Consider the following 69,152-nt stretch of genomic DNA (forward strand, 5'->3'; position numbering starts at 1 on the left):
CATAAATCTTTACAGATAGAATTGCAGCTGCCCACCTTCTTTCAAGTTCCCAAGGGGTGAGGGTACCTCTTTCCCTGGCTCTATCCTGCCCCTGTGCCGAAAGGCAGCTTGACTGCAAGTTTCCAGTTCCCAGCTACCCCAGGAAGCCCCCATCCTTCACGGTCCCTCAACCCTCTCATTCTGCAGTCCCTTCTGTAGCCGGCGGGGATACTCCCTTAGAATTCGTAGCAGGGACATTTCTTCACTGCCAGAGCTGTGGGCCACTATCCAAAACTGGGGTTCCAATGACTGTGCCCCACTGTCTCGGACCCAGGGGTAGCCTATTGCCTGTGGGAGCTAGTGCCACCTGACCTAAGTCTCCCCTCACCCAGGGCACTCTTTCTGAGGACACCTGGAAAGGAGGCGGGGCTAGAAGAATATGGGGGTCCCACGCTGAGAAGGGAGGAGGGGGGAGAAGGAAGGGGACACTTAAGGTGCGTCCCCCCCCCCCCCCACTCCCGGCAACTGGAGATACCCAAATGTTAATTATCGATTAGCCCAGTTCAGGTGGAAAGGGCAACTTTATTATGCGTAAAATGGACTTAATGTGGCGGGAGCTGTGGACCTAATTTCTTGAGATAAGACGCTTTTAGGCTAATCAGCAGGTCTGTGATGCCTGCATATAAAGGAGCTGCGGCAGACTTTCTTGAGACAGGCTCCAAAGGACCAGAAGGTAGGAGGAAGAAACCCTTGCCCTGTGCTTCTGGAAGAGTCAGGAAGAAAGCCAGGTGAGCGAGCAGCTGGGATGGAGGGTGGGTGGATGGGATACTGGACAGGCAGCAGGTCTCAGCACCCAGAGATGCTTGCCATCCTTGCCTCTCACTTTCTTTTCCTCTACCTGAGAAATAAGAAGGCGGTTCTCAGGACTCCTGTAACACCAGGTGACGAAGGCAGGAGGATGAGCGAGGTCTGGCCCCATTTCCTCCCGGGCCTCTTCAATAGGGGTGAAGAGCAGTAAAGAGCCTTCCTCCCAAGCCCTGAAAACCAAAGCTAGACCTAGACATGTTTGGGCACCCCGGGAAGAGCTTCCCGGAGTAGAGAGAGTGAAGCCTGAGAAGGAGAGGATGGAATGGTCCTACTTGTGGCTTTCACTTGGGGCAAGAGGGCTGTGATGGTTTAGGTGACCGCCCAGTCCGACAGCTAGAAGGTGGGCTGCTATGGACTCTGGAGGCTGTAAGGGGAGACCCACCAAACCACATACATGTGAGGTCCAGCCGCCAGAGCTGGGCAGGGGGCTGTCAGGCACATGGGTCTGGGCTGCTTTCTTCTGCCTGGACCTTGCCCCCCATGCCCTCATCCAGAGCTCCGTGTCCCCAGCTTGCAGAACCCACACGGGCCCCGAGGCGTCAGCAGGACACAGCAGACCCTGCTGACTAACCTGAGCAGATCCTGCCCTCATCCCGGTCCCTCTTCTCTCTTTGCTCAGGAAATCACCCTTGGAAGATGGTGGCCGTAAAGGTCTTCAGTCTGCTGCTGGGGTCCCTGCTCCTGGCAGTGGTGCTCGGAGAGAAGGCAGATGTTCACTCCAGGTAGGGCTGCAGGGGAGGGGTCCGGTGCAGAGGAGGAGGCTGGGGAGAATGACCCAGTTCTGGTTTTCGGGGGCAGGGGGGTGGTGGGAAAGGGAAGAATCCCAAGCCAAGAGGAAAGAAGCCAGAGGGGAAACCCTGCCAGCAGTCCGGGTGGAGAGTGGGCATGGAACCCAGGAGTTTTTCTAATGAGCTACTGTTGCCACAGAAGAGACTGTAGTTAGATCTCTGGAAGGACTTCCTGGTGGTTAAAGATCTGAAGTTGATGACAGCGTCTCCCTTCCTAACGGAAGCCTCGACCATTCGCTTACGTGTGCATTTGGTCAGATTGTGCAACGGCCCCCTGCGCAGCAGCCACAGAAGATATATAATAGAAGAAGATATTGAGGGGTCCCCAAATGCCTCCTGGGAACCACCTAGGGGAGTTGCCAACTGTCCTGTGCACTTCTGGGGCGGGGGGGAGGCAGAGTGTCACGAGCATATGGAACAGGGGGCTGTGTGCTCTGGAGGAGCGAGAGAGACGCATTTGAGTAAAGAGCAGTGCCTTGTCAGATGCAAGGGCTGGCCACAGGGCCCGTCCAGCCAGCCGTGCGGACGGGAGGCACGGCCATCGGACAGGTGCAAGGAGGGACAACATGGCGTCCAGTTTGTGAACTTAGACCTGGACCCAGCCCGCCTGAGGCTAAATCCTGGATCTGCCCCCTAAGAGATGTGCTAGAAAATCTCTCCGCTCTTTGGTTTCCTCATTCCTCAAAAAGGGCGTGGATATATAGTGTCTACCTCGTAGAGGAGATGAGGATCAAATGAGTCTGTGTAGTAAAGGACTTCCAGAGGACTGGCCCCACAGCCAGGGCTGTAAGGCTGTAACAGAAGAGCTCGCTCTCTCTCTATTCCTAGCAACCGGGAACAAAGCCTTGAATGGACAGGGGTGGGGTGGGGTGGGGTGGGGAGCAGGCAAGAAGAGTGAAGGAAGGAACTGAGGTCAGTCCTCTTCCCTGATCCCTCTCTGCCCCAAGCCAGAGCCGCACACACTGAAGGTACCAGAAGTGGGTTCTTGAGCTTGAGGATAAAGTCCCAGGGGCCTGATGCGTAGACAAGAGGGGATCTCCATAAAAATGGACTCCCAGGAAACGGAGGGTTTGTTCTCAAACTCAGGCCTCCTGTGAGTGAGGATCATCTAGCCCTGCCTCCTGATGCCCCTCACCCCCTGCCCCTCCTTCAGTGTCCAGGCTTCTAGCTCTCTCCTCCCTCTGCCCCTCAGAGTCCACGCGAAGGTCAGTGGCTCCCGACCTCGAGGCCCCAGGTATGCCGAGGGGACTTTCATCAGCGACTACAGTATCGCCATGGACAAAATCCGCCAGCAGGACTTTGTGAACTGGCTGCTGGCGCAGAAGGGGAAGAAGAACGAGTGAGTCGAAGCACACGCTCCCTCCTGTGCCTGGGGCTGGCCGCACCTTCCTTCCAGTACACCGGGTGCGCAGGCCACAGGGGCCGGTGACTCACGACTCCCTGTGGTGCCTTTCACTGAGGCACCAATGGGGAGCTGGGCGACACGGTGGCCCCGACCTGCCCAGTCTGAGGGGGGCGTAGGACCAAGGCAATTTTCCACTCCTTTCCTTCTAAGGAGAGGGATCAGGGAAGAGATAGGGGCTCCCGGAGGATCCCCACGGGGCTGCAGACGAAGGCAGAGGGAGCAGAGCTGCCGCAGTGGTGGCCACATGGGACTTGGTCCTTCTTCCTTCTCTTGGCCGAGTCTCTTACCTTGTCCTGGCTGTTCAGTCGGCCTGGTGGCTGATGCCCACAACAGGCAGTGGGGCGGCTGAGCTGAGAAAGAGGTTCGCTTGGCAACTTGGGTTAAGGTCCCAAAAGAGTGGAGGCTTTGGACTGGGCAACATCTGGAGCCTCCCAGCCCCACCCACTCCCGCATCTTTACCCTACCAGCTGGAAACACAACATCACCCAGAGGGAGGCTGGGGCCCTGGAGCTGGCCCATCAATCTGACAGGAAGGAGGAGGAGAGGGAGCAGCAGGGGTGAGTCCGCCCACAGGGGAAGGGGGGGCAGGGCCTCATTGTTCCCTCTCCCAGACCCCAGAGGGGGTCAGGGCCCCAGAGAAGCATCCCCTTCCACTCCTGGTTCAGAGAGGGGTCTTGGAGAAACTCCTGGAGGCCAGCCTGAGCTTAAGGGAGAAGCGGAGGAGGAATAGGGGCTGGGGTCCTAGGAAGGGTTTGGGGTCAGAGTCCCTAAGATTGACGACTTGGTGTGCAGAATCACAGAGTCAAGGAGGAGGGCAGAGAAAGAGACCTCAGGGGGACGTCAGGAACTGACTTCCCTACTTCTCCCCGACAGACCTCAGGAAGGCTGTTTGAGGAACAGGGACCCTGTCAAGGCCAGTCCCTTGACATCAGTGATCCCCTCTCTGGGGAAGCTGAGCAATCTGTGGACATTCTAAAGAGTGACTGTCCCCAAAGTAATCTCCTGGGTTTTGGGGATGCATTCGGGGATGCTCTCAGTGTTGGGTGGGTGGGGTGCCTCCTACACTGAAGAACCCCTATTCCCGGGCCCACAGGTCAGGGGGGAGCTTTGAAAGCTGAGATAAGGAGAGGCAGCTGTGTTGACTCCTTCCCCAGACCCCAGCTGTCCCTGGGAGTCCCAAGCCCTGTATTTACTCACTCTGGGTGGGGCCCAGGCTCAAACAGCCCAGCCCAGCTGAGGCTTTCCTCTTGGCAGCTCCCTCCCCAGGAACCCCGGTGATGAAGACTTGCTCCGGGATTTACTGATTCGAGAGCTGCTGGCCTGGATGGTGGATAAGACGGAAGTCTGCAGACGCAGGTGGGCTGTCTGGTGGCTTCGGGCGTCTCGTGTCGCACTTACAACTTGAGCTTTGGGGCCAGACATGGGTTCGGATCGCACCCCCTCCCAGGATGTGCTAGCAAACCAACAAGGCTCCCTGAACCTCAGTGTTCTCAAGAAAACAAGGCTTATTCAGACCACTTCTGTGGGATTGTTGTCCGGTGTAAATAAGATCGTCAGAGGAAAGAGCTGAGAGCAACATGGGAGGAGGAAGAGTTCAGTAATGTTGGCAGCTGTCGTTACTTCTGGGTCTCCACCTTATCTGGGTGAGAGGCTGTGTTCCCCTCCCCTGCACACCTGAGCCAAGCTGCCCATCTATTCTCAGCTCTCCCTCTGTACCCTTGTCCCATGGCCCCTGGAGCTGGAAGCATGTTGCCCCTGTCTGTAGCCATTGTTGGTCTCACTGGTTCTGGAACCCATCTCACCAGCTAGGAGGTCCTTTAATCTGTTATGTCCCAGAAGCAAGGGGTGGCCAAATGTCACGAAGGAGCCCATCTACCTAAGGGCTGAGACGGGACCTTCATTCAAGATGCAGACACCGAGGCTTCGAAACCAAGACTCATTTCAGGCTTTGATGCTGGCGAGCTAGGGAGGCATGGAGGGAGTAGATCTGGGATGGCTTCTGGTAGAGGGCAGGAAAGGAGCAATGGAGGAGAGTATGAGAAATTCTCCATAGGGAGGTGGGTGCTTTTTGGAATCATTTTGATTACTTATAATTAAAAAGGTCATTGAACCTTTCCTGGGGACCAGGATGAATTAATTTGCTGACTCCGAGTAGATAGTGACTCTCCTCTCCAAACACTTCCCCTCTTCCTTCCACTCTCCCCAGATTTCAGTGACTCAGACCAAACCCAGCTTGGGCCCGGACTCTGCCCTTCGCTCACTCAGGACTCAGCTTCACTCCAGGGTACCCAAGAGAAGCCAAACCAATAAAGTTTAAGCTGAAATAAATCTTTGTCCTCATTGTCAAAACTTACTCAAATGTCTGCTTGAGCACTGTCAACGTTTGTCTGTCTGTAGGCGTGTGCCTCTCAATGAAAAGGAGATACGGTTCCCGCCTGCATCTGTAATTCGTCTGTTTACTCTCCAAATACCAGTAGAGGTAGGGGCTGTGCTAACTGCTGGGAACACAGCAATCATGGAAATGGGCACAGTCCCTGTCCCTGAGGAATGTATAGACCCGTGATGGATACAGACCCTAATCTTAAACACACACACACACACACACACACACACACACACACACACACACACATTAATAATCATGTAACATGCTGGGGCACCTGGGTGGCTCTGTCGGTTAAGCCTTCAAATCTTGGTTTTGCTCAGGTCAAGATCTCAGGGTCATGAGATCAAGCCCTGCCTCGGGCTCTGCATTAGGCTTGGAGCCTGCTTAAGATTCTCTCTCTCCTCCCTTGACTCCTCCCTTCCTCTCTTTCTAAAAAAAAAAATAATAATAATAATTGCGCCACATGCAAAGCTATGTGAAGAAGGACTAGAGTGCTATGAGAACAGAGCAGCCTCATCTAGAGGGAGTAGGGAGTCTCAGTGCCTCTTTGAGAGAGTGACAGTCAAGCTGAGTGGGATGGTGAGGGTCAGAGGGCCAAAGGATGAGGAGAGCCTTAATAAACATTACCTCAATGTTATTCGTACAAAGGGACACCCCCCCCCCCAGTGGGGAGATTAGCATAATCAGGCTGGACCAGAGGGCAGAGAAAGAGTCTTAAAGGCCATGTTAAAACTTTTCAGATTTTATCCTCAGAGCAGGGGCAGGTTTGAAGAGTTATTTTCGTTCCCAAACCGTCATGAGTGAGGATTACATACCGAGATGAACTAGGATGGCAGTGAGAAACAAAGACCAGTTAAGAGAACCCTCTTTTGCAGGATTCCAGGCTTATCCTGGGGTGGTGGGAGTGGGAGTGAAGGGAAAGGGCCTAACTCAGTTTGCCCAAAAATCAATACCTTTATCTGCCAGTGTTCAACCCAATGCCTGGTATCCATGGAAGGCAAGCCTGTCTCCTCCCCCTTCACTTGGGCTGTCTTGCCTGGAATGTCCTCTCTCCCCTTGATCTTGTCACATTTTAGTAGACACGAGTCAAACACACCCTGATTCAAAGACTGAAATTGCTTATTAGGTCTGTGACTTGGCAAGTTAGTTCCTCTCTCTCAGCCTGTTTCCTGTCTGTGAGAAAAAGATTCAGAAGTACCTGACTCCTAGGGTTGAACTATTAATTAATATAGTGCCTGACACAAAGTAAATGGTCAGTAAGTTAACTTTGATTATCACTTACCCACCTAAACTTCAATTTAAAAATACAAGGATATTTGTTTTCAATCAGGGAGTGGCAAGCTGGATTGGTTGAAGGGCTGGGCCTGTGGCATAACTGAGCAGAGTGGGGAGGGGGTAAGACAATGGGAAGGATGGGGACTGTGAAAATGGAAGAGACACGTTTTCTGCTGACCAAACAAAACACTTTTGAGAACTGAATTTGCCCAAGGGCTGCCAGTGTGCAGTCCTCCTCCAGCGCTGACATTTTAGGTTTTCTCTCCTCTTAAACTCCTTGAGTTTGGAGAGTGTGTACCACACAGTTTAGAACATGCCTTTGCTCAGAAGATATAGTTTAGTGAATCTCTATGGTAGAATCGGCTGTCTTTAAAAAAAAAAAAAAAAGAAGAAGAAGAACCCCAAGTTGTCTTGGGGAGAAGTTGGATCTCTATTTCTGGAGCCTTGGGTGTCTTTGGGGGTGAGCGAATCAGAAAGGGTTATTTAGAATAAATTTGTACAATGTCTTTATTACGGGCCAGGCATTATGCTCAGCTCTCTGTAAACCTCATTTAAGGCCTCATCACAGCACTTTTAAGATAGTAACATACTAGCTGTTAACCATGCACTACACTGCCTCCATGAGGTAGAGAATTAAAGTCCCTTGCTCTCAGCCACCCTGTGGCTAAGGCCAGTGAGTCACTTAAAGCAAGCGACAGCATGTGCAATGGTCGGCATTCAGGGTACATTGGAGCTGAGCGCTTCTGAGATCCCTTGTGCAATTGTCAGACATTTTGTGAGCAGGTTGTAAAATCATTGTTACCTTGAAATCGGCCATGGCCAGAGTACACCGTGAAAATTGACAAATGCTGTAAATCAGAGCTCCTCCTTCCCAGCCTGGAGAGGTTGTTGTTAAACATTTACCAGCACATTACTGGTCAACATACTTTCTCTAAAATCATGAAAGAGAACAAATTTGTCTGAATAAGGGAAGGAGTGTGTATCAGCTTGAGTGTGGTAACCAGGTGTGGCTCCTGCCAATGTTTGCACCTACAAGAGTGAATGTCTGTGCATTTGAGGGTATGAATAAATTTTAAGAAAGGAGTGTGAGTGAAGGATCAGTGCATTTATCTTAAGCGGTTATACCATGTGAGTCAAAGAGTGAGAAATGATGCAGGTGTGTCTTTGTGTGTCAGTGAATCAGGAAAAGACCAAATTTTTGTGTTAGGGAGTGGCGTAGTAAGAATATGAGAATAGGAGGAGGTAAATGTGTGTATGTAAGGGGTGACATGTTTTGCAGAAAGGCATGGATAGGTATATTGAAGGTCAGTATTTTAGGAGATGGCTAGTACGTGTTGGAAGAGCAAATCTGTGTCTGGGGAAGTTTTTTTTTTTAAGATTTTATTTATTTATTTGACAGAGAGAGATCACAAGTAGGCACAGAGAGAGAGAGAGAGAGAAGCAGGTTCCCTGCTGAGCAGAGAGCCCGATGTGGGACTCGATTGCAGAACCCTGAGATCATGATCTGAGCCAAAGGCAGAGGCTTAACCCACTGAGCCACCCAGGTGCCCCTGGGGAAGTTTGTTTCTAAGGGGACTTAGACTAACTATAGAACTCAGTGTCTAAGTCTATGTCTGATGATGAATCTGAAATTTGGTCCTTATACCCACTAACACTAGATTCTGCTTCAAATAACAGAAAAACACCTGGGCTTGGGTAACCAACAGTGGCTCTGGTAAGACAGAACATTATTTCTCTTTCTTGTAAGCATCCAGAAGCAGGCAGCTCAAGGCTGGTGTGATCGCTCTGCTCCATGAAATCCTCAGGTCAGGGACCTGAGCCTTGGCTCCGTAATCCCTCAGGGTCCAAAGTGATGGCTAAAAATCCTGTCACCAATCTCTGCTCATGTCCTCTTCTAACCCTTTTACTTGAAACTTCTGGTAACATTATTCACATTTGTGATTTCACCTTGCTGATGATTCTGGATCTGTAGCTCTGCCTAGCTCTTTCTGTAGACCTTTATGTTAATACATCCAAATGACCATTGGTTGTCTCTCTTGTGATGTCACAGAGACCTCAATTTCAACTTGTTCAAACCACTTTTAATTCCCCAGCTTCATCCTGTGGTCTCAGTCCCTGTTCCCACACCCCCTTCTCTGAATGGCACCACCCTGCTGCCCAAAACAGAAAACAGCATTTTTCCCTACCCACTCTGTCTCCATCTTACCAGTTTTACCATTCTGCCCTCCAAATATCTCCTGAAACCATCCCATTCTCTCCACCTCATGGCCAATATCTTAGTGCTAGCTTGCATCATTTCTAGGTTGCTTTGCTATGGCTGACTTAAGTCTAGGTTGTCACTTTTTTTTTAAGATTTTTTTTTTTTAAGATTTTTTATTTATTTGAGAGAGAGAGAGATCACAAGTAGGCAGAGAGGCAGGCAGAGAGAGAGGAGGTAGCAGTCTCCCTGCAGAGCAGAGAGCCCGATGCGGGGCTCGATCCCAGGATCCTGAGATCATGACCTGAGCCGAAGGCAGCGGCTTAATCCACTGAGCCACCCAGGCGCCCCTTTTTTTAAGATTTTATTTATTTGACAGAAAGAGAGGGAGAGAGAGAGAGAGAGAGAGAGAGAGAGCGCACAAGTAAGGGGAGGGGTAGAGGGAGAAGCACCCTCCCTGCTGAGCAGAGAGCCCCATGCGGAGCTCAATCCCAGGATCCCAAGATCTTGACCTGAGCCCAACCCAGACACTTGAGGGAATGAGCCATCCAGGTGCCCCATTTGTCACTAATTTTTCTAAAACAAGAATTTGATCTAACAAGTCAAGTAACAACTTCCTGGCTTAAGAATCCTTCGTTAGCTCCTTTGTTGGGCTCAACGCTGTAGAAAGCACCCGTGGAGCTTTCTAAACACACAGATGGCTAATTCCACTCCAAATCTGATGAGTAACAATCGTAACTGATGTTTACTTATACGTCAGGCATCGCCCGAAACGCTTTGTTATAATTTTCTCACTTCATCCTCACAACTTCCTGAGTTGGTATTACTCTATACTGTGGACACTAGAACACAAGAGATTCAGGACTTTGGCTGAAGTGACTGGACCCCCTGCAGGGGAAGTGAGCTATGGAACCGGCTGTCTCATTCCAGAGTCCAAGTTCCTAACTGTAAGGTCTTAGAATCTCTGCGTGTGACTCCAACAGGTAGGCTCCATTAGAGCTGCTGGGTTGTGCTTCATGGTCAATTTGGAAGCTTCGGGGCCAACTCAACGCCTGGCCCATGGTACGCGGCTGGGAGCCGGAGCCCGGGAGGCGGCGAGCTTCAGTCGTGCTACCACGCGGGGCTCCGAGGCGCCCACGTGGGTGGGGAGCGCGCCTCCGACAAAGACGCCTCGGCTCCGCGTCAGCACTCGCCGGTCCTCCCCGCCACGAGGCTTTGCCGGGCTGGCTACTCCAGTCTTGGCCACCAGAGGAAGGCGGGGCCGTTCTGCCCCGCGGCAGGAAGTGGGCGCTTAGCTTCCGGCGCGCGGAAATGACGTGCGCCCCGCGCTTCCGCGTTGGGAGCCGGCGGCGGATCCCGGGACGCGGAGACCCGGGGTCCCGGCAGCGGGGCTGCCCCCGGGCCCAGGGTGGGGATGCATCGCCGCGGGGTGGGAGCGGGCGCCATCGCCAAGAAGAAGCTTGCCGAGGTGAGGAGAAGAAGGCCGACCTACAGCCATCCCCGACCCGAGAGAGACTGAAAGTCTCGGAGCAGAGCTCTGTACCTTCAAATCGCCCCCCATCAGAATCTGACACGGGCTCTTCGGGTCCCGGGGAACTGACTTTCTTGTTTCCGGTTGATTGGAATGTCAGCATTCGCAGATCCACCAGCCCTTTCCCCCGCGTCCCCAAATAGGACTACAGACTAGCCGTCTGTTTTACTTCCTCATCCCTCACCCTAAGAAAAACCATTTAAGAGAGACCTTCCTCTTCTCATACTTCATGGGAGGCTGTACAAGTGGGAGCCCCCAGCGCCCACTCTTAACTCACATTGGTCTCTTTGTCTGACAGGCCAAGTATAAGGAGCGAGGCACTGTCTTGGCGGAGGACCAGCTGGCCCAGGTGAGTCGGTTGGAGGGCTCCAGGCAGCAAGGGAGACCCGACTAAGCTGGACAGGACACCTCTGATGTAAACTAGATTGTTTGGATTGAACTAAAAATAGGGTATTTGGCAAATCTCGGTTTCTGGGCTGCTCAGATCTTTTATGGGACTTGCTAATAAGAGTGGTAGCTAACATCTTTGAGTCTTTACATGCTTATATCGTCCTAGGCACGTGTCCTTTTTTTTTTTTTTTTTTTAAACATACACTATCTTGTTCATCCTGACGATCCTACCAGGAGGGAACTCTATTCTTCCCAGTTTAGAATTGAGGACATTCAGGTGATTTATCCAAGATTACATGGGTAGTAGGTGGTAGAGCTGTTTGAATTAGGTCTTTGGGGACTTTCACCTCAAGTGCCTAAGAATAACATGAAAATACGGCTTAACCTGTGTGGCCCATCACCACCACCGTCACATCTAGGTGCGTACCAAAAGTGTGTATCAGTGATTGGGTGCGGTGCCTGTGATTCCCTTTTCATGCCCTGAGTTCACGCAGTTACTGGGACTGGTAAAGAAGAGGAGGAAACAGTTAAGCAAGGAAATGGATCCTTGTACTGAGGAAAGAGAGTAGACATGGGCTGTGCTCTTCAAAATCTCCCACCTCAGGGATGCCTGGGTGGCTCAGCTGGTTAAGTGTGAGTCTTGGTTTCTGCTCAGGTCATGATCTCATGGTGGTGGGATGGAGCCTGGTGTTGGGCTTCTTGCTCAGCGGGGGGTGTGCTTGAGATTCTCTCTCCTCCTCTCTGTGCCCTTCCCACTTGTGCTCTCTCTCTCCCCCTAAAATAAATACATACTTATGTATTTTTAAAAAAAGAAACAAAGCCTCCCACTCATAGGGGAGATGACATACAGGAATCCACGGGAAATGGTGATTATGTTTTAGTTTCTAAAATGTAGCAAACGAGGACATATTGGGCCAGGAGTCATTACTCTTGGTGGATGGAACATAGGCTTTGTTAATTAGGGAAAGAGAAGGAATACTACAAATAAGTCAGAAAATCCCCAAACCATTTGTATTTAGCTTTGGAATATAATCTGGTAGACCCACCCCTCCCTTTGGGATTCTTTATTTAGAGTTGATTCCCAAGAAGGTCCATGACTGAAAGAGTCAACAATCACTGCAAACCTAATTCATACCAGGCTTCCTTTCTCTCCTGTGTAACCTTTCTGTCAGTGGCTGAAGATTTCTTTCTTTCTGAAAGCTGAATTCTCTCAATTTTTAAAAAAGATTTTATTTATTTATTTGACAGAGAGAGACAGTGAGAGAGGGGACACAAGCAGGGGGAGTGGGAAAGGGAGAAGCAGGCCTCCCACCGAGCAGGGAGCTGGATGTGGGGCTCGATCCCAAGACCCTGGGGATCATGACCTGAGCCGAAGGCAGACGCTTAACAACCGACTCACCCAGATGTCTCCACATTCTCTCATTTTTAAGACAAAATGGATTCTGGGGTACACCTTCAATCTAGTAACAGTTTCTCTGGGAAAACGAAAAAGTATCACATTAGATAAAATTGTTAGATGCATCCCGACTTTAGAACAGGAACATGTGGGGGGGGAAATGTGTATTTTATTTTTTTGTCTTTAAAATGTTTTATTTTATTTATACTTTAAAGATTTATTTATTAATTTTAGAGATAGAGCGTGCAGGTGGGAAGAGGCAGAGGGAGAGGGGGAGAGAGTCTTAACTGGACTCCAAGGTGAGTGCAGAGACAGGTGGGGCTCAGTCTCACGACCCCAAGGGCATGACCTGAGCCGAAACCAAGAGTAGGCCACTTAACCTACTCAGCCACCCAGGCACCCCCAAAGATGAAGTAATCTCTATTCCCAACATGGGGCTCAAACTCAAAACCCTGAGATTAAGAGTTGCATGCTCGACCGCCGACTGAACCAGCCAGGTGCCCCCAAAAATGTGTGTTACAGAATTGAGGAAACATTATGGCATCCCAATCCAGCTGACAAGAGAACCATGAACGAAAGTTAGGGATAAACAGAGGGAACAATAGGGGCGCCTGGGCGGCTCAGTCGATTGGGCGTCTGACTCTTGGTTTTGGCTTTGATCATGATCTCATTGAGCCCCCAGTGCGGCTGCACGCTCAGTGGAGACTTTGCTTGATGATCTCTCCCTCTGCCCTTCCTCCTCCTCGCGTGTGTGCATGTGCGTGTTCTCACTGTCTCAAGTTAAGATACATCAATCTTTTTAAGATTTTATTAATTGAGAGAGAGAAAGAGAGTGCACAAGCTGAGGGAGCAGCTGGCAGAGGGAGAAGCAGGCTCCCCGCTGAGCAAGAAAGGGAACAAGAAATAGTGTCATGGCAGGCCTGGATGAGGTGGTTATTTCAGCCTTTGCCCTGCCACTGGGCCGGGAACTTACTTTTGGCATCGGGTTATCACTTGACTGGGCTGCCCCTGACCTCTCCCTGGTCCACCTTACAGATGTCGAAACAGCTGGACATGTTCAAGAGCAACCTGGAGGAATTCGCCAGCAAGCACAAGCAGGAGATCCGGAAGAATCCCGAGTTCCGGGTGCAGTTCCAGGACATGTGCGCCACCATCGGGGTGGACCCACTGGCCTGTAAGGAGCTGTGTGCGGGGCTGCGGTGTTCTCCTGGGGCCCCAGAGGGCCAGCAGCTCTGCCGGCTGTCAGCACTGTGGCTAAGCCTTCTTCCAGAAGGCCCTTCGAGAAGGGCCTGCAGGGAGGGCCAGAGGCTGTTGTTTCCAGGGAGTGCCCAGCAGGATGGCTGAGTGCGCAGCATGAGGGGGAAGCCAGAGACGTTGCCTTTGGGCTCGTAGCCAGGGTACGGGCCTTCCCGTGGGTCGTGACCTACAGTGGACTTTTTTCCCTTTTTTAAAAAGATAATTGAGTTTTGGGGCACCTGGGTGGCTCAGTGGGTTAAAGCCTCTGCTTTCGGCTCAGGTCATGATCCCAGGGTCCTGGGATCGAGCCCCACGTCGGGCTCTCTGCTCCGTGGAGAGCTTGCTTCTTCCTCTCTCTCTGCCTGCCTCTCTGCCTAATTGTGATTTCTCTCTGTTGAATAAATAAAATATTAAAAAAAAAAAAGATAATTGAGTTTTAATGAAAGTAGCATGTCATCCTGGAGTCAGTCAATAGAGGAGAAAAAAGAAAAAGAGAAAGTACGAGTCTCCGGACCCTGTTCCGTAGTTGCAGAGATAAATATTAACAGTCTGAGGTAGCTTTCTGGGCGCCTTCATCCTATTTATAAACTTTTTCTTCTAACATATCGGATTATGCTGTAATTACTACTCTGTAACCTGCATTTTTCCCCCAGTGAACTGTTGTCTCCGGTGGATTTTTAAAGGCCAGGTCTGCGGATGGTTTCTCTCAGCCTTGTCTAGACCCTATATCCCATTGTATTTCACTGTATAATTTGGGAACGGTAGACTCATTTTTATAGTGTTCTGAGCCAGAATTAGCCAAACAGAAATGCCTTTTAGATTGCCCACCCTTGCCAACTGTCCGAGCTGGTTTTTAGGAGAACTTCCCAAGAGTTCGACTGTCTTGAGGATCCTGAATAGCAAATGGAGCCCCAGGACTTAGGCTAGACAGAGAACGCTTCCCACAGGGTAGATGTTTTAATCTAGCTTGGAAAGAAAAGAAAGGATAGAAACCAACCTATAACCTGGCTTTTGTTTTTCTTCCTTTCTTTCAGCTGGAAAAGGATTTTGGTCTGAGATGCTAGGCGTCGGGGATTTCTATTACGAGCTGGGGGTCCAGATTATCGAGGTGTGCCTGGCCTTGAAGCACCGGAATGGAGGTGAGGCTGGCTGAGTCCTGAGCACTGGGCTTTGAACTTCTCGGAGGGAGAAGACCTTGAAAGGTGATCTTTTCCATCCTGCAGACTGCAGGCCAGTAAGATTTTGAGAAGCTCTTAGGTCTTCAGAAGCATCTTAGCGGCTTCATGTGGTTGAAAAATGGAACTACCTGAATGATGGTCTCTATTCCCTAGAGAGCTTCGCCCAGCAGGTTCCCTGGTGATTACAGAAAATAATAGGGAGGTAGGAAATAGGCCTTTCCCTCAATACACAGCATGTTCAGGTTATGATTTTTTTTTTTTAAGATTTTATTTATTTATTTGATAGACAGAGATTGCAACTAGTCAGAGAGGCAGGCAGGGAGAGAAAGGAGGAAGCAGGCTCCCTGCTGAGCAGAGAGCCCGATGTGGGGCTTGATCCCAGGACCCTGGGATCATGACCTGAGCCGAAGGCAGAGGCTTTAACCCATTGAGCCACCCAGGCGCCCCTCAGGTTATGATTTTAAAATTAGTAACTATGTGTCCTGGTGCTCCAGGGTGGGGTGATGCCCACTTTCTCAGCTCCCCAAAATGTGACCTAAAAATGGTCACCCAGTAGGGTCATCTTAATAATTTGTATTTTGGGTTTGGTTTGGCTCAACCACAAAGCTCATCCTCCCTCTGCTTTCCTCCCCGCTCGCACAGGCCTGATAACCCTGGAGGAGCTGCACCAGCAGGTGCTGAAAGGAAGGGGCAAGTTCGCGCAGGACGTCAGCCAGTAGGTCTTGCCTCCCAACCCCTTGGAGTATGGAAAGGTCTTTAAAAATCAGATGGAAGTCTTTTCTCTTTACTGCTCACATGTCTAGGCTACTTTCGGGATCGTTTTGTTCCTCTTTATGATCAGAAATCCTGTGTTTTAGAAAACGGGAAATACAGACCTAAAGAACCAAAAACCACCTGTTATTTCTCAGCTGAGATTACAACTATGGACATTTTCGTGTATTTTCTTCTAAGCATTTTTTTTTCACGTGTATGCATGTATTGTTACTATTTTTTTTTTTTTAAACATACTTAGGGCTTAATATTGAGCTATTTGTGGTGAAGGAGACTAAGCGCACACACCGGGAAAGGCTGGGGAATAGAGTGGGGGTCAGAAGGCGGGGTACTTGTTGACCTGGTTCAGCAGCCTCCATGCGAGACTTCAGTTTGAGAAAAGGTTAAAAAAAAGGCTGTCAGTATATGGGCTGCATATAGGGTCTACACATGGTCTTGTGGGTTTTCTTTTTCCCTAATTGAAGTTCAGTTGTTAACAGGAAACCAGATGACCTGGCAGGAGCGGGCCTGAATTTCCCCATGGCGATCATCAGCTGGGTCGCCGTCTGTAAAATACATGGGTGGTTTCCGGTTTCCTCTTTACCACAGTCCGCGCTGTTCCGTCATCTGTTGCATGGAGCACCTTCGTTCCCATTCCCCGGTGGGCTCCTGTGGGCGGGTTTTTGCTCCATCCCTGTACCATCTCTCAGGAGTGTCCCAGCGCTGTCTGGTGCCCCTTGGCCCTGCTTTCTTACTGAGGTCACTGACTCTCATGCAGCCATTTGAGTCTTGTCGGGATCCCGGCTAGGCCGGAGCTGAAACTGCGTTGCAGCTGGGTCTGCTGTGCCAGGGCTCTTTAAGCGGCTTTTTCTCCCCTCAGAGACGACCTGATCAGGGCCATCAAGAAACTGAAGGCGCTGGGCACTGGCTTCGGCATCATCCCCGTGGGCGGCACCTACCTCATTCAGTCCGTCCCGGCTGAGCTCAACATGGACCACACCGTGGTGCTGCAGCTGGCCGAGGTACCGGCTGCCTTTGGGGGCCGCAGGGGCAGGGCCAGGGCCTGGGCGGGGGGGGGTACAGTCTGGGAGGGACTTCGGGAGTAGCACAGACTCAGGTCTTCCACTGAGACTGTCCAGTGGACGCACGACTCAGACCGGTGCTTATTTAGAAGACATTTATTGAGCAGCTACAGCGCAAAGCACCGGGCCAGGCTGTGGGGGGGTGGGGGAGGCAGAACGGCAGGCACCAGAGGTCCTGCTCTCAGGGAGCGTACAGTCTAGTGGAGCAGACAGACATGCAGACAGAGGGCTGGATTGCTTGGGTAGACCGATTCTCTGAGGTCTTTGGAGTACTACACTCTGAATGGGTTCTTCCAAACAAACGTTTCATCTTGTTTGCCAGTCCCCCGTTCCTCAGCATGCCTTCAGCGTACCCCCCTTTCCCCATTCCTTACCCCGGATTTAGGGAAGACACGTTCAGTTTTCTTAATCTGATAATGGAGAACAAAACTAAATAAGGAGGGGCTTTTCTTAGTGGGGAACAGGTAAGGTGAGGCAGGGAATTGTCACCATTTCTTGCTTTCATTGAATTATTCTGAATCTTGTCATACTCTGAAGTTCTCGGAGAAAGTCTAAATTAGTATTTTAGTACCAGGGACCCCACTTTTTAAGACCGAACCTGCCCCCCCTGCAACCTGTCACTCTTAAAGTCGCTTCTTTCTCTTTGCTGGGGTTTCTAAACATTCTTTTTCCCTGCTCTTAGGCTTCAAGGGCAGGCCTTCCTCCTGTCTAGGTCGGTCTGTTGTTGCCGGGCAGACGCTGGGTTCTTAGGGAAAGTCCACTGTTAACTGACTCCCTCATTCCTCCTTCCTTCAGAAAAACGGCTACGTGACTGTCAGTGATATCAAAGCCAGTCTTAAATGGGAGACCGAGCGAGCGCGGCAAGTGCTGGTATGTGAATTCTGGAATGGCCCAGAAGAGACGGTCTCCAGATGGGTGGATAGACAGTACACCGGCAGAAACTTTAGCCTTGCTCTGCTGGCCTCTCGCCTTGAAGGCTGCTGTCACCACAGAGAAGCAAGGCAACCCCCGCATTCCTCTGAAGGTGCCCCTGAGGTCCGACTCAGAGGCAGGCTTCTAAGTCCGCGTAGGCCCGTTACCAGTACCTCCTCTCTCCCCCCACCTGTCGAGCCTGGTCAGACAGTTCATACGGTTTGTACTGGAAGTAACACTGTCAATACAGAGTGAAGGGAATTGTTACCTACTTAATTACATACCCATAATGCTATACTATGACACCGTGTATTATATAGTTAGTGTTCTCTATATACAGATCTCGTGGTGCTAACGAGAGGCTGATGTGAAGGAGTAGCAGGAGAATGGAACCCTGGCTTTTCATACCTTCTTCCTTATCCAGGCAATTAAACTATAGACTTAATTTCTTCTGGAAAGCAGGGTAACATAAACATCTGTTTAACGCTGCTGGGGACAACCGGGCCCATCTTGAGCCTATTTCCAAATGGCTGTAAGAATTGCCCGTCCATTCTAAACGAAGAGAGTCCCTCCATTAACTTGCCCATAAAGGTTGACCCACAAGTTAACGGAAACGTGATTACAACAGTGGTGTCCATTTTGCTTCAGGGAACTGGGATCAGGGATTTGCTTCAGGCCATAGGGTGGACGTCTCTGCAGCCCCACAGTCCTTCTCCAGCATCCCACACTACTTGTCTTTACCCTCCTTCCCAGCAGCATGGGTTAAGTGATTTGGTGGCATCTTTTGCACCTCAGGCAAAGGTCAGGGCCAAACAAAACCTGGAATTCCAGTCTGGTTGTGTAAAGGTGTGAAGGCACTCGTGTAGATTTAGTCTGAAAACCCCACTGATGCCCAAACAGGTCTGGGGGTCGTTTATCCACCTTACAGGAACTCCCGACTCTTCCTACCTTTTCCCTCTAGGAACACCTGCTGAAGGAAGGGCTGGCCTGGCTGGACCTACAGGCCCCAGGGGAGGCCCGCTACTGGCTGCCGGCTCTCTTCACTGACCTCTACTCCCAGGAGATTACAGCCGAGGAGGCCAGAGAAGCCCTCCCCTGACTCTGGCAGTGTGGAAGGAGCCCCAGCAACAGGCAGGGAGAGGAGGGCAGAGCTGCTGGTGTGAATAAAACCTGAATAACTTTTTTTTTAAAGAAAAGAGTTTCAAGTTTTTTCTTTCCTCAATACTCTTCACCCATTATTTTATTTTTTTAAAGTGCCTTCACATTGCATCTTTATTGGAGAAAAACTCATTTATCCAGTAAGGCTAACCTGAGTAGCACAGAGAACAGCGAGCACATACGAAATGACCTGCATGGGTCACCTCCAAGTTCACGGTAGGGATGGGTCTAGAATGAAGGCAGTCTATCTCCTGGCTAGACAGTCTCTTGGCTATTTGTAGTCCTGGGACATAAATTACAGCCCGTTAATTCAAACCTTGTCTTTATAAAAATGTTTATCTTAAGCGAGCAACCCTAATGGACCAGTAATAGCCACTTGTTCAGTCTCCTCCAGTTTCCTCTGGAGCTTCCAGGTTCTGACAGACTTGGCTGAGTGTGAAGGAAGTAGAGGTCAAAGTAAATGGTGGTTAGAGGAAAGAAACAGAGGAACCTAGGGGAATGGACCAACAGTGGACATAGTCTAGTCCTTGAGTCTTTACCAGCTCTCCCTCCCATGATCACTAGGTCCCTCTCGCCTTAGTGGTGGGAAGGGCATCATTTACTGAACACCTACCCTGTGCCGTCTTCTAAACACACTTAAATCCTCACAGCCACTTTCATCGGCTCAGTAAGTAGGTCTCCTTCTGAATTACTGGGTGCGGGCCACCAGCTTAAAAGGCAAAGTGAGGAGCCAGAGCCTAAGCGCACTGGCACACGGGCCTTCGCCTTCCCGCATCGTGGCTTTGCCCAGCATCGGCTGGCCGCATCCCCTGGAATGTCTTCCTAGCCACAGGGTCAGCCAAGAGGGAAAGCCTCTGTGCCAGAAAGCTAGAGCCCTTCGATAGCAAGTAAAGAAGGAAGGTGGCTGCATGAATCAGTCTTCATGCAGAATTCCTAAGAGCTGGTTTCGTACCAGGTACCTGAAAATCAAGTGAGGTCTAGATTATCCAGAACTTAAGATGCCCTTTCCTTACCCAGGGATACAGTCTACATCTGCCTGTCCTTGGAGGACATACTCCCTTCCCAGTTTGTGAAGGAGCTCCTTGGAAGTAACTGAGGCCAAGATGGCATTCCTCTCCTTGATGGCCAGACGTGGTCTCAGAAAAGGCCCTGCTACTTTTGGTTGGTGGGAGACTCGTCCCCAGCAGCCCTGCTTCCACCCACACCCCGTAACTGGAGTTTCCAGCCTCCAGACAATGCATCGAGCACTTTCTCCCTGGCAGTTTCAGACCTGGGTGAGAGGTGTGGTTGTTGGAGGATCCCAGTCTCCCTTGACACACACCCTCCCACACCCACAGGCGCTTCCTCCTTCTGCCAAAACAAACTTTATTGCACCAAAAAGAAAAAAAAACTTCATTTATGTACAGTCAGATATAAAGACATCTCTTTTGACTCCTGTGCATATATTTCCTCAACTCAAGATTAGGGCATAAAAGTCAGGCTGGTATGCCAGACATGCTCTGCCCATGGCAGGGCCAAGGAGAGGATTGTCACTTGAAAGTGGAACACTTAAATGGATGACAGACAACCACTGGACCAACAGACCAAGGGCATTCTGCTAATAAGCCCTGTACTTGTTCTGGGAATGGAAGAGGGAAATTGGCAGCAGGGTCCCTTGTTAAGAGACCCAGCCTTAGGTATCCGAGATAAACTTCCATTCCCCAAGCCCACTTCCTGTCCAGTTTCTTTGCTTCCTGCCCTCCCAAGTTGGACATTCTCCTTCGTGCCCAACCCCTTCCGAACTCCCCGGAAGTCCCATGACCCGCAGGCAGAAGCCTCCACAGCAGCAGGCAGGGCAGGCCAGGCCCAAATCATCCTCTCCCGTACACGCGGCTGGATACTGACTGAGGCCCTGCGTCACACGGATCACCAACACCCCACTGGGAGCCCTAACATTAAGAATCTGGAAAGTATGGGGAGAACACACCAAAAAGGGGAAGGCTGGAGTTCCTCAGTGCCCAGTACCACAGGGCGCCTAACACACATTCTTCTGAGCCAACCAGCTAAAGGATCACTGCAGCTAGATACAGACAGAGAAGCAACACAGCCAGGCAAACAGCCATCAGAGCCAGTGACAGAGCAGCTGGGAAGGACAGGAGGCGGAGAGGCAAGAGAAGCAGCGGGGCCCAGAGTCCCAGCCCCAGCCCCTCTGCCATTGGCGACCCTTGCTCCCCACAAGTCCCTGGGCATTGAAGTGGGAGGGAGGTTGGGGGGGGGGGGTAACTAGAGGCCAGGGTGAAAATACACAAGGACAGCCAAACAGAACGCAAGAGGACTAGCATCAGTCTCCCCACTGCACCCCACCCCCAGGGGAAATACCCTCATCGTGGCTAGCATTTAGGAACATCTGTAAAAGACTATTCTATGTAGTGGCTCTTGTACCCCACACACAGCAGCTGGCTGCGTTGGGAACTTTTCAAATCAGTGATTGCGGGAACAAAATCAGCTTCTCATGGTGCCTCTGCAGGCTCTACCAGGACCTCGGTTCCGTCCCAGTCACATTTACCTTCTGTCTTAAATTTGGAAATGGGCGACGGAATGGGGTGGGGTGGGGCAGAGGAGAAAGGTGCTCAGGTGCTAGGTAAAGCTCACTGATCAGCAGCCTAGACTCCACCACTGTTCCTTCTCTTTGGTCTGTCTAGAACAGTGACTATAAATTAGGAAAAACAAAATTATGCTGGCCCATGGGAAGTATTGGGAGAAGAGAGGCAGGGAGGAAAAGGGCATCGGGAAGCCCTGCTTCAAGACTGCAGACAGACAGACAACCACCCAGACTGCTTAAGTGTCACAGACAGCCCCCCACCCAAAACTCCCTTCCAGATATCCCCCTCAATCATGTGGACACGCTCCCTCTTGGAATTACGGTTTCTGTCTCCCGCCTCCCCTTGAGGAGCTGGCCCCACGGAAAGGTGTGTCAGCCGCTTATGTTTGCCAGAGGCCCTCACCCTGGGTGCTCCTGCATCGGTACCTTGGCCCCTGCTATGGGATGAACACAGCCCTGGATGCTCGAGAGCCAGGGAGGTCAGGTCAGGAACAGCCTCCCCACTCCCACACCCTGGGATCCGAGCTGGCTTGGTTCTTGCCATCTTGCAGGATGACGTCACGTTTGGAGGGAGATACACAGTGCCTCTCCATCCCTGGGGTAGGGGGAAGGGGACGTTGCTGGGACCCTTGAGTGGGGGGAGGGGAAAGGGAGCAGGGTCTAAACCCTCAGGCTCCCATGCAGGTCTGTCTCTGTCCCAGACGAACTGCTATCAGAGTCCATTTCGGCGTTCTCATTATGGAGCCTCTCCAGCACTTTCTGACGAATCAGTCCCAGGCGCATCAAGAGGGACTGGTAGTCAAAGTGGCCACGCTTCTCTCCAAAAGGGTCCTGTGGGGGAAAGGAGACAAGCAGGATGGAAGATTCGAGTCTGGGGGGCTCGCCCTAGAAAGAGCAGCCCATGTTGGACGCATGGTCAACTTCCGAGTCACGGGGGTAGAGGGTAGAGCGCTCAATCCCAGCAGCAGACAGCACGCCCTCTGTTTAGAAATATTATGGCATACTGACCGCCACCCAGACAGGTCTGGCTTGGGACAACATTCAAACCTTTTTATTCCCTGAAAGCAAGCCACTATGCAGAAGAGGGTCACAGTAAAGGGGAGACAGGCAAGAAATAGAAATTTAAGACCAGAACTGTGACTATTACATGTGCCTGTGTTTGCAATTAACTTCATAAAAACCATACAAAGGGAAGTTATCATCCTTCTTTCCCTATAACTCAAAAGGGGAAATCTGCTTTTCCAACATCACAGGCAAGTCTGGAACTCAGGAGTTCGAACTTCCAGATAAGGACCCGTCCGCTCTTCCGGAGAGACCTGTCAACACCTCCTGTCCACTTTGTAGGCATCACTCCAGGGCTGCCCAGCCTTGATCTCAGTCCCTGTCATTCTATACCAAACATCCCCGAAAGTTTTCCAGAAAGGGATCAAGTGTCCTTAAAATCTCAAAAATAACCAGGGTGGGAGTGGAGAGTCTAAACACAAGGAACGTAAATGCTACACAGAGAATATGGCAGCGAAGTAGTGCACGGCCAGGGTTTAGACAAGTGGAGACCTCTTGAGTCACAAATAGGTACACGATTTTTCCCTCCCACATACACTCCTTCCACACTTCTGCCCACATATCACCCTCACGATCGGGGACCAGTGAACAGAAGTCACAGTCACTGTGACTATAGCCCACACTTTCTGCTTCTCAGGGTTACGTTCCCCACAGGCTGAACTCCACACTTACTCTGGAGCCGTCATTTTTCAAATCTTCCTTTTTTCATCCCTGGCTCCATTTCCACCCACTTCCCTCCTCCCCAGACGCTGCTCTTCCCTTTCCTTCTCTCATCACGAGTTATTTTTCCTCCACAGAGTGAATATTAGAAATGCTTTTGAATACCAGCAATGAGAATTCCTATGGGGAACGAAGCATGGCAGGCATCACCTACAATGGACTCTGAAAAAGGGGTTGGGAACAAGTTCATGCTGATCTGGCCTTGCCCTTTGAAGTTTTTTTGTTTTGTGTTTTATTTATTTATTTTTTAAAAGTAATCTCTATACCCAACATGGGACTCAAACTTCCAACCCTGGGATCAACAGTCACGTGCTTTCCCGACGGAGGCAGCCAGGCGCCCCTGCCCTTTGAGTTTTAATGGGGCAGATGGGTGGGAAAGCCTTGAAGGAAAAGACAGGGCAATGACCATTTCTAAGCAACAGCTGAGGAAGGAAGACATTTACTCCTACTGCTGCTGGTGAGACCTGGGTGGGGGAAGCAGCTCAGAAGTGCTGGAGAGAACTTTAAGTGACCTCAGTCATTCATCCAAGTCAGCACAAATCTAAGCAAGACCACAGGTAAATGATCCAAAAGACAAAAGAACTGGTCCTTCAGGACAGGGGGAGTCTCACCCTCTTACCAACCAGGTCTTTCATATTTGAGCGTGTTTACAATTTGGTTTCATAAGAATCTTTTTTTTTTTAAGTAGGCTCCATGCCCAACATGGGGCTCGAACTCACGACCTTGAGATCAAGAGTCACACACTCTACCGACTGAGCCAGCCAGATGCCCTAAGAATCTCCTCTCTAGAGGAAGCTTAAATTCTGCATTCCAACTGGAAGTGGAGGCATATTTCTCCAATGGAGGCCAGAAAAAAACAAATGCTTACTGTCTTCATAACAGGAGTCTTTCAACATGTAAGAGCACACACTCAACATTTCCCTAGCCTCGATCTCTGAGCATCCTCTGAGCCAGGGACCAGACTCAGTAGAGAACTCACCCTTATCATCACTAGGAGTCTGAGAGGGCTGAATGTTCATGGTTTGAAAAGACTGTTAAGAAGGGGAGGCATTCCAGGCTAGAAAGCAGGATGGTTCAGACTCTACCCATGCGCATCTAGTTTACGGCAAGACTGATAGGCAGCTCCACAGGAATTAGGCAAGGCGGTCTCCTCCCTGGGCCACAGCAACTTAAATGACAAGTTCCTTTTGGCTCTGACTTCTCTGAGAGTTGCAGATGCTATCCTTGGGGAGGCATTTTATGGGGTCTGCTGTGCGGCCTCTGGAGTCGGTGGCAGGGGCTGCGTTACCTGCATAGTCTGGCCTTGAAGGTGCAGGCGGTCTTTGCAAGCCACCTCATAGAAGTCGTAATACTCCAGGAAGGACTTCTCCATCACCCCTCTGGAAAACAAGCAGAGAAGCCTGAGCTAGAAACGTGGTGGGGAAGGGATCATCCCTTCACCATCTAACCTTACTGCCAATTAGAGTTCCCAAGCCCAGATATGGCATCTCACAAAGACCTTCCTTTAAAAAGAAAAAAAAAAAAGATTTCAGAGAGCGAGAACATGAGGGCCAGAGGGAGACAGGATCTCAAGCAGACTCTATGCTGAGTGCAGAGCCCAACACAAGGCTCAATCTTACGACCTGAGCTGAAACCAAGAGTCAGACGCTCTACTGACTGGGCCACTCAGGCACCCCCTCACAAAGATCTTTCAATGGAAAATGGGAGAAAGAAAGCTGACAATCCAAGACTGACTGCTCTTATACCTCAGGGATTATTAAGGGAGGGTGACCGTTAATATTGATCATTTGAATCCCAACTTCAACTCACGCCTCAATCGCATGTTTTCCATAGGCCATCCCTTATCCCAACCCTTACTCAAAATTCTTCCAGAAGTCTGTTTCAGTAACTTTGACCTTGTTCATCTAATTTGAACATTTACGAGTAAACTCCAACACTGAGAAGTGGATTCATCATGAAGGGCTCTACGCCTCATTTGGTTGTAGAACAAGTAAGGTTCTTCACTAGGTCCAGGCCCTCAGCAAACTGGAGGCTATGGGCTATGTCGTTCCCATTGGTCTCGGCACTCTCCTGGAACAGAGCAGCTCTTGAACTTTCTCTTGAGCGACCCTTAGCCAGTACTCTTTGAAAACGGGAACCAAAGCTTTTGTTTTTCTGTATCTCCCCTGGTGCCCAATAGTGGATTTAGCCCCAAAGGTTCTCAGAGCTAAGCCTCCCATTAGCAATACCAAAGTGCCGAGTGGGCGCTCTTGGCACACACCTACCGTAAGGGCTCAGGGCAGGGACACTTTCCTTCCATCATGTCACAGACTGCCACTCTGATGGTCTCATGCCGGATACATTCATTGTAATTTTTGCTGTCTCCCGGATGTCTCTCCTGTAATGGAACAGACACCAGAGTGCCCAAACACAAAATTTAGGCAAAGAGAAAAGTCAACAGGAGGAGACGTCGGGATTAACATGGGGCACGTGACCCAAGTAAACAAACCTAGAAGATACCTTTCCGACTACGGCAGATCCATGAAGAGCAACTGAGTTTCTCTTTCTGAGATCATTCACCTCCCCCCATGCGTGCCAACACCCATCCTCTGTTACAGGTCACCCAGCCTGTAGGCAGCAAACTAGACCCATCAGACTCCTAAGGCTGAAATGAGAGGCCTCTGAGGTAAAGATTGGATGGGAAAGAACCAAATGTTAAGAATGGTGGTGGGACCAAAGGGTAAACGTGACTTTAAGAGTTTCAGTTAAAAAACCCTATAAATATCTGGATGCTTCCCAGCTAACTCCTTTTTATGTCTGCAGGGTTCCACCATCACTGAAATCAACTACTACGAATCTATTGGAAGTAGAACCTAAAGGTTCCAAAAGAAAACTCCAATACTGACTGAGAAAGCCGATATGAATGTTTGGGTAGAGACGGAAGGGAACACAGTCTCCTGTCCTTTTAACTCCTCTTCTACTCTGCAAAGGTGGCCCTACCACCAACCTGGCAACTAGAACCTTGGCCTCTGATTAAAACACATCAAGAGCAGGAAAGACATATATACCCTCACTCTCCTACCATGGTTTCCAAAATGCACCACAGCGGGCTCACAGGGGTGCCATGGGATACGTTCAACTTTTTTAGGAAAACCATAGTATTCACCACCTGTCAGTCAGCACGCCAACTACTACCTTGAGCTCAGTGGGTCAGGTCAGACATGAAACTGCATTATATTCCTTTCGGTGACACGTGATGTTTGTGAAGCTGGACTGTCAATCACTACCTTGGTAAACAGCAGGCAGCATATGAAAACAGTGGGGAAGAGAAATGAGGGTGGTGATCCGATCAGATTCCACGATCTCTGAAGTTGTGTGGTGCCCAACAAGTGTACCCTTCCTGACATTAAGCCATTTCAGTTATTTAAGAAAGAAGTGAGTTGTCCAGATGTTAACCGCTGAAGAAACGAACAGCTGGCCACTTCCTTCTGCTGGGAGGCTGTGAAAAAGGCACCCAGGGACCCGAGGCTGCCGACCGGTTAACGTTTGGGAGAATAAAAGTCACGGCTCCTGAATTTCCAAACAAAGACCTTCAAATCAGCTCCTTGGTTGGCCAATGAAGCCCTTTTCCATTTCTACCTAATCCTAAAATCAAATACACTATTTGTTTGGGAAGGAGATTTTGGGAATAACTTCTGTTCCCTCTTAAAGGGTATTTCCTATTGTTCAGGTCTATAAATGAACCCAATGTTAGCAGTTGCCTCAAATATTTCAAAAATTAGTTAAACTGTTTTAGTCACCTAAATAGAATTGTTATCTTTGGGGATTATGATTGGAACTCTTTCCCTGTACTTCTGAGTAATCCTGGAAGGCATTCTGGAACAATGGAAAAACTCTTGGCTCCAGAGCAAATACTGGGTTCTACCATTATCTATGTATCTTTGTGAAAGTTATTCACCTGTCCATGTCACCAATATCTCATCTGAAAATGGGGATAACATTTACCCTGAGTATTCTCTGCAACCAAAGTGGGGCTCAAACTCACGACCCCAAGGTCAAGAGCTGCCTGTTCTTCTGACTGAACTGGCCAGGCGCCCCTGCCTCAAGTTAGTGTTTAAGTTAAATGAGATAATATATATGCAAAAACTTGGCAGCGGCTGGCCCATAGCATACCCCTGGAAAACGCAACTGTCTTCTCCCAGAGTAGAGGAAAGTCAGCATTGGCAGCGCTAAGTGCAATGTTCTTCCCCCACTAGCTAATAAAGGACTAGCTCCTCTGGCTCTTCAGGCAACAGGATTCTCTAACTTCGGAAGAACACCCGGCTAAACAGGAGTCACTCTAGGAAGTACCTTTAGGGGACTTTGGGAGAATGGACACAGAGAGAAGAACCCATCGGTTGCAACAGCCCCCAAAAGCAGGCTTAGAATTAATTTCCAGAGGACTCCACTGATTCCCACCTTGTAGATTAATCCAAATCAAATGGAAATAACCGAACAGTACTACTGTAAGTTACAAGGAAAAAAAAAACATTTTTAAGGAGCACACATACCAGCTCCTTTTTTCTCCCATGGTGACATTAAACAAACAAACAAACAGGACCCTTAAGCACACCTCTCAGAGCTCTTCAAACTCAGTATTCCATTTCCCAGCTGCCCCTCCCCCCCCAAGGCCTTACCTGCTCAAAGCCAGGCTCATTGTGATAGGGGTTCTCAGTCATTAGGGACTGGATGGAGATGAGCACGGAGGAGATGCTCTGGGCTGGGCTCCAGGCGGGGCCAGTCCACGTACTGCAAAACACAGCAGACGGAGGGAAGAGGGTGAGGCCGCCGAGAGCCATGGTAAAGGCCGCCACAGAAACACTAGTGAACCAGCACCCTGGGGCCTGGCAGCACCCGCGCGCCAGTGAGTCAAACCAAACGTTTCTCTTTCACTATTAATGCTCTGGAATTCCCCAGCCTGTCTCACTCACCCTCATTCACCAGAAATCAGTCAACTGCCTAATCCTCTTATCAAGTGGGACAAAAGAAAAGAGGGTAAAGCAAGCCCTGTAACTTTGAAGTGATTTTCATCTACCTAGGAAAGCAACAGTAGCCAGGGAAGGTTCCAATCATCGAAATGGAAGAGAAAAGGTATGAAAACAGCACTAAACGCAGCCTAAGTGTTAACCTCTGTAAATCCGGAAGGTGGTGAAGGAGTTAGTGAGGAGACAGAAGCTGAGCACAGAGGGGCAGGGGGCCTGAATACAGCCATCTGGTTCAAGGCCATGTAGCAGGGCTGATGATTAGGGATCCTGCCCTGTAACCAGCCCCCAGAGTGTCAGACTCTCTGAAGACTACAGGACTCTGCCAAAGGACAGGAAGGGAGTAGGGTCAGACCCAAGGAGAGTCTGAAATAATATATGGAAGCCATCCCAAATAAAAGAGAAGCACCAGAACTGCTCCTCTCTTCCATCGACCTGACCAAATCCTGGGAGGAGCGCAACCTGGACAATAATGACATTTCTTTTTAGCTCAATTCACTGAAGAGATCCACCTGACCTGGAAGCTGTACACAACCTAAGCCAGGACTCGTTTGCTCAAGTTCACTGGCCAATTCCCTTTCCCTGCTACGCTGGAGGAAAGCCCAGTTAAGCAAGCTCATCATCATCATCATCATCGTCGTCGTCAAGGCTCACTCTTCCGAGCCTTTCAGCCTGCTCCCCTCAGCTCTACTCCTCCAGGAAAGCCAGACCCTGAGCTAAGACTTCCGCTAATACTTCACCTATTTGAGAGGCAAGCCAACAGGGTAAATTTTCATTACGTTTCTTTCGTCAGTAAGGCAGTCCCAATCTTTTTTTCTACGTAGGGAGGAAAGGACGGAGGCTGACTGAGGGAACGGTCGACTAAGAACACATGGGAATTTTCTACCCTGTGATTCCTCGTGGTCAAGATTCAAGTTCAGGGTAGCTTCTCCTTTTCCACCCAACACGCTTCGGCCACTTGTACCCCACCATCTTACTTCCCCTGGTTCCACTGTGAGCTGAGGTTTGTTCAGAATCGTTTTCTACTGGCCTAATGGGGAACCTAGAACAAAAACCCTGTCTCGCACAGATGTCATACAGAAACAACCACCGAGAATCCTCACCGTCGTGGGCTATGCGTACCCCTGTCCTACCCGCAGAGACAGATACCCTAACAACATAAAGGACCTCTTGAAGGAAAACCTCCTGTGAAGGACTTCCTCACTGCCGCCATCACAGAACATACCCCTGGATCAGAGATTAAAAAAAATAAATAAAAGAAGTTGTGCCTCAGGTTGGGTCAGCTGCCTTCCCCCTCCCCCACCCCGACCCCGCGACCCCACATTTGGGAAACACACCAGACAAGAAAGAAAACCGCACCCCCAGTTCGGGCGACTTTCCCAACTTCACCCTGCACTTGTTCTCTGCCCCAGGGGAAACTCGGACCACACAAACAAGAGAGATCCAGAAAACATCAGCAGACAGTTCCATTCTGAATTTGTAACCCCCCTAGGCAATTAAAAGGGAACCAACGGGAACCGCATGAAGCAAAAATCTCAGCAGCGCCCAGAAAACAAAATGTACTTGAAACTCGTGTTTCTCATCTGATGTGATTTCCAACCTTAGACATTTTTCATTCAGTTGTTAGAATATCATATCATCCTCATCACCACCACCGCCTCCAAAGCCACTCATTGAGAGGCTCAGAAACAAGACACCCACAATCGTACATGGCACAGATCTGCAGCTTTTCTCAACCCGTTCGGGAGAGAATCAAGCCCCGATGCCCTGAGGAAGTGGTTCTCAAGCTGGAGCGCGCCCGAATCACCCTGAGGGCTTGGAGGACACAGACTGCGGGGCCAGACCCCTGGAGTTTCTGACACAGGAGGCCCGGGGTGGAACCCCAGGGTCTGCAGGGCTGCAAGCGCCCGGGTGCTGGCGCAGCTCGGGGAGAAGCACTTCGCTAAGGTAGCCATTGTAGGTCGTAAGTGAACTTCTCTCTTTGGCACCTAGAATGATGCTCGTCGTGTACCATCCTGGGGAGAATTGAGGCGACAGTCCCTCCAATCATTTTCTGTGTTCTGTGGTTCAGATGAGGAACCCCAGTTGATAAAGGCTGGCCTAGAGCAATTATTTGCTAACAACCAACTTGGCCACTTAGAAGAGTCTCCTCTTACCCTAGAATACTCAAGCAGACTTTCCCATTGCGGTAGAAGTTGGGGTTAAACCTCACTGTGTTATTGCCCGTTGTCATCAGTTTGACCCGAGGCGGGTGGATGGGATAGTCGGGCGGACACCGAAACACGAACAGGAAGAAACCCCCTTCATAAGGGGTGTCAAATGGGCCTGTGATCAATGCATGAATCTGCAAAATAAAACCCCATCTCAAAATTGTGAGGTGATGTCCCATCCCAACCCCGCCTGGCTTCCACGTGCTCCCCACACCAGAAGCAGGCCCTTCGGCTGGCATCCGTATTCCACGCCCTCACCGTGCAGGAGGAGCAGCCGGGACTCACCCACACTAATACACAGGTTTGGAACTTTAAGAAACCCCGTTCTGGTGGAGTGGCATCTGACTCAGGGGCTACATTCTACAGTTAGAGCCCAAGGTAAAAAGTGAACCCGATCAAAGATCCCCCTTGAGTGTCCCTTAAAACCCCCGACAGAAGGTTTTGTTTAGACTTCCTTCATCAGTGCTCTATGTGACAAGTCTAGACGGCACACCACTGCACACGTTAAAATATGCACCTGTAAAATATTATTCTAGCATGTTTAACTTTCAGAAACGAGTATCTATTTTTACCGAGCACATCAGCTTGGATGTGCCTGGGCTGAACACATGTGTGATGTGACCCATCCTCCACTTACGTGGCTGAAAGGGGAGGTAAGATGAATGGAAAAGAGCCCAGGGATTGGCAGCCACAGCACCGGGGCCAGTAAGGGAACAGAGCTGAGGGTTGTGATGGAGGCCTAGGGGGGTTTGCTGCCTCCACAGAGGATCAAACCCAGAGTGGAGGATGCGGCTCAGGCTGTATCCAACTTGTGCCAAAGATGGAAAGAAAAATGGGGAAAACTCAGGGTCCATTTGGAGCCCTTCAACCATCCTCAAAAATTTCCCCAATACTGTTGGTTAGTTTAAAAAGAAAACAGATCGGGAGCATTTAGAACAGAATGCTAAACTCTTTTCCTCCAGCCACAATTACTGAACAAGCTTTCCCTTCCTGAAAGGAGGAAAACCTGAACAAACTCTGTTATATTTCTTCTCCTACAAAGGCTGCTAGGCACTTAAGGTCTGCTCAGAATTTAAACAACAAGACGAAAAAGGACCTGCAATGCAATGCCTCAGGCCCTACTTTGCCCTGGTGGCACCCCGGATTATCTTCTAGCCCTCAGTCATTTGGAATAGCAAGCTCAAATGGCATCAATAGGACATCAATTCTGGGACCCCGGGGAACTAGCATTATTAACACTGATACTTGACTAAGGACAAGATGTCCCAGGAAAAACATTCCACATAAAAAGAAAAAAAAAAATCAATTTACAGGGAAACCTATTTGAAACAAAATAGAAATACCAACAACACAATGTCTGAACTTTTACTGTAAGAAATTTGAAACTATGGAGAGGTTTCAATTAAACAACACTAGATTTAGGAAATATGATTTCTTCCCAACGTCAGTTTAAGTGAAGGTAGAGCATTTAAGTGAGGGTGGAGCACTCAATGACAGAGAGGCCTGAGTATCTAAGTCAGGGGAATTTCAGCCTCTCTGTGTTTGTGTGTTGAGGATAAGACAGGAATGATCTCTGGGGTGGAAAGGATATTCAAAAGCAACCAGTGAGGATAGGAGCCTGGACAAGCCAATTTGAGTATAAACTCTGCTCATTCAGTTCTGCCTCATCCCCAATCTTCTCTGCATGTGATTTACAGCATCACACTTAAGAGTCAAGAGTGACAGGATGGGGGAAGAATTGGGTAATAAAACGAAAGACTATGCCATCTATCAGCCCCACTGGTGCATTTCTAAGAGTGAAAGAGTGCCCTAATAATAGTTAAGCTGGGACAAGTGGCATAAACAGGGATTTTCCAAGTCAACCAGACCTACTGGCACTAAAAGACACCTGTTCAAGGCTCTGCTCCACCTCACTGTGTGACCTTGGGAAAGCCACTTATTCTCTTGAGATCTTGATTTATTCATTTATGTAGTCAGAGATGTAAGCTGGATAATCTTTTAGGCTCTTCCAACTTTCTGGGCCCAACTTCCCAATAGTCCCCAACCCCCTCCAAGTTACATACCTTAGTCATGTCAACAGTATCAGGTACGACGAACATTCCTGGAGGAGGCTCCTTATAAATGGACATGATATCCCTGTATAACACCAAGAGGAGGTGGGGAAGGGAGTGAGGGAGAGGAGGAAAAAGGGGAATCCCTTGAGCAGGACAGCTGTTGGCACCTCAATGAGGCCAGGGTTTGAGAAAGTGGTGCTTGGTACCACAAATGTGCGCACTGTCTTGTTGGCTGAGAAATCTCAGCTGAGTACTTGTCAGGCAAGCAGAGAGCAAATTATTATCAAAAGGGCATTGTTTCCTCAGGGGGAGGGGGGGGAAAATCAGAGATCCCAATGTCATCAGATGTCACCCTGGAAAAGCCACATCCCATTTACTCTCTCTTCCTCCCACAGGGCAATTCATTCACTCCCCACCTCTGAGATTCCCAGGTACTACGACTGAATGCTCAATGAAGACTGTTCAGGAACTGGGAAAACATAATCAACTCCACCAGAAAAGCGAATCCCGTAGACAGTGGACTGTTGTTGGCACGGGGATTCTATGAAGCAAGTGAGCTAGCAAGGAGCAATCATGGTCTTCCTGCCCAAGGTACCAACAGGGTAGAGATCTCTTCAGACTGCAGAGGGTACCCTCTGAAATCGCTGGGTCTCACATCTGAAAGATGACATGCACTGGCTACTACAGAGAGGGGATCTGTAGAATGCATCCGTTGTCTAAGGGACATTCTAGGTGGGAAGAGGCTTGGTTAGGGTAAGCACGGATGTAAAGTGCAAACAAGTGAGAGAGCAGAGGAAAGAAGTATTGGCAGAACTCAAAGGTAAAAGTCAGGACTGACAGACTGAAGGGGATTGGAGGACAGGAGTAGAAGGGAGTGCTGAGGTTCTGAAGTTAGAGGTGGCGACCCTGTTGGACCCTAACAGAGCTGGTGTCTGCGTCAGGCACTGGGCCAGGTCCTTTACACACAATGTCCTGTTTAATTGTTATTACAACCTTGAAAGGTAGGTAGAGACATCTGAAGGGACTTGGGAGCATGGGAGGGGGCGATGAGATTACCTAGATGAGTATGGCTGCAGTGGAGGGGCACAGGGAGAGGTAGAGACTAGTCATCAGGAAACAGGTTTCAGGATTAATAATGGCCAAAAAACATTACTTTTTCCCTATGTAATAGGTATTACGCTAAGCATTTTTGCAGAAACATTATCTACAACATGATAGGATCTAAGATCAGTCACCCAAGAAATAAGCACAGAAAGGACTTGGGTCTTTGTTCCTACATCTGAATTAGGTATATTTGCTTCAGAAAAGTAAACCAGACGATGGAGAGGAAAAAATACAAGAAAGTCTTCAGTGGGATAATACAAGCCAGAGTGAGACTGGGGGAGAAAGCCTGCATTCCCGGAACAGGTGTGAGAGTGGCGAGCTTTAGGGTTCTGGAGAAGTGGTTCAAGGGGAGGTTGCGCGTATGTGAGGGAAACGATCTAGACTTGGGGAGACGGTTTGAGGAGATGGGGAATAAAAAGAAAGGTTGGTCTCGACTGTGAAGCCACGAAAACCAAGCTCTACGTGTGTTACAAACGGGGCTCGGGAGGTGACGACGCGGGGCTGGGGGGGGGGGGCAATGGGTGGGGCCTCCGGGCAGCATCTAGCAGGGCTGGGGTGGGGAAGGGGGGAGAGAGGCGGCGCGAAAGGCGGGAGGGGGTGTTGCTGAAGCGCGAAAGGGTCGGGTTTCGGGCGGGAGGTATGGGGGAGGGTGTCCGGCACCGAGACCGAGGGCTCAGGGGAGGTAGCCGAGGGGCGGGGTCGGACCTGGGCACGCGAGGAGGGCTTTGGTGCGTGTGGAGCTGCGGGCGGGGGGAGAGGGGACTTGGATCGCGACGCTTCGGGCGGGCAAGACGTGGGCCTTGGAGCTGGGCCGCCGCGAGGGAAGAGCGGAGGCAGCGGGCGGGGGGGGGGGCGGTGTAGTGGGAAAGGGGGGGGCGGGGAAGGTCGAGCCCCGGAGCTCGGGGCTGGGAGAGGAAAAACCCCGGCTCACCGCTTGATCCGAAGTAGACACTGCGGCGCGGTTCGTTCGCCGTCCCAGTCGGAGCTGAGTGTGGGGTCCCAGTGGCTAAGCAGCGCGGCCCCGTGGGCAGCGGCCGAGGGCGGGAGCCCGGGTAGCGGAGCCAGGCCGCTCCCCGGCCCCCCGGCCCCGCCCGCAGCCGCCGCCGCCGCCCACACATCCGGCAGGAAAGGCGGCCCGAACCCGCTGCCGCTAACGCCAACAACACCGGCGACGCCGCTCGCCCCGGGGCCCGCCGCCCCGGCGCCCGCCGTCGCCGTCGCCGTCGCCGCCTCCTCAGTTGGACTCTCCGCCATCGCTGCTTCGCTTCCGGGACTGCTCGGCAGCACGTCCGCCGACCAGAGCGGCCGCTGCTCCCTCCCGCTCCCGCACCACCGAGAGCCGGGCCAGAGTGTCCCCACCCTCCGCTTCCACAGCCCGGGCGGCGCTGGCTCCGCCCACCCCCGCCCGACCAGCGAGAGGCGTTCTGCAAGAGCGTCCACCCACGGTCCTCCAAGGCGAGAGGGGGTGGCAACTAGAGCCCCGTCCCTGGGCCCGCGTTGGCTCTCGCTTTGCGGGAGGAGGCTCTGCAGCGTGCCGGGTTGCCGAGGTGCGGCTGAGAGCCCAGTGACGTGCAATATTTAATTTTCAAGTGTGGCAGGGAGAGGAAGGAAGGATTATATCCCCACCCTTAACGAGAGAGACCCTCCTCGGTCATGTCCGTGGGCCAGGAGTGGGGATCGAGCTTCCTTGGGGAAGGTTCTGAAGAGATGAGTCGACTTGCTTAGGGCTCTTTCCTGTCTGAAAATCTCTGTAATTTGTCCTTGCTCCCCGCACCGTCACGGAGGGCAGGCTGCCATTGCCCCCTTCCTGCAACAGGACCAAGAGGAAGGAATCAGAACCGGCGAGCAAAAAACTACCTCGTTTTAGAGTTTATTCAGTATACATTTATGAAGGGGCTAGTAAATGCCAAGCACTGTTGCTAGGCGTTGCCATAGGGATAATGAAACAGACCTAGAGAAGCTCGGTAAAAGGAAGAAAATCAGGCCTCCTGACTCCAAGCTGTCTTTTTTCTTCCCACAAGTCCTCGAATATATAGGAATCAAGGGACTGTGAGTTTAAACCCTGGGAGATTCCTCAGGGCTTTCCTGGGATTTGTAAGGTGAAATAGCATACTATGGACTAAGAAACAGAGAAGCCTTCTAAAATAGACTTTCTCTTTTCTTTTTAGCAAGAACACAGGTTCGTAATCTTGTCTGGAAACTTCTTGGCCAGATGCATTTCAGAATTGAGAGTAACACTCCCAGTAAGCTCTGGGGCACCTCCCAGTAACCAAACATTGATATCTCGACAGCAAAATGTATGAGTATTCTTTACTAATTTAGGGTACACGTGTGACTATCCATACTACATCAAAAAAATAACCTCCCTGTGTTTTATTTGGCTGCCCAAACTGGTTTTTAGGAAAAAAGGTACACTTTTCACTGTTTCCTGAATTTTCCAATAAGGGACCATGGACTTGAGTGGATAATAGCCAGCACTTATTGAGACTAAAAATTTGTTTCTGGGGTGCCTGGGTGGCTCATTGAACATCTGCCTTTGGTTCAGGTCGTGATCCCGGGGTCCTGGGATCGAGCCCAGCATCGGGCTGTCTGCTCAGTGAGAAGCCTGCTTCTCCCTTCCCACTTCTCCTGCTTCTGTTCCCTCTCTTGCTGTCTGTCCAATAAATAAATAAAATCTTTAAAGAAATACAAAATAAAAAATTTTGTTTCTTTAGCTGACATTTACTGAGTGCTTAATATGTGCCAAGCATTTTGTATACTTTGTCTTATTTGTTCCTTTCAACAGCCCTATGAAGTAAGTACTATTATTAGTCCATTCTGACAGATGGAAAAACAGAGGCTTACGGAGGTTCGGTCACTTAACCGAGGTCACACTGAGAGCAAGCAACAGATTTGGGGCTGTAAGCCAAATCTGTCCGACTCCAGAGAAAAAGTTTTGTTTTTAATATTTTATTTATTTATTTGACAGAGATCACAAGTAGGCAGAGGCAGGCAGAGAGAGAGTGAGGGGAGGAAGCAGACTCCCTGCTGAACAGAAAGCCCGATGTGGGGCTCGATCCCAGGACCCTGAGAGCATGACCTGAGCCGAAGGCAGAGGCTTTAACCTACTGAGCCGCGCCCCCAGAGAAAGTTTTAACTGCTGTGTGATACTGTCATAGCCTGGAGCTCTCCCACATTGACTGAATTTTACTTCATGTGGTCCTTTGTTACCTGTCGCTCCCAATCCCTACCCCACAACACACACACACACTCGCTCTCTTGGGGCTCTCGAGCATATACTGTCTGTGAACCCGGCAGGGGGCCTGGTATAGCTTAGGTACTTAACATGAAGCAAAATGAATCAACACAATGTTTTATACAGATTTCATGTTTTGTTGGTGTAGCATTTTACCTCTCCATAGTCATACGGATACCGGAATATCTATGAAAGGATACACAAAAAACGGGTGACAGTGGTTGCCTTCAGATGGTTTGATCACCGACAAGCTGGGCCAAGGTGTGTGTATGGATGGGTACCTTTTTAATATTGTACTATGTATCTATTGCCTGTTCAGCCTAGGTTTTATTCATTTTTAAAGGATTCTGGAATTTTGTTTGGTTATTATTCATTTAGTAAGGTGGTCAAAGTCAACTCACTGATAACCTCACAAAGAAAAACACGACTCCATCCCTCCTCCATGACTCTAGTCTGCAGAGGCCCAGAGATGGCCCGGGGGGGCAAGAGGATTCCTGCATGGGGTCCTCTCCTTACTACTGGACAATTGTTTTCAGTGGACAGAAAACATCTTGGATCCAGAAGAGTTTCCAGCTTTTAATCTGTACTGCTTACAAATAGCCTGTTTGAGCCTATTTCTGCATCCACAGAATGGTGCTAATTCTTTTTTTTTTAAAGATTTTATTTATTCACTTGACAGACAGAGATCATAAGCAGGCAGAGCAGCAGGCAGAGAGAGAGAGGAGAAAGCAGGCTCCCTGCTGAGCAGAGAGCCCGATGCGGGACTCGATCCCAGGACCCCCAGAATCATGACCTGAGCCGAAGGCAGCGGCCTTAACCCACTGAGCCACCCAGGCGCCCCGAATGGTGCTAATTCTTACCTCTTAGGTTTTTTCTGAGGATTAAGTGTGACAGTTCCAGAAGTGTTTCATAGAGTGGCAAGCACTATCTAAACAATACGCATCCCACTTGCCCATGTACTGTCTCTCCTCCAGGCCTTTGCTCATACTTTTTCTCCCTGGAATACTCTTTCCCTCTACTCTGCCAGGGGAAATCCTAGTTATTGAAACACTGATGGGGCGCCTGGGTGGTTCAGTCCTTAAGTGGCTGCCTTTGGCTCAGGTCATGATCCCAGGGTCCTGGGATTGAGCCCCACATCGGGCTCCCTGCTCAGCAGGAGGCCTGCTTCTCCCTCTCCCACTCCCCCTGCTTGTGTTCCCTTTCTCACTGTGTCTCTCTCTATCAAATAATAAATAAATAAAATATTAAAAAAAAGAAACACTGAGCCTCTATTTCTCATCAGTAATATTGGTAAAATGATACTAGCTATAAAGAAGAGCGAATGTGGGGCGCCTGGGTGGCTCGGTTGGTTAAGCGGCTAGCTCTTGATTTCAGCTCAGGTAATGATCTTGGGGTCCTGGGATCGAGTCCCATGTCAGGTTCCATGCTCAGTGGGAAGTCTGCTTCAGCATTCTCTCTCCCTCTTCCTCTGCCCTTCCCCCAACTCATCCCCCATCTCTCTAAAGTAAATAAATGACTCTTTAAAAAAAGAGAGATAATGTGATAACAAATGTGCACAATACCTGCTCAGAATAAATGTTCAATAATTATTAACTCTTTTTTTAAAATATTTTATTTATTTGGCAGAGAGAAATCACAATTAGGCAGAGAGGCAGGCAGAGAGAGAGGAGGAAGCAGGCTCCCTGCAGAGCAGAGCCTGATGTGGTATTAACTCTTTTTTTTTTTTAAAGATTTTATTTATTTATTTGACAGAGAGAGATTACAAGTAGGCAGAGAGGCAGGCAGAGAGAGAGAGGGAAGCAGGCTCCCTGCTGAGCAGAGAGCCCGATGCGGGACTCGATCCCAGGACCCTGAGATCATGACCTGAGCCGAGGGCAGCGGCTTAACCCACTGAGCCACCCAGGTGCCCCGGTATTAACTCTTTTTTAAAAATATTTTATTTATTTGACAGAGAGAAATCACAAGTAGGCAGAGAGGCAGGCAGAGAGAGGAGGAAGCAGGCTCCCTGCGGAGCAGATAGCCCGTTGCGGGGCTCGATCCCAGGACTCTGGGATCATGACCCAAGCCAAAGGCAGAGGCTTTAACCCACTGAGCCACCCAGGCGCCCCAATAATTATTAACTCTTACTATTCCGACTCATCTTTAGCGCAGGCTAAAATACCACTTTCTCTCCCATGATTTGTACCTCCAGGTGTATTCCCATTGTTACTATTTATTAGTCATTTAGAATTACTCTGTCCTCGAGTGATTCATACCTTTATTGTAGCACATACTACTTTTTAATTTTTCTGGTTTGGTTACCCTGTCTAGCTACAACATGTGACGTACTCTAGGGCAGAAAACATGGAGCACCCATCTTGTATCTCCAGGAACTGACATCCAGTGAATGCTGCAGACAGGGCGAACAGAGCGGAAATGAGGACGGGGCAGCGAGTTGCCCTTCCCCTGGCCATGGATCTCTAGAATTTCAGCCCCTCCTCCTGCTCAGATATGCTTGTTTTTCTTTTCAAAAGGCTGAGCCAGGCTTGCACAAGGAATCTGCAAGTCAAGGCCCGAAGGGCCTTAGAGCATGGCAGCTGCTTAAAGGACCAGCTCACCACCTTCCAAGGGAGCTCCAGGAAGCCTCTAAGCCAGGGAAGAGGAAAGGCCAAGGAGAGGCTAGCAGCAGAGTGTTAGAAGCTGGCATTGCTCAGTCCAGTGTTTACTGACTTCTTCAAAGCAACACCTGGCTGCTTTTCTGGCAGCTTGGCTAGAGGGCAAGAGTGTGCCTTGGGGATGGATGACAAAACTAAGCTATCTTCCTACAAGAATTTGGATCCAAGCCCCTCTCCTCCACAGCGTCGGACTGCCTGCGCCAAGCCATCTCTTAGTGCAACAAAGTTTGGTAACACCTTGCTCATGGTAACTAGACAAATGTCCTCCCTCAAGGACAGAGGCCAGCAAGTGTCATAGAGTCCATGTCACTAATGTGCCTCAACTCTAAGAGGAGAAATCATGAAGATCTTTCTCCCCTTCCCCAAAGTTCTATATCCCTCAAGAGCAGTCTTTCCCTCACATAAGGCCCAGCCTTTTGTCCTGGGCTCAATGCCAGGGATAGATGAATTCCCATCCAGGTCATAAAACCTGGACTAAAATTAAAAATCAGAGCTTGGACTGGGAATTTGTGGCTTCTGATTACAAGTGATAATAGCTATATTAAAGAACTTTTTTTTATATTAAAGAACTTTTTAAAAAAGATTCAATTTTTCTAAAGTAATCTCCATACCCAATGTGGGGTTCAAACTCACAACCCTGAGATCAAGTTGCATGCTCTCCCAACTGAGCCAGCCAGGTACCCTCTTAAAAAACTTAGGAATACAGGTGCTATTACATCTCTCTGAATACATGGAATGTTACATCTATCTCGTTAACACTGCAATGCATGTTACATGTATTATCATTATTTGCATACATTTACCAGTATTATCTTACTTTGTTGTCCCAACCACCGTGAATTGTTCTTATCCCCATTTTAGAGGCGAGGAATCGAATCTCAGGGGAATTACTCAGTTGAGATGTGGCAGGGATGGTGTTTGCATTCCCCTCTATGTTCTTTGCTACCATGCTGAGCTCTTATGAAGTTGTTTTTGGTCACTGCCTCTGAAGTATAATGAAAACAGTGGATCCTCACCCAAGAATCATACACCTCTGCATTAAGCAAGATGGTTCCCCCCTGGACTGTAGACCCTAAAGAATCCCAATGGTAATTGACTTAACTAGCCTTGTTGGGGGTGGGGCAGCATTCTCCCCTGACTTTCTAGGGTTCTCTAAGCCCAACTACATTCCCAACCTTCCTGATTTGGACTTTTTTTTTAAAGATTTTATTTATTTATTTGACAGAAAGAAATCACAAGAGAGGCAGGCAGAGAGAGGAAGGGAAGCAGGCTCTCCGCTGAGCAGAGAGCCCGATGTGGGACTCGATCCCAGGATCCTGAGATCATGACCTGAGCTGAAGGCAGCGGCTTAACCCACTGAGCCACCCAGGCGTCCCGCTGATTTGGATTTTTAAGTCCAGCAACTCCAAGGCTGTTCGGAGCTCACGATCAAGGGAAATTCTTGCCAGCCCCTTGGCAAAAACTAGGTTCCTGGAGCTTCACAGGAAGTCAAGAGAATCACCTTCCCCGGTTGTTCCTTGATTTACCATTAGAGTGACCTGGCAAGGATGCCGGCCTGACATCCCAAAGGGTTACTACATTCCAGTTTTGTAACATTACCAGCTTAATCCATTGCTCCCTTGGGGATACCTCAGCTGCCGGTTCAACCTGAGTTCCATTCTTTCTCTTTGGCCCTATGATTCCTGGGCTCTGCTTCAGGTTCTAATACTAGCTTGTTGGGGACAACCTTGAGAATTAAAGAGGACAAGCAGCAGATTATGGTAGACCAGTAGTTCTAAACTTGGAGTGATTTTGCCCCCAGCCAGGAGACATTTGGGTGTTTAATCGGTTGTCACAACCTGGGGTGGGGAGGTGGCTACAGGCCTCCAGTGTGTGGAGGCCAGGGATGCTGCCCACAATGCACAGGGCACCCTACCACGATCATGGATTATCTGGCCCCAGATGTGCCAAGGTTGGAAAATCCTGCAGTATGAGGCCATGATTGTTGAATGAATGTCAGATGGACTTGAGACTGGAACTGCTGGTGTGCTGTGTGCTATCGGGCATGTCAGTGAACTTGGATAGAGCTCAGGTGGGTCAGCACAGTGATAAGAACACAGGTTCTGGAGTTTGAATTCTGGCTTTACTAATCAGCTGTGTGACCTTCATAGGTCACCTCCCCTCTCTGAGCCTCTTTTTCCTTGACTATGAAAATGACCTCATAGGGATGTTGGAAGCCATTCACAGAAAATGCTTAGCACTGCGCCTGACCCTCAAGTGCTCTTGTATTAGTTGAGGTTATTACCACACTGGCTTCCTTGCTCTCCCTCACCTACAGCACAGTTCTGTACCCACATATTCAACGTGGGACACTGTTCAAGGTTTCCACTCTTAATGCCCCCAACTCCTTAAGGGCAGGATCTTAGATTTCCCTGACTTCTCCAAGACTATTAGGAGGATGCTTAGCACTTAAATACTTGCAGACTTTCCTTAGTTGCCTGGAAATTCAATCCATTTTTCTTAATTCACATTTTCTGGTGCTTCAGCCCTCTTTGCTAGCTGCCCTTCAACTGGATAGGAATATTCTTGGTTTCACCATTTCGCAGAAGTTTTGAAAGGGAGGTATAAGGTTTTTACAAAATGGGTCCTCACTTCTACCCCTTTTGAGACCATCCAATTTGAGACAGATCATTGTTAACCAGCACCTCTGTGTTCATTTTATCACGGTTTGCTCATGCTGGGGCTTAGAGAAGCAGTGGCTGTGCGTAGACCAGCTGAGCGCTCTCTTCCCTGGTTATCAGTCATGCTTTAGCCAAGCTGGGGAAGCCTGCTGGGTCAAGACTGAAAGCACGAGGAAGATGCTGTGCAAGGCTCTCTAAGCAACTTACTGGTTGGTTCAACCAAAAAAAAGCCCTCACCCTTTTTTTCCCTAGCAAGGCTAAGACTGTAAATTCTCCAAGAACAGGAACTGTACCACATCTGCTTATTCTAGAATGTTTAGACACTCTAAGAAAAAGTGTCTTTCATTCTTTCATCCAAAAATGAAAGTGAAACTTACAAGTGGGACTCAATGCAGGCAGATGGAGGCCCGCCTCCATTTCCAACCGGCTACATCACTTCTTTGGGACTGTTTCCCTATCTGTGCCACCCTGCTTGTGGGGCCGTCACAAAAACAGATGGGACAGCACAGCAGTTAACGGGTTAGGCTGGCCTGAGGTGGAATCCCCAGTTCTTCCACTGCCCAACTCTGTGATGCTGGACAAGTTATTCTGCCGCCCCAAGGCTTGGTCTCCTCATTTGTAAAACAAGTATCAACGGTTTGTTGAAATAACTAATTAAAACAGAGCTTGGTGCAAATTAGGCCCCTCAAGAATGAGACATTATCATTTTATTAAATTCAAAGGGAAAAAAGTACCAGTTATCATTACTTGAACAAGTCCATGCTCCCTTTGGGAAACAGAGGGAACCCTCCATGTTCTCGGGTCATGGCAGGGCCACTTCTCAGCCCTGAAGATTTGCAAACCACCAACGGCTGACCCATTCCCACTTCCCTTGTCCCAGCTTTCCACCAAGGCACTCCGCAGGGGCAAAGGACAGAGGCGCAGGCATACGGGTTTAGAGAAACGTTGTGTTTAATGGTAAAGCTCAGCACACTCCAGCGCCGGCATGGCCTGAAGTCGAAGCAGCAGGGACGGGTAGGTGACCCTCATAGAACCTCACATGGCGAAGAGGATGAGGAAGGCGACCATCAAACAGAAGAGCCCCATGGCCTCAGACAGGGCAAAGCCCAGAATGGCGTAGGAGAAGAGCTGCTGCTTGAGAGACGGGTTCCTGCCGGGGACAGAGATCGATGCCAGCCAGGGGAGAGGAAGGGGTGAGGGCATGGCTGGTGGAGGATACAGGTAGACTGGGTCAATGGCGGGGGGGTGGGGGGGCCTGAAACTGGGAGAGGGCCTAACCTATATATATATCCTGGGGATTTAGACAGGTAAGCAGAGGACCAACATGGTAAGTTTAAGACAGCCAGGTTGGAGACATATCTAAATACTGATTCAGAGATCACTGGAGAAAACAGGAGGTCGATGGAATCAACTCCAAGCTAGTGGGAGCTCCTGTTGAGGCTTCTCCCAAATGGGGTGGAATTTATGGTAGGAGATGCTCTAGGCCACCCCCAAACTTACCTGGCATAGCCAATGATCAAGCTGCCAAACACGGTTCCAATGCCAGCCCCTGAACCAGCCACACCAACTGTGGCAGCCCCAGCGCCAATAAACTTGGCTGCTGTGTCAATGTCCCGGGAGACAACACTGGTCTGGAACTCCCGTCGGGCCACCTGAAGCGGGGAGTTGCTGCTATAGGATGGCTGGGAGGCAAGCAGGGAAGGAGAGGTAGTGAGGCACAAGGACAGGTTGCTGACTCCCATACCCTCACTCGACCCACCTGGGCTCTGAAACTGTTGGCAAATTGCCTGGTAGGAAGAGAATGCTCAGACTGCAGAGCATGCTGGGAATTAGTCCTTGGGCCCATTTCCCCACAGGGCCAGGGAAATTTTCTGGGTTAGGGAAACTTAATTTTTGCAAACTTCTCACCTACAACATTCACCTTAGGGTACTTAGAGCTATTAAAGCACCACAGATTCCCTAATCGTCCTCCCACTCTGGCCTACAGATCACTATCTTGAAGAACCCCTCGCTGGGGAAATTAATTTTTAAGATTTTTATTTTTAAGTGATCTCTACACCCGATGTAGGGTTCGAGCTTACAACTCCGTGATCAAGAGTCGCACGTTCTACCGACTGAGCCAGGCAGGTGCCCCTGGGGTAAATTTATAGGAGGGCCCACAGTCCTTTACCTGTTTAGCTGGGATCTCTGGCCTACTCAAGAGGGAGGCAGACACAGGCCTGATCAGATCCCTGGTACAACAGCGAATCTGTCAAATCAGAAAGACACATTCCTCCAAATCAAGCAAGGGAAACAGGAAAACCTAGATGCTGAAATGGTGTCAAAAATGACAAGATTATGAATAGAAAAAATGCCCCATGTTTTTCAAGGTCAATTAATGCATTCCTGTTTCTACCAGACAGGCCTACAGCAGAGACAGCTGTCCAAGACCCAGGTGTAGTTAGCAGTGGCAACTTTCCCATTTAAACCCAGGTACCAAAGTTCATTTCTACAGGCACAGCCCTTATCACGATCCCAGAAGGGAAGAACCCACACTAACATCAAACCGGGGACAGGGAGGGTTGGCACCCGGATCACCCAAAGAATCACAAGGGGGAAATCTTATTTTGTGAGAGTGTGCTCACTGTTACACACCCCAAATGGACTGGGTCAGGAAGCCTGGTGAGGCTCCTCGAACCACCAGCCAAGCAGAGCCTCCCTGCAACCGAGCTTTCTTGAAACATGCCAACAAAATGCAGTGGTTCTCAAACATGGCTGAACACTGGAATCACCTGGAGAGTTCTAGCCAAGCTTGACTGGCTGCTTCAGTGGGCTGTCAGGCCACAGCCAAGCCAGCCTGGGTGTAAAGATCATATCCAGACTCTGACCACGCTCCAAACAAAGCCAAGAAAGCCTGGTTTACAGGTCTAAATAAACAGGGGTTAACTGCATCACTACACCCTCCCCAAAAGGCCAACAACATCTGGATGCCAAGCTTCTCTCAGTTCATTCATTAAATGTCGACAGATCCCACATCTGGCGCTAGAGATCACCCCGGAGCCGCAGCTTACCAGAGCCGGAGAAATGAGTAGTGCCCCGGTGGTCTGCATTTTCTCAGTCTGCAGAGGAAAAAAGATTCATTCACAGCCTAGTCGTCTGCTTAGAGCGGCGACCTTCGGTCGTCCCCTTCACCCCGCCCGTCCTCCCTCCCTGGACCACCACGTTCTTCCTTGCACCGTGCCCCAGCTGAGGAGGGCATTAGAGGTCAGAGGGACGGCGCGAAAGGGTCTGCAAAGGAAGGTCACGGGGATCTTCAGTAGAGGAAGGAGGGCCCAAACCCCAGAAAGGAAATGTTGCTAAAGAGGGTGGTCTCCAGGGAAGACTTTTGGAGGCAGATACTGGGGTCGGTGCCGGGCAGAGTGCTGCCCATGTTACACAGCTGTTCTCGGCCCGCCTCTGTGGGGATAGTTAATCGCTCGTTACCGTTGGTAATTTACATTAATTGTTAAGGATATAGGCAACCATCGCGTCTCCCGGCTCGGGGGACAAATTCCCCTTCAAACAGCCCAGCCCACGCCCCTGCCCATCGCTGCCTTCCAACCCCAAGTCACCTGCACTCCCACTGCCCCGCGGCCCCTACACCGACCACAGTGCTTGCCCCGCTCAAGGTGACTGACTCACCTCCCGGGTTTAGCTCTAGGTCTCAGCGCTCAGCTCCCCCACCCACGTGTCCCGGTGTCCCCCCACTCTCATTGGTCGCAATCCTCCCGCATCCTCATTGGCTAACGTCCTCAAGTCCTCCTTTCTTATTGGCTTTCCGCAGCTTCTTCCTCTCTCTCCACAGGAGCTTCGTGGCAGTTCCCGCCTTCATGCGGGTGAAGGCGGGGTTTTCCTCAGAGATCTGGCTTCCGATTGGTCAGTCCCTGAAATGCTCAACCATAGAGTCCTCGGGGCTCAGAGGTTCCAGAACCTCCCGCACAAAATGGCTGCCAAGGTGGACGCCGCAGAAAAAGGCGTGGGAGAGATGACGGGACGCCTTACGCACACAGACACATGACCTTGGACCTACGCCTTCATTCGGGCGCTTGGACCTTCAGGCACGTTGTATGTCGGGATTTGTAGTCAGGTCGGAGGACCAAGGACGGCTGAGATCCCGCGAGACGTTCCTCTGGAGGCCCGGAGAGCCAACGCCTTTGCAGCAATTCGCGCCCTCGTGATTCGTGGAAACCTTCCGTCCGCCTTGGAGAATAAAGGCCTCCCGCTGGCCTTGAAAGTCAACTAGTGGGCGAGCGCGGCTTTGTGGGCCTCCGCCAGAGTTCAGGAGCTACGGACAACCAGCAAGATTTTTTTTTTAAGTAGTTTTTTTGTGTTGTAAAAAGCAAATTCTAAGGATAAAACACTTAATACTCCTGCAGAAAAACGAGCAAAGAATAGGAACAGGCAGTCCGCTAAAGAAGAAATAGACATTCAAGGAAATAATATTCAACTTCCCTAATCAAAGAAATAGAAGCGAAGTGGATAGAGCAAGGTCCTATTCTAGCTCCTAGTTCCAAAAATCCATTTAATATATTGTCCTAGAATGGAGGACGTGTCAGATATTAAACTGATAAGAATAGATAATAACCCTTGACATTAGCGAAAGGCCTAAAAGCTATCAGAATTATTTTTTTTTTCTTTTGGTAAAGATTTTATTTATTTATTTGACAGACTGAGATCACAAGTTGGCAGAAAGGCAGGCAGAGAGGAGGAAGCAGGCAGAGAGAGGAGGCTGAGCAGAGACCCTGATGCAGAGCTTGATCCCAGGACCCTGAGATCATGATCTGAGCCGAAGGCAGAGGCTTAACCCACTGAGCCACCCAGCGCCCCTCAGAATTCTTTTTATTAGTGTGAGCCAGGCGCTATCTTTACTATTGCCAGTGAAAGTATGAGTTAGGAAAACTTTCCAGAAAACAATGTGGACTGGAAGAAAATAAAACAAAATATTAATAGTTAATTCTGGATAGTGTAAGGTTGATTTATATTTTTATGAGGTTATAATCACAGCAAAGATTAAAAATCATACTAATCTGGAAGGTTAGACCTCTGGATTCTTAGGAAAATATTTTATGACGGAGATTAGGATAGCTTGCTGGCATGGTAAAATGGAAGGAATGTGGAGTTTTGAGATAACACAGGCTTGAGTTCCTGGCATGGCTCTGCCATATAAATGGATATGTGTATCTCTGAGATTACCAAATTACCAAATCTCTCTTGGCTTTAGTGTTAGAAGCTACCATTGGTTGAAGCCTCATCATATGGCAAGTATTGTGTTAAAATTCCTTCAGTTCTTAGATGATTTAATCCTTAGAACAACCTTTTAAGTAGGTATTATTATCCCCATTTTACAGATTACTTCATTTCACAGAATAACTTTCTCCAGTTTGACATCTTTGGTGAAGAGGTAAAGTCAGGAGACACCTAGGTGGCTTAGTTGGTTAAGCATCTGCCTTTGTCTGGGGTCACGATCGTGATCCCAGGGTCCTGTGGTTGAGCCCTCCTTCAGGCTCCCTGCTCAGTGGGAAGGCTGCTTCTCCATTTGCCCCTTCTCCCACTTGTGCACGCTCTTTCTCTCAGATAAATAAACAAAAATCTTAAAAGGAAAAAAGTCAAGTCAGTATTTTTTTTAAGATTTTATTTATTTGACAGAAAGAAAGAACACAAACAGGGGGAGTAGGAGAGGGAGAAGCAGGCTTCCCGAAGAGCAGAGAGCCCGATGTGGGGCTCCATGCCATGACCCTGGGATCATGGCCTGAGCTGAAGGCAGACACCCAATAACTGAGCCACCCAGGAGCCACTAAAGTCAGTCTTTGAACCCAAGTGTGTCTGGGTCCAAAGCAGAAGCTCTTAACCTAATGGCTAAGGAGGTCCTTGGGCCTCCTAAAACCGAGGAACATGTAAAAAAGGGTTAATACTACTTGCCTTATAGAAATACGAAATAAAATAAATGCGAGGCATAGGTTGGTGACTGGTGAATGTTCTCTTTCCATTCCTACTCTAAGGAAAGTTATATTTTTGGGACACGTGGGTGGCTCAGTCAGTCAAGTGTCTGCCTTCTGCTCAAGTCATGATCCCAGGGTCCTGGGATCGAGCCCCACATTGGGCTCCCTGCTCAGTGGAAAGTCTGCTTCTCCATCTCTCTCTGCCTGGTGCTCCCCCTGCTTGTGCTCTCTCTATCAAATAAATAAATAAAATTTTAAAAAAAGGAAAAAAAGAAAAGTTATATTTTCTTTTTTTTTAAGATTATTTATTTATTTATTTGACAGAGAGAGATCACAAGTAGGCAGAGAGGCAGGCAGAGAGAGTGAGAGGGAAGCAGGCTCCCTGCCAAGCAGAGAGCCCGATGTGGGACTCGATTCCAGGACCCTGAGATCATGGCCTGAGCCGAAGGCAGCGGCCTAAACCACTGAGCCACCCAGGCTCCCCGAAAAGTTATATTTTCATGTGGATTATCTCTTGTCTACATGTATTCATTTTTTTTTCACATACCAATCTGCCATATGGCTCTACTCCTAGCATACACTCAAAGTTGTCAAGTTTGACCTACTGGAATTCAGGCCGTTCAATGTGAATCTTGGAGTCTTAACGAGCAGGTTTCGAATCCTGGCACTGTCACTTATTATTGTGTGATTTGGGGCAAGGTCTGAATCGCTTTCAGACTCAGACTTCATCTATAAAAGAGAGATATTTCTTTCTCAACAAGATAGTTTTAAGGAGTAAATGAGACAGTATATGTGGAATGGTCTTCTCATTACTGAACTAAAAAGTACTAGTAACCGGGAGTGGGTGTGAAGTGAAAGGTAGGTTGGGAAACCTCCAATCTGGCCCTGGCATCTTGGGGTGAGACAGGCTATCTGGGAGGGGCCAAAAAACTGTGGGAACTCAGAGGATTGCTGTGTAGGCAGAAATGCTATTGACGAAGGCGGCAAAGAGCAAACTTGTGGATCATAAGCCAGGAGGGCCCTCTTTCCAAAGGCATTTCTGACTCTTAAAACCCTCCTTTCCTGCCTAGAGTCTTATGGCAACATCTTCTCTTTCTTCCTTGAAGCCCGGTTCCTCACTAGAAATTCAGTTCAACAAACATTTTAGAGCACAGATAAATAATACCAGTCTCCACCCCAAACAAACTTGGAACTAGCAAGACAATCATGATGGAAACAAATAGTTAAAACGCATCATCTTCATGGGCACCACAAGAAAACTACCTACGAAATACAAAGAAGGGAGAGACTAACTTCATCTGGAGAGAGCCAAGGAAGGCCTTTTTGAAAACAAAACAAAAATGTCTGGGTTGAATTTTGAGGATAAATATAAGTTAGCTAGATATGTCAGGGGAGAGGGCGAGAATGGATGGGGCTAGTCCAGGCACAGTGAACAACATGTATAAAAACACAGGAGAGTTGGTGTATCCAATCTTAGACCAGTTAGCAATGGCCATGACACGGCGCAAATGTGACTGTTGCTCTTCCGTTTCTGGCAATACAACTAAATTAAATATTCTGAGTCCTCCTGATACAACACCTAAAGATGCTACCGAAAGGAAAAATACGTCAAATATATTTTTAAATGCATGGCCTTGTTTTTGATAGCTAAAATAAAATGATAGTGTTCTCTATCATAGTAAATTACCAATTTTCCACAGTCCGAAAAAACACCTCCTCTCCTAAATGACCCAGCTGGTAATGATATATTCTGGGACAACAATAGCAACAAATATAAAAGGAAGGATTTTTTTGGGGGGGGGGTGGTTAAGGAAAGAGAGGACTCATGGTGATAAACGCTAGCTAGCTTTTAAATGCATAGCTGGCCTCACAAGAAAGTAAGGAAAATCCTTAGGGACCTGAAACAAAGAAAGAACATAAAAACAGAGCAGTAAACATGTTATATTAAACTGAAGCATCCACGGCTGGGAATATGATGGGATAGAGAAAGGAGTGTTAGTTGCAGGAATTAAGTGGCTTGAGTTTTTTTTTTTTTTTTTTTCCCAAGTAAGGTTTTTTTTAAGATTTTATTTATTAGAGAGATGGAGAGAGAGCACAAGGAGGCAGAGGGAGAGAGAGAAGCAGGCTCCCTGCTGAGTAGGGACTCCCCAATGCGGGGCTTGAGCCCAGGACCCGGGGATCATGACCCCAGCTGAAGGCAGTCGCTTAATGACAGAGCCACCCAGGCGCCCCATTAAGGGGCTTGAGTTTTAATCCTCCATGAGGACAGAAGGGTTTGGGGTCTGTGTGAGAAAGGGAGTTGGAATTGAAATTTCCAAATAAAGCTAAGATCCTCAAAAGGCTATACCCTTTGACGGGTGGACCAAAAAAAAAAAAAAAAAAAAATCCATCCACAGGGAGGCAATAAGGAAGCTTATCTACCTCTTCCCTGCTCTGGGTCACACACACACACACACACACACACACACACACACACACCCCTTTCCTAAGAAATATGTAATTACAGGATTGTATTTTATGTTGATTTTGAATGTAAATCTAAGCCCTGGGGCACCTGGGTGGCTCAGTCATTAAGCATCTGCCTTAGACTCAGGTCGTATCTGCCTTAGACTCAGGTCGTGATCCCTGAGTCCTGGAATCACATGGAGCTCCCTGCTCCGTTTATTTATTCATTTTTTTTTAAAGATTTTATTTATTTATTTGACAGAGAGAGAGATTACAAGTAGGCAGAGAGGCAGACAGAGAGAGAGGAGGAAGCAGGCTCCCTGCGGAGCAGAGAGCCCAATGCGGGGCTCGATCCCAGGACCCTGGGATCATGACCTGAGCCAAAGGCAGCGGCTTAATCCACCGAGCCACCCAGGCACCCCTCCCTGCTCCGTTTAAAGCCTGCTTCTCTCTCTCCCACTTCCCCTGCTTCTGTTCCCTCTCTCGCTGTGTCTCTCTCTATCAAATAAATAAATAAAATCTTAAAAAAAAAAAATAAACCTATATCCTGTTGGGTACCTGGCTGACTCAGTTGGTAGGACATGTGACTCTTAACCTCAGGGGGGAGAGTTCAAGCCCCATTTGGGCATAGGATTACTTATAAAACCACATTATAGAAAAAAAAAGCTAGGGCGCCTGGGTGGCTCAGTGGGTTAAGCCACTGCCTTGGGCTCAGGTCATGATCTCAGGGTCCTGGGATCGAGTCCCGCATCGGGCTCTCTGCTCGGCAGGGAGCCTGCTTCCCTCTCTCTCTGACTGCCTCTCTGCCTGCTTGTGATCTCTCTCTGTCAAAATAAATAAATAAAATCTTTAAAAAAAAAAAAAAAAAAAAAAAAAAAAGCTATACGTTGTTGTCCAGGAATGTCCAAGATAAGGAATTGGCATTAAGAGTGGTTCTGGACTAGAGATGCCCTTGAGCTGAAACAGTGTGAAACTCCTTCTTTGGACCCAGGCAGGATTGCCACAATAACGGAAAAAGTGATCTCCATAAAGAAATAATCCACGGGGCGCCTGGGTGGCTTAGTGGGTTGAAGCCTCTGCCTTTGGCTCAGGTCATGATCCCAGGATCCTGGGATCAAGCCCCGCATCGGGCCCTCTGCTCAGCAGGAAGCCTGCTTCCCCCCCTCTCTCTGCCTGCCTCTCTGCCTACTTGTGATCTCTGTCTGTCAAATAAATAAAATAAAATCTTAAAAAAAAAAGAATCCACAACGAGCAAAGATGAGAACACGCAGCAAACAGCAAGAATTTCAGATAACACAATTTTTCAGATGACAATTCAACTATAAAAGAGGTAGTAAGTTACTGTGGTTCTTACTGCCTGGATTCTAGTCCAAATGCTCTACTTACTATTCAGGTGATCTTGGGTAAGTTGATTAGCTTCTCCACGCTCCATTTCCTTATACAGGGCTGTTATGAAAATTGAATGAATTCATATAGAACAGTGCTTGGCACATAGGGTCACTGATGCATTTGTTATTATTTATTTATTTTTAAAGATTTTATTTATTTATTTGACAGAGAGAGTGAGAGTACAAGCAGGGGGAGTGGCAGAGGGAGAGGGGGAAGCAGGCTCCCCATTGAGCAGGAAGGCTTATACGGGGCTTGATCCCAGGATCCTGGGATCATGACCTGAGCCGAAGGCAGATGCTTAACTGACTGAGCCACCCACACATCCCAAACTTGTTATTATTTAAAATTGAATAAGTTTACAGGTTTCTGCAGGGCTCAGTTGAATGATAGCAAAACTATCCTTCAAAAATTATAGTAGAAATTAATCAGTAGTAGAAATTAATCACTAGCAGAACTGAGTTATAAGAAATAATAAAAGGAGTCCTTCAGGCTGAAATGAGAGGACACTGGACAGTAACTCAAATCCATAGTACTAGTAAGTGTAAACACACAGGTAAATGTAAAAGATGATATAATGTAAAAGATGATATGTGTTTTTGTTTGTAATTTTTTTCTCTTCTATCTTATTTAAAAGACAATTACATAAGAAATAATTATTAAGCTGTGTTAAAGGGCTTTATAATATCTAAAGACATAATTTGTTTGACAATAAGCATGCAAAGGAGAGTTGGGGAATTAAGCCATATTGGAGTAAAGTTTTTGCATATTATTGAAATTAAGTTAGTATTAATTTGAAGCAGAGTGTTTTAAGTTAAGCTGCTAATTGAAGTCCCCACAGCAACCATTAAATAATAACTAAAAAAATACAGTGAAAGAAACAAGAGAATTCAAATGACATATTAGAAATATCTAATTTGACCCAAAAGAAAAAATTCACAAGTATGTGGAAATTAAATGATATGCTCCTAGATAGCCAATGGGTCAAAGAGGAATCATGAGGGAAATTAGAAAATACTTCAAGATAAATGAAAATGAAAACATATGTACCAAGCTTTAGAGGATGCAGCTAAGGCTGTGCTTAGGGGTAAATTTATAGCTGTTAACACCTACATTAAAAAAGAAGGAGGGACGCCTGGGTGGCTCAGTTGGTTAAGCAGCTGCCTTCGGCTCAGGTCATGATCCCAGCATCCTGGGATCGAGTCCCACATCAGGCTCCTTGCTCTGCAGAGAGCCTGCTTCTCCCTCTGACTCTGCTTGCCACTCTGTCTGCCTGTGCTCTTGCGCGCGCACTCTCTCTCTCTCTGACAAATAAATAAATAAAATCTTAAAAAAAAAAAAAGGATGATCTCAAATCAATAACCCACTCTTCCACCATAAGAAACTAGAAAAAAGGGGGCACCTGGGTGGCTCAGTTGGTTAAGTGACTGCCTTCGGCTTGGGTCATGATCTAAGGGCCCTGGGATCAAGTCCCACATCGGGCTCCCTGCTCAGCGGGGAGCCTGCTTCTCCCTCTTCCACTCTCCCTGCTTGTTCTCTCTCTCTCTCTTTGTGTCAAATAAATAAATAAAATCTTTAAAAAAAAGAAACTAGAAAAAAGAGGAGCAAACTAAACCCAGAACAAGCAGAAAAGAAGGAAATAATAAAGATAACATGAAAATAGGGATGCCTGGGTGGCTCAGTTGGTTAAGTGGCTGCCTTCAGCTCAGGTCATGATCCCAGGATCCTGGGATTGAGTCCTGCATGGGCTCCTTCCTTGGCAGGGAGCCTGTTTCTCCCTCTGCCTCTGCCTGCCACTCTGCCTGCTTGTGCTCTCTCTCTGACAAATAAATAAATAAAATCTTTAAAAAAAAAGATAACATGAAAGTAAATGAAATAGAAAATAGATGGTAGAGAAAATCGACAAAACTAAAAGTTGATTCTTTGACAAGATTAACTGTTTTTTATTTATTTTATTTTATTATTTTAAAAAAGATTTTATTTATTTGTTTGACACACACACAGAGATCACAAGTAGGCAGAGAGGCAGACGGGGGGTGGGGGAGCAGGCTCCCTGCTGAGCAGAGAGCCCGATGCACAACTCAATCCCAGGACCCTGAGATCATGACCTGAGCCGAAAGCAGAGGCTTAACCTACTGAACCACCCAAGGGCCCTTATTATTACTTTTTTTAAAAGACTTTATTTATTTGTCAGAGAAAGAAAGAGGGCATAATCAGGGGAGCAGCTGGCAGAGAGAGAGGGAGAAACATGTTCCCTGCTGAGCAAGGAGCCCAATGTGGGACTCGATCCCAGGACCCTGGGATCATGACTTAAGACAAAGGCAGATGCTTAACCAACTGAGCCGCCCAGGCATCCCCAGGATTAACTATATTGACAAACCATCAGGTAGAGTAACCAAGAAAACCAGAAGACTCAAATTACCAAGCATAGGAGTGAAAGAGGAAGTGTCACTACTGACCTTAAAAAAATAAAATGGATTATAAGGGAATACTATGAACAATTATATTCCAACAAATTAGACAACTTAGATGACATGGACAAATTCCTAGAAAGTCACAAACTGTTGAAACTGACTTAAGAAGAAATAGAAAATCTTGAGGTACCTGGCTGGCTCAATTGGAAGAGCATGGGTTGTGAGTTCAAGTCCCACACTGGATGTAGAGATCAGTTAAATAAATAAAGAAATTTTAAAAAAGAAGAAATAGAGGGACACCTGGGTGGCTCAGTGGGTTAAGCCGCTGCCTTCGGCTCAGGTCATGATCTCAGGGTCCTGGGATCGAGTCCTGCATCGGGCTCTCTGCTCAGCAGGGAGCCTGCTTCCCTCTCTCTCTCTCTGCCTGCCTCTCTGCCTACTTGTAATCTCTCTGTCAAATAAATAAATAAAATCTTTAAAAAAAGAAGAAAAAATAGAAACTCTCAACAGATAATAAAAAATAAAGAGATTGAATCAGTAATAGAAAAAACTCCTGAGGGGCGCCTGGGTGGCTCAGTGGGTTAAGCCTCTGCCTTCGGCTCAGGTCATGATCTCAGGATCCTGGGATCGAGCCCCGCATCGGGCTCTCTGCTCAGCAGAGAGCCTGCTTCCTCCTCTCTCTTTATCTCTGCCTGCCTCTCTGCCTACTTGTGATCTCTCTCTGCCAAATAAATAAATAAAATCTTAAAAAAAAAAAAAAAAAAAAAAAAAGAAAAAACTCCTGAAAAGAAAAGCCCAGGTTTAGGGGCACCTGGGTGGCTCAGTGGGTTAAAGCCTCTGCCTTCGGCTCAGGTCATGACCTCAGAGTCCTGGGATGGAGCCCCACATTGGGCTCTGCTTCCTCCTCTCTCTCTCTCTGCCTGCCTCTCTGCCTACTTGTGATCTCTGTCTGTCAAGTAAATAAATAAAATCTTAAAAAAAAAAAAAAGAAAAGCCCAGGTCCAGACGACTTCACCCATTAATTCTACCAAATGCTTAATGAAGAATTAACATCAGTCCTTTACAAACTCTTAAAAACATAGAAGAGCATAGGAGGCAGCTCTTCTCAACTCATTCTGTGAAACCTATAGTACACTGCTACCAAAACCAGATAATAAGATCACAAGAAAACCCCAGGCCAAATATCTTTTATGAATATGGATGCAAGGGCCCTCAACAAAATACTAGCATATCAAATCCAGCACCATATAAAAAGGATTATAAACCATTACTGAATGACATTTATCCCAGGAACACAAAGTTGGTTTAACACACTAAACAATTAATGCAATATAGCATTTTAATATAATAAAGAGCAAAAACCCCATGACCATCTCCATGAAATACAGAAAAAGCATTGACAAAATACAACATGCTTTCATGATAAAAAAAAAAAAATTCAATAAACTAGGAATAGAAGGGACTCTTTGCAGTAAGAATTCAATACAATCCCTATGAAAATCCCAGCTGGCTTCTTTGGAGAAATTGAAGAGCTAGGGGGTGCTTGAGTGGCTCATTTGGTAAGCATCTGCCTTTGGATCAGGTGGTGATCCTGGGTCCTAGGATCTGCTCCTCCCCCTGTTTGTGCTCGTGCTCTCTCGCTCTCGCTCTGGCTCTGCACTCTCTCTCTCAAATAAATAAATAAAATCTTAAAAAAAAAAAAAGAAATGGAAGAGCTGATGCTAAAATTCAAATGAAAATTCAAAGCGTGCATAACAACAAAACAATCTTGAAAAAGGACAAAGTTGGAGGACTCATACATCCCAGTTTCAAGACTTACTGCAGGCGACAGTGCTCAGGACAGTGTGGTACGAGTGTACAGAGAGATGACAGATCAAGGTAAAAGAAGGAAGAGTCCAGTAATAAAGCCTTACATTTATAGTCAGCTCATTTGCAAAAAGGGTTCTAAGACAGCTCCATAGGGGAAAGAATACTGTGTCAACAAATGGTGCCAGGGAAACCAGATAGATACCCCGCACACAGAAGGGTAAAGCTGGATCTCAACCTCACACCAGGTACAGAAACTAGCTCAAAATCCGTAACAGACCAGGGCACCTGGGTGGCTCAGTGGGTTAAAGCCTCTGCCTGGGATCCTGGGATCGAGCCCCGCATCGGGCTCTCTGCTCAGCGGGGAGCCTGCTTCCTCCTCTCTCTCTCTGCCTGCCTCTCTGCCTACTTGTGATCTCTGTTTGTCAAATAAATAAATAAAATCTTTAAAAAAAAAATCCATGACGGACCTAAACATAAGAGCTAAAACTATAATACTCTTAGAAGAAAAATGGTATATATCGTCCCAATCTTGGATTAAGGCCGTATTTCCTTAGATACGACCTGAAAAGCACAAGTGAGAAGAGGAAAGATGCATAAATGGGACATAATTAACAGTGACACCTTTTGTGTTTCAGAGGACACCATCAAGACAGTGAGAGGACAGCCCCATAACACAAGAAAAATTCTGCCAATCATATATTTAGTAAGGGACTTAAGTCTAAAATATATGAAGAACTCATAACTCAGTAAACAAACAAACAAACAAACAAATCAAACCCAATTTATAAATAGGCAAAAGATCTGAAGAGACATTTCCCTTTCAAAAATACATAAATGGCCAGGGATGGCTGGGTGGCTCAGTCAGGTAAGCCTCTGCCTTCGGCTCAGGTCATGAGGATCTTGAGGTCCTGAGTTCGAGCCCCGCATCGGGCTCTCTGCTCAGCGGGGAGCCTGCTTCCCCCCCGCCCCGCCCCTGCCTGCCTCTCTGCCTACTTGTTCTCTCTCTCTCTCTGTCAAATAAACAAATAAATAAATAAAATCTTTAAAAAAATGATGAAAATGTTCTAAACCTGACCATGGTGCTGATTGCTGAATCAGCATTGAATATCTGTGATATTCAATGTGAGTGAATACCCTAAAAACCCTTGAACTGTAAATTTCAAGTGGTTGAATTATATGTTATGTGAATTGTGAAAAGTTTTAGAGATGTAAAAAAATATTTCTAAGCTATACAACCACGTAAATGTACTCGATTCCACTAACTTATACACTTAAAAATGGTTAAAATGGTAAATTTGTTATGTATATTTAACTACAATTATAAATATATACATGTATATCACACATACATACAACACACACACACTACAATTTGGTGGAAAATATATCCAAGTGATATGTAAATACTTTTTTTTAAGATTTTATTTATTTATTTGACAGAGAGAGATCATAAGTAGACAGAGAGGCAGGCAGAGAGAGAGAGAGAGGGAAGCAGGCTCCCTGTTGAGCAGAGAGCCCGATGCGGGACTCGATCCCAGGACCCTGGGATCATGACCTGAGCCGAAGGCAGCGGCTTCACCCACTGAGCCACCCAGGCGCCCTGTAAATACTTTTTAATGGCATGTCACAACTCCTAAACTGAGAGAGAAAAATGGAAAAATCTGAAAAATACTCTATTAACAATGGTTTCCTGAGGTGCCTGGGTGGCTCAGTTGGTTAAACCTTTACCTTTGGCTTTGGTCATAGTCCCGGGGTCCTGGAGCCCAATGCAGGACTCAGATTCTAGGATGCTGAGATCATGACCTGAGCCGAAGGCAATGCCCAACTGACTGAGCCACCCAGGCGTCCCAGGAAATAAAATCTTAAAAAGAAAAAAAAAAAAAAAAGAAGGACGGAATGATCAACTAGATGAGGTCTAGACTTGACCTCTGAATGTAGAAGCCTAGAGGTGACTGGTGAAGTTCACAAGAGAAATTTTGTGGATCCCTGGGTGTAAAAAATGACTGGAGTGGGTTTAAGAACATAGTATTTGGGGGGCGGCGCCTGGGTGGTTCAGTTGGTTAAGCCTCTGCTATCGGCTCAGATCATGATCTCAGGGTCCTGGGATCAAGAAGCTGGTCTTTGGTGAGTGTGTTAGTATCGGGCACAATATCCTGTACAGCAGAAAGCACTACTATAGACAAGAGGGTCACACAAATATTAGTAAAGTGTTCAATTCGTAAAGAGACTATAGTAGTTCTAAACTGTATGCATCTAATAATATGCATGTAATGTGAACACTGACAGAATTATAAGGAGAAATTCAGAAATTCATCAGCATGGTAGGAGATTTAACACATCCCTGTTTGTGATAGACAGATCTAGCAGACCAGTAATTAACTAGAGCATAGAGGATTTGAACAGCACAATTAACTACCTTCACTTACTGAATTTCCATAGAACTCAGTCATTAGAGAATATGGATTCTTTTCAAGCGCACATAGAACACTTATAAAAACTGACCACTGACTGAGCCACAAAATAAGCTTCAATAAATACCAAAGAATCAATATCACACAGACCACACTCTCAGACCACAATGTAATGAAATAAGAAATCAAGACATTAGAATCTATGCATTTAGACGTTAAAAAAAAAACCAAACAACACCTTTCAAATACGACTTGGAGTCATACCAAGTATTGAGGGGTTGTCTCGGGAAAAGGGTACGTGAAGAGTCCTAACCAAGCAGACACCCCCAAAGGTCTTCACTATTTTCTAGGCCATGTCATCTAGTCCTGTGCACACACACACACACACACACACACACACACACACACACACGCACACACCATCCCAGCACAGCCCAAGATGAGCCCACTAAGCATAACCCAGTCACCTCAAGGACAACTACAACTCATGTTCCCAAAGTTAAAAATCATCCACGTCCAGCTCGTTTCCAGAGGCGCCATGATGAGGTGGCCATTCCCCAAGTACGTAACCTACGAATGTCTTGTAGTTCAGGCTCGGTCTCACCCCGGGATGGCTCCACATCACCCTGTCATCTCCAGACTAAGCACTGAATATAATGTCCACCTGCCTATGCTCAGGTAGGGTCCAAGGACAGGCCACCCCAAGATGGCCACTTTGCCATGAAGGTTATTCTGAAGGCAATGGAGACCCTATGAGCTCAATACAAACTTTTGCTCCTCCCTTAACTGCATAGAAGAATCTAAACTGGAGGGTCTTTCCAGAATAAGGATTATTTGCAGAGATAAGTATGACAGGGCACACATTTGTTCACCAAACATTGACCCTTTTCCACCCTTCTGTGAATTGCATTCCTTCCCTCTGAAGTCCCAGACCTCTACCCCTTCTCTTTAGTTTGGAACGACATATAGACCTCATTTTGTCTGTCTTTGGAAGTTCCACGTCTGTGTGGATTCCCCACTCACATGCTATTAAATTTTTCTCCTGTTAATCTGTCTCATGTCAATGTGGTTGTTAGCCCAGCCAGAGGGACCTTTGCAAAGGACAGGAGTTCTTGGGACAGGAAGCTCACGTGGGCTTCCTGCCATGCAGCAAAGCTCTCTGCTGATGCAAAGTGTCGGGACAGACTCATGGACACTTGGTTCCTTTGTGAAGGTGTAGTGTCAAGTCCTTTGGAGCAGCTGGGTTTATTGTGTTTCATTTTATCCACAACTTACATCTGTCGTTATCTTTGCACAAAGATAATGAAGTTGCTGGAACTTCCAAGTTCCAGCCCAGTTCCTCCCTCTCTCATGATTTAAAAAAATGTCAAATAAGGGGTGCCTGTGTGGCTCAGTCGTTTAAGCATCTGCCTTCAGCTCAGGTCATGATCTCTAGGTTCTGGGATGGAGCCCCTGTCAGGCTCCCAGCTCAACGGGGAATCCGCTTCTCTTTCTCCCTTTGCCTCGCCCCCTGCTTGTGCTCTCGCTCTCTCTCTCGCTCTTTCTTTCAAATGAATAAATTTTTAAAAATTTAGAAAAGAAAGTTTAAAAATCTTTTTTTAAAGATTTTATTTATTTATTTGACAGACAGAGATCACAAGCAGGCAGAGAGGCAGGCAGAGAGAGAGGAGGAAGCAGGCTCCCTGCAGAGCAGAGAGCCTGATGTGGGGCTCGATCCCAAGACCCTGGGATCATGACCTGAGCCGAAGGCAGAGGCTTTAACCCACTGAGCCACCCAGGCACCTGAAAGTTTAAAAAATCTTAAAAAAAAAATACACATCACAAGGGTGCCCGGGTGGCTCAGTGGGTTAAGCCTCTGCCTTCAGCTCAGGTCCTGATCCCAAGGTCCTGGGATCAAGCCCCGCATCAGGCTCTCTGCTCTGCAGGGAGCCTGCTTCCTCCTCTCTCTCTGCCTGCCTCTCTGCCTGCTTGTGATCTCTGTCTGTCAAATAAGTAAATAAACAAACAAAATCTTTAAAAAAAATACACATCACATAAAATTTACTATCGTAGCCATTTTTAAATCCACTCTCTCCCTCCATCTTAACCATTTTTATAAAAAAGATGTATTTATTTTAGAGAGACAGTGAGCACGCATGTGAGCAGGGGAGAGGGGCAGAGAGAGAGAAGATTTTAAGCAGACTCCACACTGAGCGGGGAGCCTGATGCAGGGCTTAATCCCACAACGCTGAGATCAGGACCTGAGCCAACACCAAGAGCCAGATGCTTAACCAACCGTGCCACCCAGGTGCACCTCCAACTTAACCATTTACATTTACGAACCATTACAGTTTGAGGGCATTAAACACATTCACACTGTTGTGTGACCATCAGCGGTGTTCATCTAATTTTCTTGCATGTTTCCTGATACAAAATATTCCTAAACATCCATGCTCACATTAGCGTCAATTATAAGGTATATTTCCCTCTATATTACCAACCCTAACAAAATTCCAATTTTAGTTCTGATTGGGAGTACCTACCATTAACCATTACTCATATATAGTAGTGGGAAAGAAAAAAAAAACGATCATAATAGGTACCCTTAAGCAAAGGATTTAGAGGGAAGGTTCTATGAAAGTGCCGTACTTGGCCATTGATCTAGAAGTCGTGCTCTATCTTACTGAACAAGTCCGTGCAGGTAAATGACAGAACCAGCAAACTGCACAGGTGCCGTCATGTAACTAACACTCTGGGCAGTTGGAGTGAATTCCTCAGTGCCTATGATCTACCTGCTCCGAGGATGGCTTTTGTACAACCTGCATCCTTCAGGACTGTCCCAAAGAAGACCAGTGGGTAGGGTTTCCTACAGGGACTTGTGCCTTTTACTTCCTACTACTGCTAGTACCCTTTTGATGTGCTTTGGAACAGAGTCTCCCAGCAACATCGGTTAAGAAAATCTCAGACCTCTGCTTGCCAGTATTATACACATATTCTTGCTGGCGCTACAATTCCCATAAAACCTTGCTGGCCTGAGCATTTCATTTGGTGTGTGTGGGGGGAGGGTCTCTGCTATAAAGCCCAAACCAGAAATCTTACCTTTCTTTGATAATTCCCAGGCCTGGTAAAGAGTCAAAGTCAGAACCTGGCTTGGCTAGGGTGCTCTGCACATCTATACCAATTCCTCTTCAGTTAAGGGTCTTAGCCCCAGGGTATGAATGGTACGTATGGGGGGGGGGGGAGTGGGAAGTGTCTAAGGGGAGCATTTCTCCGCTAATCAGCCTGGAAGGTTAATTAACCTGATTTTACATTCCGCAGCAGTCCGACGTCTTTTAAAAGGGAGGCAATTTCGCATTTGTCCAGCAGAGGGGGCTCAACGGGAAGATACTTTGGAGAGATCTGAAGTTTGGTTCTGGGGGTTTTGTTTCTGTCTTTTATTTTTTATTTTTTAAAAAAGACTTTATTTATTTATTCAGTTGACAGACAGAGATCACAAGTAGGCAGAGAGGCAGGCAGAGAGAGAGGAAGGGAAGCAGGATCCCCGCCAAGTAGAGAGCCCAATGCGGGGCTGGATCCCAGGACGCTGGGATCATGACCTGAGCCACTGAGCCACCCAGGTGCCCCTGTTTCTGTCTTTTAAATAAAGCTGGTTTCTCTGACGCCCTACATTCCGTCCCAGGAAACCATGCTGGTTCTGCCTCCAGACTGCATCCAGGGTCCACTTTTCCTGGCTACCTCCAGGGCTACCGCTCTGGTCCCAGCCGCTTCCAGTTTCTCATCTGGATCGCTGCAGGGAATGCCTAACACGTGCTCTGCTTTTCCTTGCATCCTTAACGTCTCCCCTCCTCCCGCCCAGCAGCCAGAGATCCTTTCAAGATACACACACATTACGTCACGCCTCTGCTCAAAATCCTGCACGGGCCTGCCATTTCTTTTGGAACGAAAGCTAAAGTCCTAAAGCCCATACCCCTTGGTCCCCTGATGCCTGCCTGACCGCCCCTGCGCCTCACCCCCAGTGCGCCCCTCCTGTTGCTTGAACACCTGGGCCTGTTCCTGCTCTTCTCCTTTATGTCCATGGAACTCATGCCTCGTTTATTGTGTTTGTTTTTTCATGTCTTTGCTCAAAGCTTGCCTTTTCCACGAATCTTGCCCTGACCTCCCTATTTAAAATTACAACCACCACCTCCCACTCTCCCCAAACTCCTTCCTTACCTCTATTATTTCCTTTATAGTATTTAGCACCTTTAAAAAATATATTTATTGGGGCGCCTAGGTGGCTCAGTGGGTTAAGCCTCTGCCTTCGGCTCAGGTCATGATCTCAGGGTCCTGGGATAGAGCCCGACATCCGCACTGGCTCTCTGCTCAGCAGAGAGACTGCTTCCCCTCCCCCCTCTGCCTGCTTCTCTACTTGTGATCTCTCTCTGGGTCAAATAAATAAATAAAATCTTTAAATATATATATATATATAATATTTATTTATTTGAGAGGGGGGGGGAGGGGCTGAGGGAGAAAGAATTCCAAGCAGGCTCCCTGCTGAGTGCAGGGGACCCAATCCCAGGACCCCGAGATCATGACCTGAGCCAAAATCCAAAGTCTGAGCGGCCCAGGCGCTATAGCATACTGCTCTATTCTGACTCTAACAAATGTAATTGTTATGTTTACCGTTTATTATCTTTTTTTAAAAAAGATTTTATTTATTTATTTGAGAGAGAGGGAGGGATCACAAGTAGGCAGAGAGGCAGTCAGAGACGGGGGGAAGCAGGCTCCCTGCTGAGCAGAGAGCCCGATATGGGGCTCGATATGGGGCTTGATCTGAGGACCCTGAGATCATGACCTGAGCCAAAGACAGAGGCTTAACCCACTGAGCCACCAGGCGCCCCTACTCTTTATCATCTTTCACCCTCCTAGAGTTGGATCTCCTCAAGGACAGGGATCTTTGACTGTTTTATTCACTGTGCTGTTCAAGGGAAAACCAACAGGCCCGAATGGCGTTACTTGGGCCAGGACAAGTCACCAAACTTAATCTAATTGCAGTTTCAACCTCCCCCAGAAAGGTCAGTCAGGCATTTTCTGCACCAATGAAATCATGGGTGCATAGGCCTTCTCCATCCCCCAAAGGAAGATGAGGTCATCTGCAGAAGGCCCTCTGCCCTTCCCATTAAGGGAAAGTGACCTTGCTTGGAACCATCTTTTCTTTCCTTTTGCTTATGCCTTCCTCCCCCAACCCTCCTTCCTATAAAAACCTTCCATTTTGTACAACTCCTTGGAGTGGCCCTCTCTTGGCTAGATGGGATGCTGCCACAATGATGAATCGTTAGATGGATTAGATCTTCCAATTTCCTAGGTTGGTTTTGTTTTTCTTCTTTTTTTATTTATTAAAGATTTTATTTATGTATTAGAGAGAGAGCGAGCGAGCACAGGCAGACAGAGTTGCAGGTGGAGGCAGAGGGCGAAGCAGGCTCCCTGCCGAGCAAGGAGCCCGATGTGGGACTTGATCCCAGGACGCTGGGATCATGACCTGAGCCGAAGGCAGCCACTTAACCAACTAAGCCACCCAGGCGTCCCTGGTTTTGTTTTTCTAACAGTGCTTAGAACAGTACCTGGCCCAGAGCAGGTGGTCAGTAGATATGTGTGGCATGGACCCATCAACACCCTCATTCCCACAGCGAAGATCTTCGTCTTCTAATCAATGCTCTGACTTCATTCTTGGGGGTGGAGGTGGCCTAGAGAATCTGCAGTTCAACGCTCATTTTTTTAAAGTCTATTTGTTTATTTTTATTACTCTCTACACCCAGTGTGGGGCTCGAACTCACGACCCGGAGATCAAGAGTTGTACACTCTTCCCATTGAGCCAGTCAGACCCTCCTCAAGGCTAATTCTTGATCTGGAACACAACGACCACAGCTAGACTGCCCTGGCTTTTACCATCTTTTGTCAACGGGGTCACTGCTGGGTAACAGACTGTCTTTGGCTTCGCTTTATAGAAGTTCATTGCAGTGACCCCCACACTGTGTTTGCTGTAAAGCCTCCTGAAGCCTCAGTCTTAGAGGACACATGAACGGAGCACGTTAGACATCAGGGAAGCACTTAACCTCTTCACTACCCATGTTCAGGACTGCCTCCTCCCTTTCTGTGGTCACGTGTCTTCCTTGCACCCCCCCACCCCCCACTCAGCCGCAGTTTCTCCCAAACGTCACTATGGGAACCCTCCTCAGGATGCTCAAGTCTGTAACATTTAGGACTCTTTGGTCACAAGTAACAGACTCCAAGGCAATTTAGTAAGACCTTGGAAGGACTTATTATAAAGATACAGGGGTGTTTCATGGGGATCGCCTTTCATAAAACGTCCAACTTTTCTCCTCATACAGTGGGCAGCCCAGATGTGACAGAATTACTTCTTTTCTTCCCTCAAGAGTGTTACTTGTTAGAGCACACTTTTGGCTTGATGGCCTTACCAATAATCACGTCTTCCTCTTCCTTCTTAATCGTCCACCTGTTGGGGCCAGGTGTTCCTTCTCCACGGTATTATGTGCGTCAGAAGAGGACTCCCATCCCAAGGCTGGGGGGCAGAACCTGAAGTGACTCATGGCAGTTCCACTTCCCTGGTTGTTGACAGGTTTGGTAACAGGCAAGTGTTGGGTTCACCAGAGCAGAGCCTGAGGCAGGGATACTTGCACAAGTGATTGACAGAGAGGTTGCCCTCAGGAAATGAGGGAAGCAGGGAAAAGTGTAGCGAGGATGTGGTCTCATTCAGAGATCAGCTTCAATCTGAGTACATGGGGGGGTTTGGTGTGTGAAATGCGCCACACGGCTGCTCCCATTTTGGAATCAGGGGCCAGCGTCTTATACCTCCTTCCTCTCTCCATCAGTGATCACTGGCTACAGGCTCCCCTGAGGAGGGGCAGGGCTGGTGGTGGAGGAAACTCCATAGCAGGACGGCTTTGGTCACAGCTGCAAGACTTTGGAGTTGCAGGCAGCTGTGAGTCATTAGCAGTCAACCCTTGGCAAAATTTCCCACCCAGCCAAGGGGATTTGAGTTGAGACATCAATGGCATCCTCGACAGGATGGGACTAGGGTGACCAACCATCTCTGTGTTCCTGGGACTGTCTTTATTCTGGCCTGAAAGTGCCACATGTCAGAAAACCTCTCAATTCCAGGCCAACCGGTCTCTCTACATGGAACCTGAGTTTGGCCAATGATCTGTAGGGGACGTCTGCCAGGGGGGTTCTGAAAAGCGGATACAAAATGGATAGATGATCCCTTTTCTTACTCTGGATGCTGTTGCCTGAATTTATGCCTGGAACTGTCATCTGGGAGCCAAGAGAGTCTTCAGGTAAAGTTGATACCATGAGGGGTGATTAATAGTGCTCCACCTAGAAATCTGGGAGGAGGGTGAATGGAGGCCTTCTGGGTGATCTCCACCGTAGACCACTGTCAAATGGTGGGCCTGTCTTCCCCTCACAAAACATGCAGTGGGAAACAGTAAACGAAGCTCAAAAGAGCAATGGTGGGAGGAACAAACAGGCAGTAATTTAACTTTACGTGTCCAGGTTGTGCTATACAGGGAGAGGGTTTTCCCATCCTAAGCCTTAGAAAGGAGGGTGTTTAACATGGACATGCCCTCTTCCCCAGCTTTCTCTGTGCCCTTCCCCCATCTCCTCCTGCACCGTTTCTCTCCAAAGGGGCTGAGGACAGGCTGCCCCAAGGTGGACCACTTTGGGATTAAGAATATTCTGAGGGGACTCCTTAGTGGTTCAGTGGGTTAAGCCTCTGCCTTCGGCTCAGGTCATGATCTCAGGGTCCTGGGATCAAGCCCCACATCGGGCTCTCTGTTCAGCAGGGAGCCTGCTTCCCCCTCTCTCTCTGCCTACTTGTGATCTCTCTCTCTCTGTCAAATAAATAAATAAAATCATAAAAAAAAGAATATTCTGAGATGAAGACAACAGAAATCCTATTTGCTCAAGAGACACTTTTTTTTTAAGATTTTATTTATTTGGGGCACCTGGGTGGCTCAGTCATTAAGCGTCTGCCTTCAGCTCGGGTCATGATCCTAGGATCCTGGGATCGAGCCCCACATGCTTCTCCCATTCCCTCTTTCCCTGCTTGTGTTCCCTCTCTTACTGTCTCTCTCTTTCTGTCAAAAAAAAAAAAAAGATTTTATTTATTTATTTGACAGAGAAGAAGACAGCAAGAGAGGGAATACAAGCAGGAGGAGTGGGAGAGGGAGAAGCAGGCCTCCCGCCGAGCAGGAAGCCCAACATGGGGCTCATCCCAGGATCCTGGGATCATGACCTGAGCCGAAGGCTGACCCTTAACTGACTGGGCCACACAACGCCCCTTGCCTACTTTTCTTTTTTCTTTTTTTTAACGATTTCATTTATTTATTTGACAGACAGAGATCACAAGTAGGCAGAGAGGCAGGCAGAGAGAGGGAGAAGCAGGCTCCCTGCTGAGCAGAGAGCCTGATTCGGGGCTCGATCCTAGGACCCTGAGATCATGACCTGAGCCAAAGGCAGATGCTTAACCCACTGAGCCACCCAGGTGCTCCCCTTGCCTACTTTTCTAACAGGGAAGGATTATTGTAGAAAAAGATGTTGTATTCTTTAAAGGTACGCATTATGCTGCTGTAACAAAGAGGCCCCATAGCACAGTGGCTTAGGTCAGACAGAGATCCTTTCTTTCTTTCTTTCTTTTTAAAGATTAAAAAAAATTTTTTTTAATTGACAGATAGAGAGCACAAGTAAGCAGAGTGGCAGGCAGAGGGAAAGAGAGAAGCAAGTTCTCTGCTGAGCAGAGAACCTGATGCAGGGCTGGATCCCAGGACCCTGGAATCATGACCTGAGCTGAAGGCAGCCGCTTAACCCACTGAGCCACCCAGGCGCCCTGACAGAGGTCATTTCTTTCTCAATAGTGGTAAGAGGCGAACAGCCAGGGGCTTCTAGAGGGTCCCCGTCACCCTCAACATGTGGCTTCCATTGCTCAGCCTTGGCTGCTTCTCAGGGAGGGGAACGTGAAGAGCCAGCAACTTTACTTCTAGGGAAGGGATCCCGAGGCTGCACAGTTCACTGCTTCACACCTCCGGTTGGCCAGGACACCTAGCGGCAAGAAAGGGAAGGAAATCTGACCTCTTGCTGGGCCACCACTCATCCCACTGAGGCTTAAGGATGGCGATTCCATTACTAACTGGAAGGAAGAGGGAGCAGGTAATGCGGAGCACTACAGGGGGTCATTAGACCCCTCTGCTCCCATGTGAGATGAGAGAGATGATGAATTCACCCTGCCTGGATGACTCACAGTGGAGAACATTTACTGAGTGGTAACTACGTGGACACCCTCTAAGCACTTGGCACCTGTAAAGCGTTTAATCTGCCCATGATGTATGGAATGGGTAGTATGCTGTTACTACAGAAAGGAAACTGGGGCAGAGAACAATTAATTTGTCTGGAATCACCCAGGCAATAGGATGGAGCCAGGACAGTCTGGCTCTGAGCAATACTTAGTCACTATTTTATTCTGTTTCTGGACCATATTTAGGTATTTTGAGATTTTTTTTTTTTCTCTCTGGGACCAGAACTTTCTTTCCTCCAACACATAAATCTATTTTTTTCACTTTCAGACATATGATGCTCATACATTTTTGTGGAAATGTGAATGTTTTCCAGTAAAGGGCTGCCTTCCCACAGGAGCCTCATGGCCACTCGGTCACCTTCCAGTCACCACATGTTGTGGCTGTTTGGTGGCTGAGACTCCTGTTCTCTTGCCTTCCCTGTGTGGCCTCATAATAACCCCCCCACTGTACAAATAACTTCAGTGTGGCTCAGGTCCTCGATCCTTGAAAGAGCCTCACCCTCACCCCCTTGTGTGTGAGGCTGGGAGTCTGGCCTTTGTCCTGTGCATGTTGTTATGCCCTGAAATGATTTCGGCGAGGAGGAAGCCAGGAGCAGCCCCATGATGGGGAAGCATCCTTAGGTAGCTCAGTAGAGGCCAGGTGGGACATGAAACGGAGGAGAAACAAGGAGGCCAATGCAAGACCTTAGGAGTGGGAGGAACCAGCAAGTTCAAAGGGTGTTTGGGAATTTGGGAACAGACAGGTCACCAAGAAGGGGAGAGAAGTCTAGTGAAGGTCACTGGGAAGGTCTAGAGAAGTCTAGAACTTCGGGTTTCCCGGGTGGTTGGCGGGGTGCCATCAGTCAAGTTAGAGAGAACGCATGCTGGGATGGAGTGGGAAAATATTCCTGCAAGGGAGCTGGATGATGCCTCCCGAAGGATCTCTGAGTGCAGGGGTCCTACAGGCAGCTGCGTGGAAGGGTCTGGAGTTCAGATGAGAGAGGTCTAGAGAGAGATTGGGGAGGCATGAGGGTATGGGGGGAGAGCCGCAACTAAGGAGTAGGAATTAATATAGAAGACAAGAGGTTTGAGAATGAAGTTGTGGGAACTTGAGAACATTTACTGAGCTTCTACCATATGCTGGGCACCGAGTTAAGGACGTCCTTTCCATACCTTTATCTCCTTTAATCCTCAAACATCCCCTATATGTGGTATTATTTTAATACGTGGTATTAATAACACCTTGGTGGGGGTATTATGGTGATAGGGAAGAGGAAACTGGCTCCATCTTGAAGAAGTGACTTGAAGTGACTTGCTCAAAGTCTCACAGCAAGCTGGTGGGAAAGCCAGTCACCTGCCAGTCCACTCGTACGTAGTATGTACATAAATTTCATTTTATGTGGGATGTTCCCAGAGGATAGAGGGCTCTCCTGGGTCCTCTGCTGCTTTGTCCCACCCCCCACTCACACGGGGCTCCCCCCTTCCATGGGCTCAGCTCTCATGTTTTCAACTGCATCCCTTTGAGAACAGCTGCTGTGTCTCCATATCTGACGTCATGATCCTGGGTATGTTTGATTCCCCCTGATGCTGTGACTTTCTGCAAGCTGGGTCAC

At 48.2% G+C, this 69,152-nt stretch overlaps 4 protein-coding genes and 1 pseudogene across 6 annotated transcripts; 2 read left to right on the plus strand and 3 right to left on the minus strand.

Moving 5' to 3' along the window:
- Positions 1–684: 684 nt before the first annotated feature.
- LOC123929908 (gastric inhibitory polypeptide) lies at positions 685–5,367 on the plus strand. Of its 2 annotated transcripts, none has more exons than XM_045986061.1 (6): positions 685–767; positions 1,466–1,568; positions 2,827–2,973; positions 3,507–3,596; positions 4,294–4,395; positions 5,246–5,367. In XM_045986061.1, exons 2-6 carry the CDS (start codon positions 1,483–1,485, stop codon positions 5,253–5,255), a joined length of 435 nt encoding a protein of 144 aa, XP_045842017.1. In that variant the 5' UTR covers positions 685–767; positions 1,466–1,482; the 3' UTR covers positions 5,256–5,367. The 2 variants fall into 2 exon arrangements, with proteins under 2 accessions (XP_045842017.1, XP_045842018.1); XM_045986062.1 differs by having other exon boundaries at positions 4,306–4,395.
- A 4,857-nt stretch (positions 5,368–10,224) lies between these two features.
- On the plus strand, positions 10,225–18,568 carry SNF8 (SNF8 subunit of ESCRT-II). The gene is made up of 8 exons (XM_045984388.1): positions 10,225–10,365; positions 10,727–10,777; positions 13,250–13,388; positions 14,485–14,589; positions 15,271–15,343; positions 16,259–16,400; positions 17,256–17,330; positions 18,334–18,568. Exons 1-8 carry the CDS (start codon positions 10,312–10,314, stop codon positions 18,469–18,471), a joined length of 777 nt encoding a protein of 258 aa, XP_045840344.1. The 5' UTR covers positions 10,225–10,311; the 3' UTR covers positions 18,472–18,568.
- Positions 18,569–18,607: 39 nt separating this feature from the next.
- On the minus strand, positions 18,608–34,639 carry UBE2Z (ubiquitin conjugating enzyme E2 Z). Its single transcript, XM_045984387.1, has 7 exons — positions 34,193–34,639; positions 32,167–32,239; positions 30,050–30,237; positions 27,549–27,660; positions 25,158–25,270; positions 24,182–24,272; positions 18,608–21,942 (listed from the first exon to the last, which is right to left on the minus strand). The coding sequence occupies exons 1-7, from the start codon at positions 34,513–34,515 to the stop codon at positions 21,772–21,774; spliced, it is 1,071 nt and encodes a 356-aa protein (XP_045840343.1). The 5' UTR covers positions 34,516–34,639; the 3' UTR covers positions 18,608–21,771.
- An 8,104-nt stretch (positions 34,640–42,743) lies between these two features.
- Positions 42,744–45,572, minus strand: ATP5MC1 (ATP synthase membrane subunit c locus 1). 2 transcript variants are annotated; one of them, XM_045983783.1, is made up of 5 exons: positions 45,471–45,572; positions 44,861–44,908; positions 43,981–44,058; positions 43,311–43,492; positions 42,744–42,960 (listed from the first exon to the last, which is right to left on the minus strand). In XM_045983783.1, the coding sequence occupies exons 2-5, from the start codon at positions 44,897–44,899 to the stop codon at positions 42,846–42,848; spliced, it is 414 nt and encodes a 137-aa protein (XP_045839739.1). In that variant the 5' UTR covers positions 44,900–44,908; positions 45,471–45,572; the 3' UTR covers positions 42,744–42,845. The 2 variants fall into 2 exon arrangements, with proteins under 2 accessions (XP_045839739.1, XP_045839738.1); XM_045983782.1 differs by having other exon boundaries at positions 45,401–45,508.
- Positions 45,573–46,269: 697 nt separating this feature from the next.
- On the minus strand, positions 46,270–46,444 carry LOC123930397 (annotated as a pseudogene).
- Between the last annotated feature and the right edge of the window lie 22,708 nt (positions 46,445–69,152).

The sequence above is a fragment of the Meles meles genome, chromosome 18 (assembly GCF_922984935.1).
Source record: "Meles meles chromosome 18, mMelMel3.1 paternal haplotype, whole genome shotgun sequence".
NCBI classification, from domain to species: Eukaryota; Metazoa; Chordata; class Mammalia; order Carnivora; family Mustelidae; genus Meles; species Meles meles.

Bases quoted from the DNA above. Each gene is read 5' to 3' on its own strand.
- LOC123929908 (XM_045986061.1), top strand. From the start codon at position 1,483: ATGGTGGCCGTAAAGGTCTTCAGTCTGCTGCTGGGGTCCCTGCTCCTG. The intron at 1,569-2,826 runs GTAGGGCTGCAG...TCTGCCCCTCAG, and splicing joins AAGGCAGATGTTCACTCCAG to AGTCCACGCGAAGGTCAGTG. The intron at 3,597-4,293 runs GTGAGTCCGCCC...TCCTCTTGGCAG, and splicing joins GAGGAGAGGGAGCAGCAGGG to CTCCCTCCCCAGGAACCCCG.
- UBE2Z (XM_045984387.1), bottom strand. From the start codon at position 34,515: ATGGCGGAGAGTCCAACTGAGGAGGCGGCGACGGCGACGGCGACGGCG. The intron at 30,238-32,166 runs GTATGTAACTTG...TTTATTTTGCAG, and splicing joins ATACTGTTGACATGACTAAG to ATTCATGCATTGATCACAGG. The intron at 25,271-27,548 runs GTAAGGCCTTGG...GTTCCATTACAG, and splicing joins ATGAGCCTGGCTTTGAGCAG to GAGAGACATCCGGGAGACAG.
- ATP5MC1 (XM_045983783.1), bottom strand. From the start codon at position 44,899: ATGCAGACCACCGGGGCACTACTCATTTCTCCGGCTCTG. The intron at 44,059-44,860 runs GTAAGCTGCGGC...CTGATTTGACAG, and splicing joins TACTCATTTCTCCGGCTCTG to ATTCGCTGTTGTACCAGGGA. The intron at 42,961-43,310 runs GTAAGTTTGGGG...TGTCCCCGGCAG, and splicing joins TTGATCATTGGCTATGCCAG to GAACCCGTCTCTCAAGCAGC.
- SNF8 (XM_045984388.1), top strand. From the start codon at position 10,312: ATGCATCGCCGCGGGGTGGGAGCGGGCGCCATCGCCAAGAAGAAGCTT. The intron at 13,389-14,484 runs GTAAGGAGCTGT...CCTTTCTTTCAG, and splicing joins CGGGGTGGACCCACTGGCCT to CTGGAAAAGGATTTTGGTCT. The intron at 17,331-18,333 runs GTATGTGAATTC...TTTTCCCTCTAG, and splicing joins AGCGAGCGCGGCAAGTGCTG to GAACACCTGCTGAAGGAAGG.